This window comes from Helianthus annuus, chromosome 8 (genome assembly GCF_002127325.2).
Source record: "Helianthus annuus cultivar XRQ/B chromosome 8, HanXRQr2.0-SUNRISE, whole genome shotgun sequence".
Classification (NCBI taxonomy): Eukaryota; Viridiplantae; Streptophyta; class Magnoliopsida; order Asterales; family Asteraceae; genus Helianthus; species Helianthus annuus.
The window spans coordinates 93,462,680-93,534,768 of NC_035440.2; the positions used below are offsets into that span (position 1 = coordinate 93,462,680).

Sequence of the window (72,089 nt, forward strand, 5' to 3'; positions counted from 1 at the left end):
CCCATTACCGGGCTCATTATTCTTTTGCGTTTAACGCTACTGTTATCCAGCTTACGCTTACTTATGCCATCCGGCATTATATTGTATTTAATCTGTTTGACTTATTAATGTGAAATCCATCACTTATAAACAATCAAACTTTATTCTTTATTCAACCCGTTCAACCTCAAAATAGTTGAACATATTTATTCAAAGTTTCTATTTACGAAATTTTATAGTCTTTTAGCCGTAACTCAGAATCCGAGTCCTTCGACTTTAAATCTGCGTTCCCGTTTCTCGGTTTACGCATGTGTTTATTTTCCTACCCATCAACCGGGTGATTTTTTTTTACTGAAGTCATTATTAATGCACCCTTTTAGATATGTATTAGGACTTCGTTTTGACTTGTTTGGATGTCTTGGCGAAATCCATCGCTTTATTTAACCAAACCTTTATTCTTTATGTGACCATGTTTGATGGTCTTAAAATTTCTGAATGACGATTATCATCATCATCATTATCCTTTCTTTACTAAGACCAAAGTCAATGACATCGATCATCTTTTTGTATGGGCAATACCTTAGTTTCTATGACCTCGCAGGTCATTTATAATTTGGTTTTACATGCCCTTTTTGTCAACCATGGCTCTTTCGTCCATAATGACCTATTTCACGAATTCCCTTGGGTCATTTATTTCTACGCGCGCCATACATCGTTTTTATGGTTCCCTCGAAAACCATTTAGACGAGTATGCCCATAAGATTTCTTGACCCCAAGATTCTTTTAACTTATTCATTTGTCTCGACCTTTGATGTGTGTAAAATGCAACATATAAATTACATCAAATAAGGCATAAAACTAACCCTTTTTAAGTACTAATGTTGGAAAAAGAGTGTTTTTGTCTTCCTTTTGTATTTTCAGGATGAAATGAGCTCAAATTCACAAAAGAAGCAAAAAGACAGCTAATTCTAACATAAATACAAGAAAAGGAATAAAAGTAGACTGCCCGAACCCTCAACGGCATCCTCCCAAGCAAAGAAGAGAAAACAGAAGCCTGAACACGCCCCGTGCTCAGCCAGCACGGGGCCGTGCCCAAGAAGCAGCAGAAAAGACAAACCTGTAGAAGCTTCTATTGCCCACCACGGGGCCGTGTCCAATGAGCACGGGGGCGTGGCGAAAGCACAGCAGGCGCATTAATTGTAATTGCGAATTACAATTAATGAAGAGAGAGAGTGTCAGACGGGCACGGGGGCGTGTCCAGCGAACACGGGGCCGTGCCCAGCCTTCTGTTCAGCCTATAAATAGGAGTGCTTGGTTTCATTCCAACTCATCCCTTGGCACACCACCTCTCTCACACTTCATCCACCACCCACCACCACCATAACACCATCATCCACCACCATCATCCATTGTCCATCGTAGAGTGTGTGAGTCGTCTCGGGATCCAAGATTGATAGTAACAGTTCTTGACAATCAAGGCCATGTTTGCCTAAGTCTCTTACATCACTTGGTGAAGACAAGTGTTTAGTATAATACTTTTTATTTTTAATCTTTTGCTTTTTATTTGGTTTTGTATTAATGACTTTAATAACTAGTTGCTTATGTTGAAGGTGATCTTTCCTTATCGTTTGTCCGTGGTGTCTTGGCATTATTTTACTGTCTATATAAAATAAAAGATTTTCACCATTCATATCTCCACGGTCTATATGGAGGTATGTTGGCTACCTGGTCGGGGGTTAAGGGAACGGTTTGGTAAGGGTCTTGCCCTTGTTCAGCGTTTAGAGGTCCTGCAAGGGACCTGGGTCAAATTTAGTAGGATCTCCTTCAATACCCATAGGTATTGGATGGCGGGGATCCAAACTCTTTGACCCCCTCATAAGTTAACTACTATTAATACTATAATCCGGCTATTTAGGACTGTATCCCTGCTGACTCAGACTACTTAGCCGAGGGTAACGTCACCGCCAAAAGCGGGGCCTACCACAATTTGCATTAATAACTTAATTCATTATCTTCCAATAATCCAACCATTTAGGATTGTATCCTTGCTGACTCAAACTACTGGGTTGAGGGTAACGTCGCCTTCAAAAGAGGGGCCTACTACAATAACTAAGATAATCTCTTAAACAAGTGCAAAAGTGCGAAAATAATCAAAGGTTATACTAATACACGAGTCGGATCCAAATGATTCATCTTGTCTATCTGTTTTTATTTTATTTTTATTTTTCAGCATTTAGTTAGTTTTTATTTTCTTAGTTTAAAAGCATTTTTCTAACTTTTTGATTTGATTAGACGTTGAGGATAAACCGGTACTAAAATCTCTTGTGTCCTTGGACGACCTCGGTATCTTACCAACACTATACTACGTCCACGATGGGTGCACTTGCCCATATGTGTGTTTAGTGTTAGTGAATATCGTGTTTTATAAATTTAAAACTTGGCTAATGGTGTAAAAAGGGCTTAATTATATATCTAAATTATATACACACCGACACACATCAAGTTTTTGGCGCCGCTGCCGGGGACACAAGGATTTTAAGAAAGTTAGGAATCACCGGCCTAATCATACTTTTATTTTTCTTTTTAATTTTTTAGAATTTTCTTAGTTTTTCAGCTTCTGCAGAGCTTAGCACGGGTCGTGCCCGCTGAACACGCCCCCGTGCTCAATCATTAGAACTGGCAATCCTGTTTTAAGTCAGACAGTAAGCTGAACACGGGGCCGTGCTCACTCAACACGCCCCCGTGCCCAAGATTCTCTTACTGAAAACAGAACCGTTAGATCCCGGCGGTTGGTAATTTCTGACACAAACATGAGTGATAGTAATTCTTTTTACTTTCGGCACTCTTATGGTATGTGGTATCAATTATGTGGAGACGAACATGAAGAATTAAAATGTTATTTTCTAAATTATAGGCCCCACTATATAGACCCACCAATTCCTTATAACCTTAAGAGGGGCGAAAGTAAAAATAAGCACTATCTCTCCCTCGAATGCGCCCAACCAGATATTCTAGGGGAAATGCTCCTTGACGAGTTATTTCAACTAGAAGAACTAATTCTAAATTGGTCAAAAGAACTTAGGAAGGATTTTATTGATCCGCCCCAAGACGATGACCATGAGGAAATGTTGGAACCGCATTCCGACAACCTCGTTGCTCCCGAAAATACCTTCATACCTAGAAAAGACTTGGACGATAGTCGTCCCTGTGCCGATTGTGCCGTGAAGGACTCTCCATCGACTTCGTTCGGTGCATACATAGACCTGAGCGATTCGGCATACACCTTCTTTAACGAGAGCCCGGGAAAGGGTTGGACTTGTCCACCTAGAATGAAAATAGGAATTACCCTCACCGACAACCTCTTGCGTTCTCGCCTTAGTATAGGACAATTAAGGTATCTTAGGCACTTTGGGGTTGTTCCATCCAGTAAGGAACCACCCGATATGAATAAGATCCTTAGGAACAACAAAAACCCATAAGACAGTCTCCAGACACGGGGTCGTGTCCGGCCAACACGCCCCCGTGCTCACCCAAAAGATTTTCTGCTGATTTTGTCAGAATACGGACAAAATGTGTCAGGATTTTCTCTGCACACGGGGCCGTGTCCAGCAGACACGGGGCCGTGTCCAGCGTGTTGTCGTTTTCTTTAAATGCAGCCTGATTCCTGCTCATTTTTGACCACTTCACTAGACAGAGATTCCTGGGATCTTCACATATACCATCCTAGGTAAGTGCTAAAAGAAGGTTCCCAAGGACCATCTTGTCCCTTCCACTTTTGTTCATTTCCCCTTCTTTCAAAATTTTTTCAACATCTCCTCCATGGAAGCTTGGAAACTCCATGATTCCAACCTTCTATGTAAAGTTTGTAAGATTATTTGCTACGGATTCTTGATTAAAGTTTGTTGTATAACTTCATTTTAAATTATCTAGACTTAAACCACAGTTAAAAATCATTAAAATAATTTAAAACCCCAAGAATCCTTAGCCAAAAATCCTGCAGACAACTGAACACGGGGCCGTGCTCAGCGAGCACGGGGCCGTGTTCGAGGAACTGTTTTGCAAAAATTTAGCTATCTTCGGTTTCTTTCACAGAAAATGGCCAGCAGAACAAGCGGATCATCTTCAAGTGGTAACCGAAATGGGAGAAGGTCGTCCACAGTAGAAGACTCCCTAGTGAACTACGTTTACGCCTTAAGGGAGGCCATAGACGAAATGACGGGAGTAGAAGAAGCGTTAGTGGACCGTATTAACCATCTGACGGTAGGGTTGGAAGGCTGTCTTCGAGAAGTGAACCTCTTGCACCAGAGGTTAAACCTTCTCGCTTCCCCGCCTTTGGTTCCCATAATAACCCAAAGAGCGTGGAATGTAGTACCCGAGGTCATAATTCCGGCCGAATGGTATGCCATGCACCAAGAGCCTCTGCAGAGGGTGGTGCAAGGAGTCCCGGTGAATGTTCCTCCTCAAGCCACTGAGGAAAATGAAGCCGCTTTCTTCCTTCCAAGGGAGATAGAATAGTGGCTTTGAACAATATCCGAGGAACAATCGGCTAAAGGTCTTACTACATCGGGAAACTATTCCCGAAATTTTCTTAAATACGTAGAATCCTTTATGATAACCTCGTGTATCCCCCTAGTTATTTAGTTAAGTTTTTAGTTTATTTTGAAACTATATGTATCTCTCTATGTTTGCAATGAAATGATGGTTTCCAAGGTTTGATGGTTTATAATAAATAAAACACACTCGTGGTGATGATGGATGAAAAAGGGAACGAGAAAATGGCCCCATGCACAAAGGACGCAGCAACCCGACACAAATCTCCATTACAGAAGGCTCAACACGGGCCGTGCTCAACCAACACGGCCCCGTGCTGAACCACCTGCAGAAAAACGCCCAGTTCAGGTAACTGGACACGGGCCGTGTTCACCAGACACGCCCCCGTGTCCAGGCTTCTGTCTCATTTCTTTAATTTCTGTTACTGGCACCTGAACACGAGGCCGTGTCCGGTCCCCACGGGGCCGTGTCCAGACTGCCAGTAACATAAATCTTTGCTTTTTAACACCACATTACACATCTAATCAACCTAAAAATTTATTTTTGGGACACACTGAGGACAATATGTAATTTAAGTGTGGGGGGGAAGCTAACACTTTGAAATTTTGCAGGTCCTAACAACAAGCCTTACACAAAACTCTATTGGAACCGCTAAAACACCCCAAATTTTTTCAAAAATTTTTCATTTTTTTTACTTGTCTGAAGTTTAAGTTAGGAATCCCAAGATTAATAAGGTTATATTTTTATAAAATTTACAACCGAGAGCGTCGTGATAACAAGAACCAACATAAGAAAATTATGAAACGGCATAACAAGTCTAGTTAAAATTTGATTATATATACTTGATCACATTAAAAACCCATTCCCACAAAAGTGAGTTTTGAGCCTTTATAGAGCATACAAATTTACATCTTTAGACTAAATGCTCATTTTTCGTTTCTTGTGTGAATAGCCGCTTGGTTCTTACAACTCTAGAACTTGCCACGACGATTCATTCCCGGTCCTTACCAACTTAAACCCAAGTAAGTAAATGATGGAGGCATTAGGACTAACCATTTTTCTTTCTACACCATTATTTTTCAATTTTTTTTACCACATACCCAAAATCCCCCTAGTTAACCCCTTTGAGCCTAAACCTTTCGTTTCTTTACCCTAAACCCTTTTTACCCACCAAAAACCCTTTTTATTTTTCACCCTTTATTTTAGTAACAAGCTCGGTTTTTCGCAAGCTCGTTCTTTTATGTTCTTTTATGTGACTAAAAAAAATGATGATGAAGTTAAAAACAAACAAAGCTATACAAACAAAAGCTTGTTTGGAGAAATACTTCAAAATAAAAAGTCACTAAAAACAAAATGTGTTACGAAAACCGACGCTTTTTACGCTTTTCGCCCTTTTACTAACCACTAACCCAACCACCCACCTTTAGCCCAAGCCTAACCCTTCACCCAAAAAGTCCTCTTGATATTTACAAAGGTATAAAGTTAAAAAGGAGGAGGTTTGATTGCTTGGCAAGCCTATGGAAGGCGTAATTTCCATGCCGCTCTCGAGTGATTCACAAAAAAATACACCTTCGGCCGAGTGTTGAGTGATTTCTCCCGTGAGGTATGTGAACTTGTATATAAATGGAATTTTAAAAAGGCATGTTATGCCCAAATAAGTAATTTATCCTATGAAACGTTCTAAATAAATCATAACGAATAGGATTGTAAATAAATAAAAATAAAACCCAAAAAGATCTTGGATTCCCGACACTTTATGACAAGCCAAAAACCTTCTCTTCTACCCATTCCATTTGGGAGTGTAAGCCACATTTAAAGAGTTTTGCTTGAGGACAAGCAAAAGTTCAAGTGTGGGGGTATTTAATGTGTGTAAAATGCAACATATAAATTACATCAAATAAGGCATAAAACTAACCCTTTTTAAGTACTAATGTTGGAAAAAGAGTGTTTTTGTCTTCCTTTTGTATTTTCAGGATGAAATGAGCTCAAATTCACAAAAGAAGCAAAAAGACAGCAAATTCTAACATAAATACAAGAAAAGGAATAAAAGTAGACTGCCCGAACCCTCAACGGCATCCTCCCAAGCAAAGAAGAGAAAACAGAAGCCTGAACACGCCCCGTGCTCAGCCAGCACGGGGCCGTGCCCAAGAAGCAGCAGAAAAGACAAACCTGTAGAAGCTTCTATTGCCCACCACGGGGTCGTGTCCAGTGAGCACGGGGGCGTGGCGAAAGCACAGCAGGCGCATTAATTGTAATTGCGAATTACAATTAATGAAGAGAGAGAGTGTCAGACGGGCACGGGGTCTTGTCCAGCGAACACGGGGCCGTGCCCAGCCTTCTGTTCAGCCTATAAATAGGAGTGCTTGGTTTCATTCCAACTCATCCCTTGGCACACCACCTCTCTCACACTTCATCCACCACCCACCACCACCACCATAACACCATCATCCACCACCATCATTCATTGTCCATCGTAGAGTGTGTGAGTCGTCTCGGGATCCAAGATTGATAGTAACAGTTCTTGACAATCAAGGCCATGTTTGCCTAAGTCTCTTACATCACTTGGTGAAGACAAGTGTTTAGTATAATACTTTTTATTTTTAATCTTTTGCACTTTTTATTTGGTTTTGTATTAATGACTTTAATAACTAGTTGCTTATGTTGAAGGTGATCTTTCCTTATCGTTTGTCCGTGGTGTCTTGGCATTATTTTACTGTCTATATAAAATAAAAGATTTTCACCATTCATATCTCCACGGTCTATATGGAGGTATGTTGGCTACCTGGTCGGGGGTTAAGGGAACGGTTTGGTAAGGGTCTTGCCCTTGTTCAGCGTTTAGAGGTCCTGCAAGGGACCTGGGTCAATTTTAGTAGGACCTCCTTCAATACTTAACGGTATTGGATGGCGGGGGTCCAAACTCTTTGACCCCCTCATAAGTTAAACTACTATTAATACTATAACCTGGATACTTAGGACTGTATCCCTGCTGACTCAGATTACTTAGTCGAGGGTAATGTCAACTTCAAAAGAGGGGCCTACCATAATTTGCATTAATAACTTAATTAATTATCTTTCAATAATCCGACCCTTTAGGATTGTATCCTTGCTGACTCAAACTACTGGGTTGAGGGTAACGTCATCTTCAAAAGAGGGGCCCTACTACAATAACTAAGATAATCTCTTAAACAAGTGCAAAAAATGCGAAAATAATCAAAGGTTACACTAATACACGAGTCGGATCCAAGTGATTCATCTTGTCTATCTGTTTTTATTTTTATTTTAATTTTCAGCATTTTAGTTAGTTTTATTTTCTTAGTTTTAAAAAGCTTTTCTAACATTTTGTTTTGATTAGACGTTGAGGATAAACCGGTACTAAAAGCTCTTGTGTCCTTGGACGACCTCGGTATCTTACCAACACTATACTATGTCCACGATGGGTGCACTTGCCCATATGTGTGTTTAGTGTTAGTAAATATCGTGTTTTATAAATTTAAAACTTGGTTAAAAAGTGTAAAAAGGGCTTAATTATATATCTTTTGCACTTTTTATTTGGTTTTGTATTAATGACTTTAATAACTAGTTGCTTATGTTGAAGGTGATCTTTCCTTATCGTTTGTCCGTGGTGTCTTGGCATTATTTTACTGTCTATATAAAATAAAAGATTTTCACCATTCATATCTCCACGGTCTATATGGAGGTATGTTGGCTACCTGGTCGGGGGTTAAGGGAACGGTTTGGTAAGGGTCTTGCCCTTGTTCAGCGTTTAGAGGTCCTGCAAGGGACCTGGGTCAAATTTAGTAGGATCTCCTTCCATACTTAACGGTATTGGATGGCGGGGGTCCAAACTCTTTGACCCCCTCATAAGTTACCTACTATTAATACTATAACCCGGCTATTTAGGACTGTATCCCTGCTGACTCAGACTACTTAGCCGAGGGTAACGTCACCGCCAAAAGCGGGGCCTACCACAATTTGCATTAATAACTTAATTCATTATCTTCCAAAAATCCAACCCTTTTGGATTGTATCCTTGCTGACTAAAACTACTGGGTTGAGGATAACGTCGCCTTCAAAAGAGGGGCCTACTACAATAACTAAGATAATCTCTTAAACAAGTGCAAAAGTGCGAAAATAATCAAAGGTTATACTAATACATGAGTCGGATCCAAGTGATTCATCTTGTCTATCTGTTTTTATTTTATTTTTATTTTTCAGCATTTTAGTTAGTTTTATTTTCTTAGTTTTAAAAAAGCTTTTCTAACATTTTGTTTTGATTAGACGTTGAGGATAAACCGGTACTAAAAGCTCTTGTGTCCTTGGATGACCTCGGTATCTTACCAACACTATACTACGTCCACGATGGGTGCACTTGCCCATATGTGTGTTTAGTGTTAGTGAATATCGTGTTTTATAAATTTAAAACTTGGCTAAAGGTGTAAAAAGGGCTTAATTATATATCTAAATTATATACTTTTGCAGCTAAACGAGTTCACAGCTGCATTTTTACAACCAGCACACTTTTGCAGTCATTTAGGTTGGTCGCGGGCCGCGAGGGCTCTAGTTTAACCCCTTTCTAAAGAATGTTCACCCATCAATAGGAATGTTCATTATATAGTAGTAGTGTTCACTGAATAGTAGGGGTTTTTACTAGAATAGTAGGAGTTTTCGTTGTACAGTAAGAGTGTTCACTGTACAGTAGGAGTGTTCACTGAACAGTAGGGGTTTTCCAAATTATTCGACTCGTTCATGCATTTATCAAACAAACAAGTTTGTTTGACCGCTTGATGTGTGCAAGTGTGTATAGGTTTTAGGTGTATATTTTAAGCCCTTTTTACACTTTTTAACCAAGTTTTAAATTTATAAAACACGATATTTACTAACACTAAACACACATATGGGCAAGTGCACCCATCGTGGACATAGTATAGTGTTGGTAAGATACCGAGGTCGTCCAAGGACACAAGAGCTTTTAGTACCGGTTTATCCTCAACGTCTAATCAAAACAAAATGTTAGAAAAGCTTTTTAAAACTAAGAAAATAAAACTAACTAAAATGCTGAAAATTAAAATAAAAATAAAAACAGATAGACAAGATGAATCACTTGGATCCGACTCGTGTATTAGTGTAACCTTTGATTATTTTCGCATTTTTTGCACTTGTTTAAGAGATTATCTTAGTTATTGTAGTAGGGCCCCTCTTTTGAAGATGACGTTACCCTCAACCCAGTAGTTTGAGTCAGCAAGGATACAATCCTAAAGGGTCGGATTATTGAAAGATAATTAATTAAGTTATTAATGCAAATTATGGTAGGCCCCTCTTTTGAAGTTGACATTACCCTCGACTAAGTAATCTGAGTCAGCAGGGATACAGTCCTAAGTATCCAGGTTATAGTATTAATAGTAGTTTAACTTATGAGGGGGTCAAAGAGTTTGGACCCCCGCCATCCAATACCGTTAAGTATTGAAGGAGGTCCTACTAAAATTGACCCAGGTCCCTTGCAGGACCTCTAAACGCTGAACAAGGGCAAGACTCTTACCAAACTGTTCCCTTAACCCCCGACCAAGTAGCCAACATATCTCCATATAGACCGTGGATATATGAATGGTGAAAATCTTTTATTTTATATAGACAGTAAAATAATGCCAAGACACCACGGACAAACGATAAGGATGAGTCACCTTCAACATAAGAAACTAGTTATTAAAGTCATTAATACAAAACCAAATAAAAAGTGCAAAACATTAAAAATAAAAAGTATTACACTAAACACTTGTCTTCACCAAGTGATGTAAGAGACTTAGGCAAACATGGCCTTTGATTGTCAAGAACTCTTACGATCAATCTTGGATCCCGAGACGACTCACACACTCTATGATGGACAATGGATGATGGTGGTGGATGATGGTGTTGTGATGGTGGTGGGTGGTGGATGAAGTGTGAGAGAGGTGGTGTGCCAAGGGATGAGTTGCAATGGCTCCAAGCACTCCTATTTATAGGCTGAACAGAAGCCTGGGCACGGCCCCGTGCCCGTCTGACACTCTCTCTTCATTAATTGTAATTCACAATTACAATAAATGCGCCTGCAGCACTCTGACCACGCCCCCGTGTCCGCTGGGCACGGCCCCGTGGTGGGCAATAGAAGCTTCTATAGGTTTGTCTTTACTGCTGCTTCTTGGGCACGGCCCCGTGCTGAGCACGGGGCGTGTTCAGTCTTCTGTCTTCTTTATTTTGCTTGGGAGGACGCTGTCGAGGGGTTGAGCAATCTACTTTTGTTCGTTTTCTTGTATTTATGTGAGATTTAGCTGTCTTTTTGCTTCTTTTGTTAATTTGAGCTCATTTAATCCTGAAAATACAAAAGGAAGACAAAAGCACACTTTTTCCAACATTAGTACTAAAAAAGGGTTAGTTTTATGCCACAATTGATATAATTTATATGTTGCATTTTACGCATATCAAATACCCCCACACTTGAATCTTTGCTTGTCCTCAAGCAAAACTCTTTATAATGTGGCTTTATTCACTCCCAAATGGAATGGGTAGAAGAGAATATTTTTGGGCTTGTCATAGAGTGTCGGGATTTTCCACGATCGTTTAGGTTTTATTTTTATTCATTTACAATCCTATTCGTCATGATTTATTAAAAACATTTCATAAGATAAATTATTTATTAAGGCATAACATACCTTTCTAAAATTCTATTTATATACAAGTTCACATACCTCACGGGGGAAATCACTCACACTCGGCCGAAGGTGTATTTTTAGTGAATCACTCGAGAGCGGCATGGAACTTATTTCTACCATAAGCTTGCCAAGCAATCAATCCTCCTCCTTTTTAACTTTATACCTTTGTAAATATCAAGAGGACTTTTTGGGTGAAGGGTTAGGCTTGGGCTAAAGGTGGGTGGTCAGGTTAGTGGTTAGTAGAAAAAGGGCGAAAGGCGTAAAAAGCGTTGGTTTTCGTAAAACATTTTGTTTTTGTGACTTTTTATTATTATTATTTTAATGAATTATTTATTCAAACAAGCCTTTGTTTGAGGAGTTTGGCTTGTTTATTTCTAACTTCATTATCATTTTTTTTTCGAAAGATTCACACGAAAACCAAGCTTTGTTACTAAAATAAAGGGTTAAAAATGAAAAAGGGCTTTGGTGGGTAAAAGGGTTTTGTGTTAAGAAATGAAAAGGTTTAGGCTCAAAGGGGTTAACTAGGGGGAGTTTTTGGGAAGGTTAAAAGAAAAATGAAAATAATGGTGTTGAAAGAAAAAGGGTTAGTCCTAATGCCTCCATCATTTACTTACTTGGGTTTAAGTTGGTAAGGACCGGGAATGAATTGTTGTGGCAAGTTCTAGAGTCGTAAGAACCAAGCGGCTATTCACACAAGAAACGAAAAATGAGCATTTAACGTGAAGCTGTATATTTGTATGCTCAATAAAGGCTCAAAACTCACTTTTGTGGGAATGGGTTTTATGTGATCAAGTATATATAATCAAATTTTAACTAAGCTTGTCATGTCGTTTCATAATTTTCTTATGTTGGTTCTTTTTATCACGACGTTATCGGTTGTAAATTTGTAAAAATATAACCTTGTTAGAATTAGAATTCCCAACTTAAACTTAGACAAGTAAAAAAATGAAAATTTTTGAAAAAATTTGGGGTGATTAGCGGTTCGAATAGAGTTTTGTGTAAGGCTTGTTATTAGGACTTGCAAAATTCAAGGTTTTAGCATCCCCCCCCCCCCACTTAAATTACACATTGTCCTTAATGTGTCCCAAAAATAAATTTTTAGGTTGATTGAATGTGTAAAATGGTGTTAAAAGCAAAATTTTATGTTACTGGCAGTCTGGACACGGCCCCGTGGTGACCGGGCACGGCCCCGTGTTCAGGTGCCAGTAACAAAAATTAAAGAAAAGAAACAAAAGCCTGGACATGGGGGCGTGTTCAGCGAACACGGCCCGTGTCTAGTTACCTGAACTGGGCAATTTTCTGCAGGATGTTCAGAACAGGGTCGTGTTGGCTGGACACGGCCCGTGCTGAGCTTACTGTAATGAAGAAAATGTTGTCGGATGGCCATGTTTTTGTGCATGGGGCTATGTTTCTCGATTCCCTTGTTATCCTTGACCATCCCGAGTGTGTTTTATTCCTGTAAATTAAAACTAAAAGATTAAACTAAACTAAGGATAGTTCCGCAGAATGCCTCCGTGGTGCGCCACGTTTATAAGGGTCCTTGGCTAGACCCAAGGCGAGGTTATATGTTTTCCGAGCGGGATGTTTTGCGTCCCATGTTGCACCGTCGAAGAGCATCATCCAAGCTCGAATCAATAACCTTCATGTAATTGACCGGGTCATCGTCCTCTATTCTCTTCCCAACCCTGAACGTTACTTCATTATCCCCATATTTTAAAGTGAGTGTTCCCTCATTCATGTCCACCACTGCTTGTGCGGTGGCGAGAAATGGTCTCCCTAGTATGAGGGGGACTTCGGTGTCTTCTTCCATATCAAGTATGACAAAGTCGGCTGGGTAAACGAAATTTTCGACCTTGACTAGTAGATTTTGAGCGACACCTTGCGGGAATTTGACGGATCGGTCAGCGAGTTGTATAGTCATCTTTGTAGGACTCGTTTTTCCTAGGCCAAGTCTTTTGAACATTGATGCGGGCATGAGGTTAATGCTAGCCCCAAGGTCGGCTAGTGCATTATGAACGGGGGAATCCCCGATCGAGCAAGGAATTGTGAAGCTTCCAGGATCAATTTTCTTTTGGGGGAGTTTGTTGAGTATGAGGGCGGAGCATTCTTCACCTAAGTTAACTATTTGCAATGTTTCAGTTTGCCTTTTATGAGTGAGGAAATCCCTCATGAACTTAGAGTATTTAGGCATTTGGGTTAGGACGTCAATGAAAGGAATGTTGACATGCAATTGTTTTAGTAGACTTTGGAATTTTGAGAATTGTTCATTGGTCTTTTGACGGATTAACCTACCGGGGTACGGAACCGGAGGAGCCTTGGTGGGCTCTGGTGGTGGAGGAGTAACCTTCTCTTGATGGGGCGGTGATGCGATCTCCTTAGTAGGCGGCGGCCCTTCTGCGGGACCCACGGTACGGTTCCGTAAAGTGATGAGATGAACTTGTGCCTTTGGGTTTGTTTCGGTATTACTTGGCAACGCGCCTTGCGGTCTCTCAGAGAAATTTTGGGCTAGTTGATTTAATTGTTTTTCGATGTTTTGTATACTAGCTTGTTGATTTCTAAAATTTGATTCTAATTGTAGAAACTTATCCGAGTTTTTCTTTTCAGTGTCGGAGATGAGGCGAGATATAGTATCTTCAAGCCTTTCTCGTCCACCTTGTTGTTGAGGAAAATTTTGTGACTCATTTCTTGGTTGTTGAAAGTTTGTTCGTTGATTTATGTTTTATTGGTTACTACTATTGCCGGGTTCTCTCCAACCAAGGTTAGGGTGGTTTCGCCATCCTTGGTTGTAGGTGCCCGTTGGAGGACCCGACGGCCTAGGTCTATTATCAATGTAGTTTACCGATTCTGTTTGATCATCTGTTTCTTTCATATAACTCCAATTTTCATGTGGCCCACCACACCCTTCACAAGCCATAACCGAGACTGTTTTTGTCATTTCTAACTTTTTAATTTTAGAAGAAAGGGCCTCGATTTGGGCTTGTAAAGAGGTGCTTTCATCAACCTTATGGGTGCCCGGGGCAATAGATTTATTGCCTCGGGGAGTGTGCCACTGGAAATTAGTTTGAGCAATTTCCTCAATTTGATTATATATTTCATGTGGGCGGCGATTACCTAAAAGTCCCCCGGAGCTAGAGTCAAGTGTTTGTCTTGTGTGTGGCAACAATCCATTATAGAAAGTGGATACTTGTTGCCATATCGCAAGACCGTGATGAGGACACTTTCGCAATAGCTCCTTGAACCTTTCCCAAGTTTCATATAAGGATTCCCTGTCCTCTTGTGAATATGTATTAATTTCAGTCATTAATTTAGCCGTTTTAGCCGGAGGGAAATACTTATATAGAAATTTTTGGGCGAGTTCATCCCAGGTGTTTACCGATCCAGCTGGGAGGGCGTTGAGCCAAGCTTTTGCTCGGTCTTTTAGTGAAAAAGGAAACATTCAGAGGCGGATGGCGTCATTTGATACTCCATTGATCCGAAAGGTGTCACATATTTCTAAGAAATTAGTAATATGTAGATGGGGATCCTTGTCCGCAAGCCCATGGAAGGTTGCAGAGTTTTGGAGCATCTGTATCAAATGTGGCCGAAGTTCGAAGTTATTGGCTTCGACATTCGGTGCATTGATAGCAGCGCCGAGATTACCCATGGTGGGTCGTTGATAGTCAATGAGGGTACGTTGGTCCGCCATTGGAGGTGGGTTCCCCGAAACCTTCTCTTGGTTTTTAGCATTTAGTCTTTTTCTGAGAAAGCGTTCGGGTTCTTCTAGAGGTTCTTTTATTTCTTTATTAGAACTGGAGCTCATACACTATGTAGAGGTGGCGTCTGGTTCCAAGTCATGCAACAAAAACAGAAAAGAATGTTGGTCAGAAGGTTCACCACGGCCCCGTGCTCAGTGAACACGGCCCGTGGTCGGAGTTACATTGATTGTTTTCCGGATCCCTGTTACTGGAGAGTTGGACACGGCCCCGTGTTGCACTGACACGGCCCCGTGGTCAGCCTTCTGTAACTCGGAAAACTAAAGACTGCCAGTAACACTGCTGGGCACGGCCCGTGTCCGACCAGGCACAGCCCATGCTAAGCTCTGCAGAAGCTGAAAAACTAGAAAAATCCTAAAAAAACAAAAAATAAATAAAAAAATGATTAGGTCGTTGATTCCTAACTTTCTTAAAATCTTTGTGTCCCCGGCAACGGCGCCAAAAACTTGATGTGTGCAAGTGTGTATATGTTTTAGGTGTATATTTTAAGCCCTTTTTACACTTTTTAACCAAGTTTTAAATTTATAAAACACGATATTTACTAACACTAAACACACATACGGGCAAGTGCACCCATCGTGGACGTAGTGTAGTGTTGGTAAGATACCTAGGTCGTCCAAGGACACAAGAGCTTTTAGTACCGGTTTATCCTCAACATCTAATCAAAACAAAATGTTAGAAAAGATTTTTAAAACTAAGAAAATAAAACTAACTAAAATGCTGAAAAATAAAATAAAAATAAAAACAGATAGACAAGATGAATCACTTGGATCCGACTCGTGTATTAGTGTAACCTTTGATTATTTTCGCACTTTTGCACTTGTTTAAGAGATTATCTTAGTTATTGTAGTAGGCCCCTCTTTTGAAGGTGACGTTACCCTCAACCCAGTAGTTTGAGTCAGCAAGGATACAATCCTAAAGGGTCGGATTATTGAAAGATAATTAATTAAGTTATTAATGCAAATTATGGTAGGCCCCTCTTTTGAAGGTGACGTTACCCTCGACTAAGTAGTATGAGTCAGCAGGGATACAGTCCTAAGTAGTCGGGTTATAGTATTAATAGTAGTTTAACTTATGAGGGGGTCAAAGAGTTTGGACCCCCGCCATCCAATACTGTGACAACTCAAGTTTTCACAGGTCTTTCCACGACATGTTACTTGTGTACAAATGTGTTTTCGTAATTATTTGTTTTAACTTGTATATTTGATGTTGTAACCTACATATTTGATGAATAGTGGAACCAACATGATGTAGGGTTGTTAATGAGTATTGTAAGAATTTATCCCAATACAATTAGTAACCCATGTGATCTGCAATTATATCAAACCTAATATTTGATCGGCTCAATGATAAATCATAAGTAAATGGATATTGTTGGCAAATTTCATGGGACCAATCTATAACCAAAGCGCAAAAATGAACACACATTATGTACTGAATTTACGGTTGGGCCTGGAGAAGCCCAAGTGGGTTAGTATATTGGGGTCGGTTGTTAATTAGCTTATATGCACACAATTACGTAAATAAAATACCAAAACTCAAACAAAACCCTACCCCCATCAAGTTGTGCGACGGCTGTGGATAACCACCCTTCCCTCTCGAGACATCATCTGTATCAATCGAACTTTGGTTAGTAGCTTTATAATTATGCTAATTTGTACTTAATGATGTTTCATGAAAATTGATAAAGGTAAAATGGATGTTGCATGTGAAATTGTGTCAAAAGATAAGGTGATCAAAAGTCAAGTATATAGTTCACATTAATTGCTTGTGTCAGATCACACATGAATAAGGTGATCAAGATTTCATGTTATTGAGGTCCAATTAGATTTGATTATAAACATTTGCATTGAAAATCATATAATCATGTTTGTTGGTCATAATATAAATAGATATGTGATGATATATGTATTAGTATTTGCATAAATATGTGATAAGGAACCATGGGTACATCGTATAACATAAACAGATTAGTTGGGATGTGTTAGTGTCCTACTAGTCCATGGTTTAGAGATATGATATTGATAAGTTGATGCCTTTGTATCGATGATGAATACTAAATATTGGAAACTGTTAAACGAAGGTGTTGATAAGTATGGTGATTGTTCTCATGCAAGTAATTATTCAATTAAATTGTTGTGTTTGCTACTGAATTCATAGGTGATAGTATTTGGGTAATCGATGAACTATAAGTTGTTTTGGGAACACTAGTGTTGATCAACCTGAGCCAAGTATTGTTTGATTACCGTTGTTACGGAAATTTACAAAAGAAAATAATAGGGATCATGCACCTTAATGGGTTTGGGCCGAGTGGGCTCGGGTAAGTGGGTTTGACCCGGTTGTACCAAATTGGATCCAATGTTTTTTTTAAGACTGTTGTGGTGTCGTTGCTTGCTTTGACTGTTGTATGCTAAATGTGTAATACGTGACAAAATCGATGATACGTGACTAAGTGACTGATCTTAGTGGATAATCTGCGATAGGTTTTGATTGACTGACTGATTAACGGATAACTAGTCTAACCGAGCAAAGCAAAGGTGAGTTCACTGCACTTTTCTCAAGCATGCGTCCCGGTGGTTTGGGACAACTGGTAAACATTTGGAAGGGAAACATTGGGTAAACAACTTAATCGGTTTTGGGTTATTGCCTGGAGGGCAATGGGGGTAATTAGTTGATAGCGCTATTAGGTGGGAAACCTCACACCGGGCCGTAAGGACGGGCGTGAACTAATTATCTGGATAGGGCTATGGTTGTTAGAGGCACACTCCTCGGATACATATGGGCACACTCCCTAGGGTATCTAACGATGGCAACATAGCAAACGGTCGTTAAGGGGTACCCACTCCCCGGATACACATGGGCACACTCCCTAGGGTATCTAACATGAGTAACATCGTAACGCAACATTGAATCGCATTAACATACATCTGGTAACTCAACACGTTAACACAAACCTTGAACTCACCAGCGTAGTCTGACACACTTGTTTACATGCTTGTAGGTAATCGTTGAAGGAACCAGGGAACTTGCCGTCTGATGTTGCTGGAGTGGTTGTGGTCATGATAAACAATTACATTGATTTGGTTTCGATACATTTACACACTTATACATTTATGCTTCCGCTCAATACTTTGGTTTTGGTTTAACTTACAAACAATACATTTCTTTCAATTGAGTATTTCAGTACATTATTACTTGCGTTTGATATGATTGGTGGCTCTTTGTTGGATCGTTGCACCTCCATTAGGGACACGCCCTAGGTGGTAATTTGGGGGTGTGATAGTTTGGTATCAGAGCCACTGGTTATAGTGAACTTGGTTTTAAAACGTTTTCATAAAACCAGACTATAACCGAATTGATCCAAACGATGACCATGACACTCAGCTTCAGATTGCAAGGTTCGTTCCTCGTTACAATATACATCACACGTTTAGTAGACATATCTATATACATAGCATGCACGATACAACAAGATAGATATCATGACACATCGATAGCATAACACAACACTTGCACCTTGTAAATCCTGGTCTTGCTGTTAGTACATACCTGTGTTGATTGGAGTGGGAGAAACTTCGAACATAAGTTAAGAAGCGTCGAGAGGAGCATGCAAACCGCCTTTTTATCATGGGTGCACACATAATAATAATGCGTGGTGCATGCAATTCCCAATGAGGCTTAACGAGTGCAAGATGGAATCTCCCCTACTGTATGTGAACTTGAAAGTTGTAGACTTTAAGGTGATACTTGATTTTATCTCATTCTGAACTATCATTTGATCGATGCGAAACCTGATAACCTATAGGAGAAATAGTAGAGATTGTCTCCTACACGAATGTGATCGAGTATTACCTGAACACCCAACTGAACGCCTAGTGGACTGTGTAGAGTGCTAGGTACTTATACGAACATCCCTGAGTGGGGTGATGCACAACGATGAACGATCTATATCTTTCCCATTTTTCTTCGTTTGTTGGAACTTGACATATTGACGTCTCGAATCACGACCATTTCTGTAACGCCCTCGCAACAGACTGTGTAATACATAGACAACTTGCAACATCGTTGGATGAGAGGGTAAATGTAGTACTTCACCAACCTCAAACATTGGACGACTCTGGTTACCAGCAACAAACACCAACAAATTGACTTCAATCGAATCCTTAACCCTAGCCATCGACTCATGGGAGTCAACTTCTACAAATCAATTGGGACATAATCGGTGACAAATGACTATAGAGTGGAATGTGTAACTTCCCACGCAGTGAGTAGTGCCTTAGTACGTGACACGGAATATGAGAGATGTACCCTATTGGTGAAATGCCACAAGACCCTGTTACAAGCAGCGACATTAAGGGCAACACCCACGGCGACATTAAGGCGCCCGTGATCGTAGCTTACGGTATGGAAACGAAGGTGACATCGACAAGGATTGACTGTGTTAAGTCAAGGGATGACAACCAAGGGAACGACGGCAGTACTGGAAATTCTCGTAATGTAAACAACACTGGAAATGAAGCTCATGGAAGGACATTTAGCATTGGCATAGGCTATACCAGGCGTAACAGCAACACGATAGCTTGGATCGGTAGCTATTCGCTTCGTCTCTGTTCAGTTTAACCCCGATGCTTCTTGGAACCGAACCTGTTGTGGAGTCGACCGATGCAAGTCAATTGAACCCTTATATGTTCACTAGGATGCAAACTCGACCTTGGGGGACAGGTGTTTGACATCGACCTCCCTTCTAGTACCCCTGATGGTTACAATACAATAGTTAGTGGGGATTGAGTATTCGGAAATCGCGCAGACACACCTTGTGAGGAGAAAATTTTGTGTGGAGAATCACTATTTGACCTAAAGCAACAGAGTGGTGCAAAGGTTAGCACCATATCAGCTATGAAGGCCTAGAAGTGGCTACGGAGGGATCACCCCACTACGTTAGCAACCGTTACTGATGTTGAGGCTAAGGAAAAGAGGATCAAGGATCCACCAATTGTTCGTGTTTTCCCTCAGTGTGCTACCCGAGGAGCTTTCAGACTTACTCCCGCCACTGTTAGGCAGAATCTCAGTTTGACCTCACGACAGGGGCATCCCTGATTACCCATGATACAAACCGTCTTGCACCAAGACTTGTTGGAAGGAAGTTTTATTGGACATAGTTTTTGTTCGCTTTGGGGAGCCCTAGCTATATTCAGGAAGACAAAGCCTTTTCGTATGTGTACTGATTACCCAGAACTCAGCAAGGTGACAATTAAGAACTATTTGCCTCAACCATGTATTGACGGAAGACCAAGGGGAGAATGTTCCTGAAACGGCATATCGAACGCAATACGGCCATTGCGACTCGGTACACCATGACCGTGGAGTTAATCAACACACGAGCAGCTGTATGGATCACATGAATCGACTATGCTTATTGACGTCATGTTAAATCATTTCCAGGAGAAAGCAACATCATGGGCAGCTTTGTATCTTATTTGAGAACTCCTGAAGGACGATCCACACCGCGCGAAGTCTTGATAAATGTAACTTCTGGATACGAGGGATACCTTTTTGATCATATAATCAACGAAGTGGGCATACACGTGGATCTCGCTAGACCCGTTTTGGTTAAAAACTAATCGACACAAAAGACCCCTTCGAGGATATATCAGTTTCTTGGTCTCACTAGATGCTATCGCAGATTCAACACAGGATTTTCGAAGAGCGCGCAGCATAAATCTTATTAGCACAGCAGGGTGCTGTGTTTGTGGGAGATAAACAAGAGGATGTCTTTTCAACTGTCGAATTCCAACCCTGCAATGCACTGAGCATCGTCTTTACCCGAGGGTGCGGGTGATTTAGTGGTATACCATGATGGTCAGGATCAGAGTTCCAGTTACGCGCTGATGCAACATGAGAAGATAATGACTCACGTAACGGAGTTACAAAGAGGAACTGCACGACACACCATCGGTGGTGGAAACCGTGGTCTTTGGATGTACATGGAGGCATTACTTGGACGGTACCAAATGCGTTATGTAGACCGATCACAAGGGCCTCCTGTGTACCCTGGTTTCGAAAGAGCTAAATTAGTAAATGGCATCGTTGGATGGAACTTTTGGGAGGATTACGACTGTGGAAGTTGATCGCGTATGAGTTTTGTAGCTTATTATCGACTCTAACTTACCTGATCAGACTCGCTCTGTTCAAGCTGGAGAACTGAGAGAATTTTCAAGTTGAACCTATGCGGGGCATGGAGAAGCAACTTTGGCAGGCCGGACAATATTCGCTACCTCATGGAACGAATGTGGATCTCATTATACAGTAGCTGTACGGAGCTTGAATTAAGCAAAGCACACCCGTATCGTTATTTTAGTCGTCTGGGTCTTGATAGGGGATACTGGGATTTATAGACCTTGAACTGGTAATCGGGCATGAAGGCCCACCTAGCTACGAATGCGAACGACGTTCGACTTGTGCGAAAGTCAAGATGGAACATCAGAAACCTTCTGGTTTGCGCCAGTAATCAGAAACACCTGTTTGGAGATTGGAACAGACAACCATGGATTTTATCAATGGCTTACCTAAATCTCAGAACGGAACCGATATCACCTTGGTGATCGTTGATTATCTCACGTAACCAGCACACTATCTTGCAATCAAGGAAACTGACGAGTTTTATAGCTTGTGAATATCCCTCTGAGAGAGGCGGCTTTTAGGCACGAGGTTCCAGCTCCTGTCATCTCTGATTTTAATCTATACATGATTTATGACAGGCATTACACAACCCTCTTAGTCACGTATAGACAGGAGCATTACCCATCATCCTAGGACAAACGATTAGAGTAAACGAACCATCCTGACACTTGAAGATAGGCTGCGGGCATGGGTGTGATTGACTTTGTAACATTAGACACCTACCTCTGGTTGGATTTACTACAACAACTACCATCCTAGTATTCAGACAGCTCTGTTTGGGGGCATTGCATTGACTACAATATCAATCTCCTTGTTGGACTAAGGTGGGTGATAATCTAATCACAGATCCAGGACTTGTACCCAAAAACTCTAGAAGATTGCTTAGATGATAAATTGTTGGACGGCAACGCGCGTCTTGTACTCAAAACACGGGGAATTCGTTGTAGGCGAACTTGTCATAATCGAAAGTTCCACCCTGGGAGGGTGCGGTATGCTATTGAAAACATGACAAGCTTGGGTTGTGATGCATTGGGACATTCGAATTCCTAGAACGAAAAGGTAACATGGCTTACAAACTCGAATTACTCGACAAATTGGGTAACGTGCATGACGCCAATTGTGTCTCAGATCTAAGGCCGTGTTTGTCCAGTGAAACGCTTGTGATACCCTTGTTAATGAACCCATTGTTATCACATTTGAATTTCAACCACGATAGACTGTCGGGACTTAAGATGTGGGCCAGAGTCCTTGTGGGAACGCAAAGAACAGACGAAGCTCTAGTATCCTCGATTGTTCATACGGTTGAAGCAACTCCTAATGTCCCTAGCGAATTTCGGGACGAAATTCCCTTTCAAGTTGAGGATGATGTGGTACCCGAGGAAAAATCCACTGTTATCTTGATCTAACGCCTTACTGTTTTGGATTACTTATCAAATTTCGGGACGAAATTTCTTTCAAGTTGGGGATGATGTGACAACTCAAGTTTTCACAGGTCTTTCCACGACATGTTACTTGTGTACAATTGTGTTTTCGTAATTATTTGTTTTAACTTGTATATTTGATGTTGTAACCTACATATTTGATGAATAGTGGAACCAACATGATGTAGGGTTGTTAATGAGTATTGTAAGAATTTATCCCAATACAATTAGTAACCCATGTGATCTGCAATTATATCAAACCTAATATTTGATCGGCTCAATGATAAATCATAAGTAAATGGATATTGTTGGCAAATTTCATGGGACCAATCTATAACCAAAGCGCAAAAATGAACACACATTATGTACTGAATTTACGGTTGGGCCTGGAGAAGCCCAAGTGGGTTAGTATATTGGGGTCGGTTGTTAATTAGCTTATATGCACACAATTACGTAAATAAAATACCAAAACTCAAACAAAACCCTACCCCCATCAAGTTGTGCGACGGCTGTGGATAACCACCCTTCCCTCTCGAGACATCATCTGTATCAATCGAACTTTGGTTAGTAGCTTTATAATTATGCTAATTTGTACTTAATGATGTTTCATGAAAATTGATAAAGGTAAAATGGATGTTGCATGTGAAATTGTGTCAAAAGATAAGGTGATCAAAAGTCAAGTATATAGTTCACATTAATTGCTTGTGTCAGATCACACATGAATAAGGTGATCAAGATTTCATGTTATTGAGGTCCAATTAGATTTGATTATAAACATTTGCATTGAAAATCATATAATCATGTTTGTTGGTCATAATATAAATAGATATGTGATGATATATGTATTAGTATTTGCATAAATATGTGATAAGGAACCATGGGTACATCGTATAACATAAACAGATTAGTTGGGATGTGTTAGTGTCCTACTAGTCCATGGTTTAGAGATATGATATTGATAAGTTGATGCCTTTGTATCGATGATGAATACTAAATATTGGAAACTGTTAAACGAAGGTGTTGATAAGTATGGTGATTGTTCTCATGCAAGTAATTATTCAATTAAATTGTTGTGTTTGCTACTGAATTCATAGGTGATAGTATTTGGGTAATCGATGAACTATAAGTTGTTTTGGGAACACTAGTGTTGATCAACCTGAGCCAAGTATTGTTTGATTACCGTTGTTGCGGCAATTTACAAAAGAAAATAATAGGGATCATGCACCTTAATGGGTTTGGGCCGAGTGGGCTCGGGTAAGTGGGTTTGACCCGGTTGTACCAAATTGGATCCAATGTTTTTTTTTAAGACTGTTGTGGTGTCGTTGCTTGCTTTGACTGTTGTATGCTAAATGTGTAATACGTGACAAAATCGATGATACGTGACTAAGTGACTGATCTTAGTGGATAATCTGCGATAGGTTTTGATTGACTGACTGATTAACGGATAACTAGTCTAACCGAGCAAAGCAAAGGTGAGTTCACTGCACTTTTCTCAAGCATGCGTCCCGGTGGTTTGGGACAACTGGTAAACATTTGGAAGGGAAACATTGGGTAAACAACTTAATCGGTTTTGGGTTATTGCCTGGAGGGCAATGGGGGTAATTAGTTGATAGCGCTATTAGGTGGGAAACCTCACACCGGGCCGTAAGGACGGGCGTGAACTAATTATCTGGATAGGGCTATGGTTGTTAGAGGCACACTCCTCGGATACATATGGGCACACTCCCTAGGGTATCTAACGATGGCAACATAGCAAACGGTCGTTAAGGGGTACCCACTCCCCGGATACACATGGGCACACTCCCTAGGGTATCTAACATGAGTAACATCGTAACGCAACATTGAATCGCATTAACATACATCTGGTAACTCAACACGTTAACACAAACCTTGAACTCACCAGCGTAGTCTGACACACTTGTTTACATGCTTGTAGGTAATCGTTGAAGGAACCAGGGAACTTGCCGTCTGATGCTGCTGGAGTGGTTGTGGTCATGATAAACAATTACATTGATTTGGTTTCGATACATTTACACACTTATACATTTATGCTTCCGCTCAATACTTTGGTTTTGGTTTAACTTACAAACAATACATTTCTTTCAATTGAGTATTTCAGTACATTATTACTTGCGTTTGATATGATTGGTGGCTCTTTGTTGGATCGTTGCACCTCCATTAGGGACACGCCCTAGGTGGTAATTTGGGGGTGTGACAAATACCGTTAAGTATTGAAGGAGGTCCTACAAAAATTGACCCAGGTCCCTTGCAGGACCTCTAAACGCTGAACAAGGACAAGACTCTTACCAAACTGTTCCCTTAACCCCCGACCAGGTAGCCAACATATCTCCATATAGACCGTGGAGATATGAATGGTGAAAATATTTTATTTTATATAGAAAGTAAAATAATGCCAAGACACCACGGACAAACGATAAGGAAGAGTCACCTTCAACATAAGAAACTAGTTATTAAAGTCATTAATACAAAACCAAATAAAAAGTGCAAAAGATTAAAAATAAAAAGTATTACACTAAACACTTGTCTTCACCAAGTGATGTAAGAGACTTAAGCAAACATGGCCTTTGATTGTCAAGAACTGTTACGGTCAATCTTGGATCCCGAGATGACTCACACACTCTATGATGGACAATGGATGATGGTGGTGGATGATGGTGTTGTGATGGTGGTGGGTGGTGGATGAAGTGTGAGAGAGGTGGTGTGCCAAGGGATGAGTTGCAATGGCTCCAAGCACTCCTATTTATAGGCTGAACAGAAGCCTGGGCACGGCCCCGTCTCCACTGGGCACGGCCCCATGCCCGTCTGACACTCTCTCTCTTCATTAATTGTAATTCGCAATTACAATAAATGCGCCTGCAGCACTCTGACAACGCCCCCGTGTCCGCTGGGCACGGCCCCGTGGTGGGCAATAGAAGCTTCTATAGGTTTGTCTTTTCTGCTGCTTCTTGGGCACGGCACGGGGCGTGTTCAGTCTTCTGTCTTCTTTATTTTGCTTGGGAGGACGCTGCCGAGGGGTCGGGTAATCCACTTTTGTTCCTTTTCTTGTATTTATGTTAGATTTAGCTGTCTTTTTGCTTCTTTTGTTAATTTGAGTTCATTTAATCCTGAAAATACAAAAGGAAGACAAAATCACACTTTTTCCAACATTAGTACTAAAAAGGGGTTAGTTTTATGCCACAATTTATATAATTTATTTGTTGCATGTTGCGCGTATTACCGCTATTTCTCATGAACCTATTAAATTCAATAATGTTTAGCATACAATCACGAGTTCATATCCATTCTTAAACCCATTTTCGCTCATATGCTTATTTTGACCCGTTAAGGGTATTTAAGCATATTTTAAGCACGAATCGCTTTCATTCGCTTCTAATTTCATATGTCCACATTTTTTTTTAAAAATGATCTCCCACCACAACTATATTTGTGGTGGAATCAATGTGGTGATCTATATAATGCGAGTTTTACTCCTCGGATTGTTAAATTACGGCAAAGACTCATATAGACTCATTTGACCAAAAATTTACATCTTTCGCTTCTTATACTTATTTTAAGTATTTATTTAATCATAAATCTCTTTTCCAAATAACCTTTAAAGGCCATTTGTTCAATTACGCTTACAAGGGCGTTTTGGTCCATTTTAGCCTTTCATTTACGATGAAGGGCTTTTGAAAGCATGTTTGACCAAAATTCTTCTTTTTAACTATGAATTTGTTTGAAAAGTCATTATGTTTTTTTTCCAATGCAATGTCTACTATTTGAAACATTCGGTTTACATATTAAAGTAACCAAATGTCTATTTTTACTTTATTTAACACTCATTGAACCTTACGTTCTAAATGAGTGTCATCCTATTACACATACCTGGCTCGGATCAATATATTGACCCGTTTTTCCTACCCTTCTTTTATAACCGCTAATTCATAGCGATGCTAATATCCATTTGATATTTACTCCTGAAATAATATAACTCGACAATAGTCATTAGTCGATATTGTCAAAAGATAATATCTTCACCTTTTGACCCGTTTAGTCTAAGTGACCGAATTTATTGGAGAGATGATGTTTATTACTATCTCGTCTACATGACTCGCTCCGGTTTACACCGTACGGTCATTTTCCTTATAAATCATTTATTGACTCTTTTGATCCATTATAACTTACGCAATAAAGTGTCTTTCACAAACTAACAGTAATCGTCAACGAGTGATCGAATTACCGTTTTACCTTTATTATTTGTTTTAGTTTACCTTATAAGGTAATTATTCAAAACTCGTTATTTATTAGTCCTTTCATGACTAAATAACCTTATTAGCTCTTTTAAACCATTACACATGGCTTATCTTTATTGTCTTTTGTTCCAAACCGCACATGTCATGTCGGAACATCAGAATTCAAACAAGATTTTATATTATTCAGAACTTATAAAATCAATAGGTATTAAATAAATAGAGTGTAAGCTTTACTTACCTAGCATCCAGATTATGCTTTTCCGTTATTCTTGCTTCGTTTGACCCGCTACCTTCCCAAGCTTTCACCTAGCTTGTCAAGCGTCAAACTATCATTGTAAGTTGTAAGATGGTTAGATTAGTCATAATCATTCACGACTATTCCATCCTACGATTCTTATGTAGAATTTATCATTCGATCATATCGTTGGTCAGTTTGACCTTTAAAAGTCAACTGCCTATTTGGCAAAAGTAATTACACGATGTAACTTGATTACTCGTTTTATTACTTTTTCATTATACGGTAAGCATCCTTATTAGGCTACCGTTTTAACTACTTATTTAACCAAGTTCATGTAATCGAATTTCATCAGTTTAACACAACTTAGTTCATTTTTAACACATAATGATATCATACATTATTCAACATGAATATATCATTGATTTTTCATCTTATCATACTAAACTCACTACTTAGCAAGTATGATTTTATACTCAAACACACACTTTGTTCAAGTATTTCCTGACTACTGTCATGTATGATGATTCTAATCATAATTATATCATCAAATTCATCATATGATTAATACCCACTTATCCTAGTGTGGTAAATCATCAAATCATTCAAATTATATCATCATATGTTTAATTTTCACTTAGGGTTTGGTTCCTAAGCATGTATATATCACTAATTCAATCATAGCTTCAATAATTCATTCATAACTCGCGATTATGATGATTATCCGAATTTCACAACTTCACAAATCATCAAAATTTGACATACCTTATGATCCCCTAGCTTGGGTGATCATTAATTCACGTTCAATTGTGAATTTGAGCTTTAATTGAGCCTTCAATTTGATGATTTTGTGATGATTAGGGTTTTGGGGTTCCTGGGGCTTTCTCCTGTGTTCGAACAGAACACTTTTAACACACACTAAATGTGTGTTTTAGGTTTTAATTTTCTTTTATAATTAAACTTTCAAGTTTATCCTTTTTGGCCCCTCTTGTTTGGTTAGTTTATTAAGTAGGCCACAACCCACTTAATTTCTAACAATATTCCCAATTATTAACTAGGTTAAACATTCCTAGTTAATTTAGTGAGTTCGGTAAGATTTATGACTAAGTTTATTTTAAGTCCCGTCAACTCGGGCTTCTATAAACTTTATTTTTCTCAAAAGAATTTTTTTCCATTTTGATTAAATATTAGGTTTAGTATATAAATCCTGATATTTCCCGGGTAAATTTTACCACTAACGGTACTTTACCCGTCTTTTATTATTAACATGGTTTGATTACCAAACCCGTTTTCGGGGTGTTACAACTTTTGTTAGTTATTTTTTTTTTAAACAACTTACATTCCTATCCCTTAAATTTTAACTAATTTATTAAGTATCTTCTCAACTTTTGTTAGTTTTTTTTTAAATAACTTACATTCCTACCCCTTGAATTTTAACTAAATTTATTAAGTGTCCTCTCAACTTTTGTTAGTGTTTTTAAACAACTTACATTCCTACCACTTGAATTTTAACTAAATTTGTTAAGTGTCCCCTAAACATAAACTAAGTTATTATCACCTTTTTTTACATATAGTGCTTACAATATTTTTTTTAAGTTTCAAATTAATCTTTTACTCTTTAAATAATATAGGCCTTTAATACAATAGTTTTATTTTCCTCTTCTAACTTCCATTCGTTATTTTTTCTAACTAAATTCGCAATAAAATATTTTTTTTAAAAAAACATAACAATCTGGTACCCACCCCGGAAAATTTTATATACTTACTTTTACGTTATCTAAAATTGATTTTTAAACGATCAACTTTAATTAGAACAAGTTGGTTAATGTAATATAACCGCTTTAAAAACTAATTTTTGTCGTTTGGTTCGTACATGGATTTTCTGTCGCAACACGCGGTGGGAAAATCCTAGTTATATTACTATTACTAAATGTAACAATTATGGTAGCTCTTAGCTACATTGTACCAAATAGACAACAATGTGATGTTAATTACAATTCGGACACTAAGCCTTTATTTATCAACAACCACATTAAGTGGCGGATCTAGAAAATAACTATAGGAGCGACGTTTCAAAAAAATTCTATAGGGGTACCGAAATCGAAAAAAAAACGTCATATTTTATCTTTTTTTACACTACCGCCGGAGAGTTAAGGGGTAGCGGGGGCTAACCCTTGATATAAGATAGCTCCGCCTAGCTGATAAGTTTTTTTTGGTTGAAGTTTGTTTTACTCTCTTGAGTTTTAAAAATTTTCACCTTTGCCCCACATTTTCTATAAACTTTTATCAATTTTCTAATATGTGTCGATATAATTAGGAGTTCGTCTACGTTTTACGTCACGTGAGTTACTTATAATTATAAGTTCATATTTTTCTTTTACGCTTTTTCCTAGTTTTGATAATTGGTAGCATGGTTTTACGTCCTCGCCCCGTAACGCGGGGCTTAAAACTAGTATAATAATATTTCATTTATCTTCTTTGCTACACTGAATTGACTTCTTTTTACTAATTGGCTATATTATTTGAATTGTCTTCCTCCCAGGCCTCTTAAAGACGTGTAAATGGAGTTCACACAGAGCCCATAACTCAGGGCCGGCTCAAGGGGGAGTGAAATAAAGCAAGCCGCTTTAGGCCTCCACTTCCCCGAGGCCCCAAATTCTTAAGATAACATATTATATGTAGGTGATTTTGACTTTAAAATTGTTGGCGTTGAAGTTTATGATATATAACTATGTATACATAGAGATGGTATATGACTAATAGGATCAAAAACATTTTTTTTTCTTTTATTTTTTACGCAAAGGGCCTCAATTTTGTTATCCGCTTCGGGCCTACAATATTTTGAGCCGGCCTTGCCATAACTTTTATTGGTCCTAAACCCATCAGCATTCAAAGTCTTTTTAAGTAGTAGGCCACGCACTAACATTATCACATTTGTAATTAAAAAATAAAAAACAAATATATTATAAGATATAATTTTACGGTATATAAAATGAACATATTATAAGATATAATTTTACTGTATATAAAATGAAGAACATCAGATGTGATAAAATTGTTTAGGGAATAATCAGACTTAAAAAGGATTGAAAACTCAAGTTAAAGCACAAATAATAAGTTAAAAATGAAACATACTTTAAACTAAATATTTTCATTTTAGTTCAATTATAATCTTTGTTTGGTTATAAATAAATTTTATATATAACTGATATTTTCTTTACCGTGACGAATAGAACTGACACCAAATGAACAAGATAGATACTTGTATTCGCTTTATGCTTTTCTCGATGTTCTACGGGTTTTTTGACGAACAAATTCGGCTCCTCCCGAATAACATCGGTACCAGTAAAACCGTTGCTGGTTTTTTGTATTCATAACTGGTATAAGTTTAGTCAAAGACGGGGTTGTATTCGCCCATGTATTCCTTTTTGTTTCTTATATTTGCTATATCAAGTGTCCGTATCGTATCAGTTTTGTAATGAACCAAACCAATATCCATCGAAAACCCGTCGCACAACACGGGGAAACCCACTAGTTATATTATATTATATTATATTATATTATATTATATTATATTATATTATATTATATTATATTATATTATATTATATTATATTATATTATATTATATTATATTATATTATATTATATTATATTATATTATATTATATTATATTATATTATATTATATTATATTTTATTATATAATATAACAAAGGAAATAGTAAACTTATTAATATAGATTAATTTTTTTATTCTATTACAATACTTTAAAGAAATTTAAGTTTGTTGATACGACGTGTCTATTTTTATCTATATCTCACTATATATTATTTTTCAAAACCAAGTTGTGAGTAACAATGTACAAGTAATTGAAGTACAACCACACATGTTATCAAGTCACCTCACATTTAAATTTTTAATAGACCCCATTTTCCCGTTTCATTACTCGTTTCATTACTCGAATAATATAATTTAATGTTTAGCAAAATTTTGATCATGATGTGCTTGTTCAAAATCAAATGGATTAAATCTAATAGATGTTTTATTGAAAATCATAACAACCCAGGGCCGGCCTAACGGTATAATCTAATTGATTTTGAGTTGATTTGTGTTTAATATAATCACCTTTATTTGATTAATGACTATATAGATTTTTTTCATATTACTTTTCATGTCAAATAGAAATCCAACTTATGAACCCAAAAAAATATAGAAAGGGTCTCGGATTTTCACTTTGCTTTGGGCCTCCAAAATGCTTGGACTGGCTCTGTAACAACCCAAACAACATCGGAAGTGGTACCAAAATTCGTTTTTATGATTTTTCGGTAGAAGTTTCGTTGGAAACGAATATATATTCGCAATAGTGTTGGTACCATAACGGTACGTGACGAACTAACTGACATCATTCCAACAATATCAATACCGCGTCGATTCTGACTTAACAACATCAATACTGGTATCCGTACTATCAAAGTTGTTACTAATATTCATTTTTATGGTTTTCAATCTACCTAAAAAAATATGTCAATAGCCTTTTAGGAATATCATCACTTTATTATTTAGGTTTTATCTTTCAATTGCTATACTTGTTATTGGTACCTACCGATACCATAATAAACCGAACTGATGTCAACCAAACTCCCTCCGACCACAAAGGAAACTTCCACTAGTAACGTATTAATTTTATATCAATTAGCCATTTTGAAGTATAGATTTAGTTAGTCATTGGTGACTTATCATTTTCAATAACAAGGAATCTCTTTAAATACAAAGGAAAAGTGATTCAATTCCAAAAAAGGTTAGAGATGAATTAATAAATCACCCTAAGAATACTCTTGGATGTAAACAATCACTAGGGATTTTTTTTATTTTCAAATCATAAAAACTAAAAATCAAAGGGTGGAAAACTTAAGGAACGCATATTCTATAATTACTATTTACTAAAAATATATCTCATTTTATCGTAGGCTCAAGAAAAGTACCATGAATTAAAAACGTGCATATAATGTATGTTGTATATGAAATGAGAGGTAACCATCAACGTGGAGGTAGGTACCTAAAGCATATTATGAAGGATAAGGGAGGGCGGTATGGTTGCGGGGACCTTATTTGGGGATGGGGGTCACCGATCGATGAATCACACCGGATCCATCGATGAGTGGGGAGGGTTGATTTCGGTGTATAGTCACCAATGAGAGGAGAGAGGAGAGGAAAGTAGAGAGAGAGAGAGGAGAGAGGAGAGATACAACCAATCAAGTGTTTTTTTTTAATTGAGGGGTGTTTGAACCATGCCTAGTGATTGAGTGTAAAATGGGGAGTAGAATGGGAAGTTGACATGCCATGCTATTATTGGTAGAGAATGACTCAAACACCCTAGAGTGATTAAACCATACCCTCCACCCTAATGCTTAATATTCATACCGGATGCGAAAACTCGAAATTAGATATGAAATATTGAAGAAATAAAATTAGAAAACCGTGGTTTTTTTCCAATATATATATACACATGTGTATATGTCAATCTTTAACTATACATGTATGTATATAGATGTTTAAAATTGATACATAAGTATTGTAAAATTTATGTTTGAGGGAAATCTTTAGTTTTAACTTTAGAGTTTATCATTAATATTTAGAGTTTAGCTTTAGGGTTAACAACATTATTTAAGGTTTAGCTTTAGTGTTTAGGTTAGGTTTTACCCACCAGGGTTTAGCTTTTAGTGTTTATAGTTAAAATTTTACACTACGTCAAAACTGGGCTTTACCCACATTTTTTCCAAAACCGGCATGCCACACATTTGTGTAAATGTGTACCTAAATGCCATTTATAATGATTTAAAATACTTTTAGCCACACATTTTATTATTATGTGACAATTGTATAGCATGAGCCACGTATTTTATTATTAAGGTGGCCATTGTATAACAGATCAAAACCTTTAACCACAAATTTAGGAAAAACAATGAAATTTACTAGCCACAATTAGAAAAGTGTGGCCAAACGTAACACATTGCCACTTTGTTTGATTTCTTGATTAATGTGACGAAAACACATTTCTTGGAAACCTTTGCTACACTTTCAATAAATAATTTGGCAATTACTAGCGTCGACCGACCCATTGCAATTTTCTTATTTTTATCTACATTTCAAACCCTCTACGAAGCATGGGTGATAACCCACTAGTTGTATAATTAAATCCTTGAGAAATAATCATCTCTTCCATCTCAATCAACAAATCAAATATCAATAAATCAACAAAATCTTATAACAAATCAAATATCAATAAATCAACAAAATCTTATAGCAAATTATCAAATCAAATATCAATAAATCAACAAAATCTTATAACAAAGAAAAAATTGCACAAATCAATCTTTATGTTATACCTAAACCGCACTTCATACCTTTCACTATGAAATCGACAAAACTCACCCTTTAAGTTCATATTTTCTTATATTCTATAACCTTTACAACTAACGTCGTCCAAAAACTCAGTTAAGTTACCTCACATGCTTTGCATGTGAGGGTACTATGGTCTTTTATAACATATAGGTTGATTTGTGTAAAAATATTAACTATACATAAAGGTTGAATTGTGTAAAAATATTATTATATACATAGTAGAATATTTTTCTTTTGCAAAAAACACTATTATTTGTTAATAATTATATATATATATATATATATATATATATATAGTGGGGGGTTCAAATGAGAAGAATTTTTTTGCAAGAAGAAAAAACAAGAAGTTTCAACCAATAAGAATGCTTCATTTTACTTCATTTAATATTTGTATTTAACTTTAATACAAGGGTATATTGGTAAACTTACATAAATCATTAATGTGTATTCTTCCCCTTTAATAACTAGCTAAATTAAATTTGTAACTCATTTTCAAAATATATATTTTTTTCAAATTAAAAAACAATTTAATTTAAAGTGTAGAATAAATTACTAGTTGTGTAGGATAAATCACGAGTTGTGTAGGATATATTTCGAGGTGTGTAGGATAAATTTTGACTGTGTAGGATAAAATTCTATAACGTGTAGGGTATATGTAGAAAAATTTTGATTTGTGAAGGTTTTGTAGATTATATGTAGGATAATTAATAATTAGTTGACTAATTAATTAAAGAGAGAAAAATTAATGATATGAGTTATAAATTAAATAACATTTTACTAATATGCCCTTTCTTCTTTTTCTTCTCACATTAAATTTCTTCTCAAATGAACCTTCCCCTATATATATATATATATATATATATATATATATATATATATATATATCTATATATATATACATATATATAGTAAATAATGTTTTTGGCCCCTGTGGTTATATCACTTTTACTATATTAGCCCAAAATAAGAATTTTTAACATATGTGTCCTCATGGTCTATATAACTAACTATTTTGGCCTCTAAGTCTAACCAAACCCCAAACTGTTGTTAATTTATTCTCACATGACAGACACATGATGTCTAAAATGGTAAGTTCCCCTCCCCCCCTGTTGTGAAGAAATTACCTCCTTCCACTCTATTGATATCAATAACCCTCACCCTCCAGCCACCCTATCGACGGACGTCCGTCTAATCAACGACGGTTCAATCGACGGTATTAAATTACCCGCCGCCACAAATATCCAAAACCCTAACTTCAAATCAACCAAAATGGCTAAAAATCAGAACAACCACCACCAAAAACCGAACAAGGTATGTCGTTACCCTAATTTTCAGCTTATTGCATAATTAAATCTGATTATTTGTTAATAAGTTTTTGATTTTCCCAACTTATGTAGTGTGCAACTTTTTTAGAAAACCCTCAAAGAACAAAAACATACGAAAAAAACCTCATAACGAACAAGAAGATGATTCAACAACCGAACAAGAAGCGGAACCTTTGGTTATAATCAACAAGAAAAAGCAAATTACACCGGATAATAAACTCCACTTTGCAACAGCACCATCAAAACGGTCAACAGTTGACCAACAACATCCAGTTGCAGCAGACACAAAAGCAACAATATTCCAATTTGATTCATCAAAAGAAATTCATGGGTATACGGATTATAAAGCGGGGTTTAGGCGAGAGTAGACGATTGCTAAGGAGAAAGCGGTTGGGTCGCATGGGCCGTTGAGGGGCGCGTATTAGGGTTTCGGCGAGGTTTGATTAACAGCCGGATATTTGTAAGGATTATAAGGAGACCGGGTATTGTGGGTACGGTGATTCGTGGGGATTATAAGTCGGGGTGGCAGATGGAGAAGGAGTGGGATGAAGCTAAGAAAGCGAGGAAGAGAAAATTGGCGGTGAAAGGAGATAATGATGATGGTGAGAATTAATTAACTAGATTTTGGGGTTTGGTTAGACTTAGGGGCCAAAATAGTTAGTTATAGAGACCATGGGGCACATATGTTAAAATTTGGACTAATATAGTAAAAGTGATATAACCAGGGGCCAAAAACGTAATTTAATCTCTCTCTTTCTCTCTCTCTCTCTCTCTCTATATATATATATATATATATATATATATATAAAATTAGTTTTAAAATTATTTTATAAAAAATTTGTTTTTAATATTTTTATAATGTAAATAATAATCACAAGATAAGTTACTTATTATATAAAATATTAATATTAATTAATAACACAAATTCTTATAAAATAAAGTTACTGTAATATCCAGAATATTTTTATAATTATAACGAACGTTTTTTAAACGTCAAATTAATTTATTAGTTTCTTTGATCGATATAAATTTGTCTAATATTTTGTTTTTATAAACAAGTACTTACATATACATAAAAAAATACTTTTTAGTTTGAGTAGTTTTAAAACGTTCATTTGAATTATATATAATTATAAAAATATTCTGGATATTACAATAACTTTACTTTATAAGAATTTGTGTTTTATTTATATTTTCTATAAAAAGTAATTTATCTTGTCATTATTATTTACTTTATAAAAATATTAAATTTAGATTTTTTTATAAAATAAATCTAAAACTAATTTTTTATATATATAAATATATAACTATTAACAAATAAAAATATTTTTGCACAAATCAACATTTATGTTATAAATAATATTTTTGCACAAATCAACTTTTATTTTATAAAAGACCATAGTAGCCTCACATGCAAAGCATGTGAGGTAACTTAACTGAGTTTTTGGACGACATTATTTGTAAAGGTTATAGAATGTAACAAAACATGAACAAAAATGTTGGGTTTGGCCGATTTCATAGTAAAAGGTAAGAAGTGCAGTTTAGGTATAACATAAAGGTTGATTTGTTCAATTTTGTCTATAACAAATGAATACAAACTCATGATCCTGTGGTTTAATTGGTTTTCTTATTTCTGAGTTTTTATCACTTTTAATATAAGGGTGTTTTAGTTATTTTATAAACATTAACATGAGTAGGGTGAGCAAATTGTGTCGGGTACCGGTTTGAGTACGCACCGGTATTTGAAGGTAGAAACAGGTAAACCCCGGTCTCGTACCATACCAATATTGAAATCGTCAAATGTTGTTACCGATTCAGTAGCGGTATGTACCGGTATTTCATATAAACAGAGAATCTTCTTAAATACGCAGCAAAAGTTAGAGAGACTAGTGTTATCTCGAAATTTCATATGCGAAGCAAGATTCAAGATTAAAACTTCATATTTGAAGCAAACATCCATGATCAAATTAAGATTGGAGACAAAATTTACGAATCTCCTAGGAAAATTTCTAGATGTAAATTATCATTAAAGTTTTTATATTATCTTCACATAAAAAAGATAAAATATATATATATAAAACTAACTTTAGTTTAGGCTAAAAGAAATATCTTCAATTAGAAAATGTGCATGTTATATATGTGGTGTATATGAAAAGGCAGGCAGGTACCCAACAATGCGGAGGTAGATGTCAAAGTAAATCATTAATGTTTAATTTCAAATGGGACGCAAAAACTCGAAAATTCAATTTTATTTAAATTATAATTCTAATTTTTATAATTTTTATTATTATTTGAATTAACAACAAATTATTGTAGTTTCAATTATACATATCAGTTTAAAGTCACGATGAATAGTGTTAAGAATTTTTTAAATATTAAAAATGGATATGGTGTTGTTATCATACCAAATCGATTTGGAAGACGATGTATAGTGATTTACATTTTTTTGTATTCAAAAGTCAAAACAACATATTTTTTTTATCTCATAAATTATATTTATATGAGTGCTGATAACATTATTAAAACATATTTTGTATTGTAAACTATACGAGTATCGATATGTGACGAATTTAATAACATTGGTACTGATATCGGCAATATCAGAAACCGGTATTCATTTTTATGGCCTTTGATTGATGCAAAAGCAATATCCTTTTGAGCATATCGCGACTTTGTTTTTTTAGTTTTCTCTTTTAGTTACAAAAGTGAGTGTCAGTATCGAACCGAACCGATACCAACTGAGTTACCACCGCATAGCGCGGGAGAAAACCCACTAGTTGAAATTAATATGAACTAGTTGGATTTCCGCGCTTCGCGGCGGGCCTTCAGTCGACATCGACTTAGTTCGTTAAACTATAGGTATGGTACATGCACTCCGTATAACTACCAATAGAGATACGCCTAAAAGGATATCGACACGTGTTTTACATTAACCGAAAACTACAAAAACAAATGTCACATGTTCTTCGGGCGGGCATTGGTTCGGCCAGTGTCACTCACTAAAGCATACGGTAGTAGGGTACTAAATAACTCTATTACCAATACAACTATATTCAAAATTTATTAGACATTATTTTCTATTACTAAAAAAAGAAAAGGGTAAACAGGTCACTTAAAAAATCTAAACCATAATGTAACTTTGATGACATGCATGTTTGTGCTTTGATCATTTGTACATTAGTATTTACAACTCGGTATTAACTTTATGTCTATACATATATAAAAATAAATATATCACTATGACATAAATCGAATTTTATTAAACATCTTATCTTAGTAGTTATAAAAGGAAATATAATATATTTATAAGAAATCATGTTATGAAAATGTTATAAAATATTAAAGAACTAGTAGGTTTCTCCCGCGCTTCGCAGCTGGGCAAGCCGAATTTTAACAAAATTGAAACCGAAATGTGCAAACAATTATTTACCAACCGGGAATTTTACTAACCCACTTATTAAACACACATAGCACATATTTTATAACTATTTAATCAAAGATAGACTGGGTGGTTTTTACAATTTTAGTCCAAAGTCATCCACAACCCATAATTGATTTCTATTAAATCTGGCGTATTTAAACCTAACGGCCCACAATCATTTGACCAGCAACAAAAGCAATGTTTAAACAAATTGCCCTTTTCAAAGGCCCATCATAACTTTGACGTTTTGTTATCTTTTGAAATTATTATTATTAATATTAACTAGCAATAACATCCGTGCGCGTTGCGGCACGAGACATCATAAACATCGAATAGATTAGTTCAAACGTTATGTGATGCGCTAACCATATGAAAACACGTGTTTCAACGTATTTGATTGAACTCATCAACTCAACGTTACCTATATAAGCATTGCAATTGGACCAAACACAAAGTAAATCAAATTTATACCCAACAATCATAACGTATTATATGTGACCCGAGTCATACATAGAAAATGTAACGGGTATAACGAAAAGCTGACACATATAATCAAAACATCACCTCACTCGTTTCCTACAAAAGTTTACGTCGAAACATACACCAACTCAAATTTATACCGAAACGTACATAAAAATATGCACGTAAAAATGTTTTTTTAAACGAAAACATATTATATTTGACCTAACTCGTTTCCAGAAGAAGCTTACGTCAAAACTTGCGAAAAATTAAAAGTATAAGGGACCAAAGTTGAAAATAAGAAAGTGTTGGGGTTAAAAAGTTGAAAACCTTTGGGTTAAAACTAAAAACATCAAAGGGCTTAAAATGAGAAACATAAAAACCTTTGGGTTAAAAGTTAAAAATGCAATTTTTTTTTTGAAAAACTCCCAATACACATTTTACAACTATTAAAGCAACAAAAATTTGCTAATTTATAGTTTGGAATATATGATAAAATTAAAAGGGAATGAACAGTATTCGTTCTTTATTATTTATTATGTGATTTTTTATTATACCTTATATTAATTTATTAGACTATGGGGTATGGGACGAGGGTTAGGGCGTGGGTTGGGTACAAATACCTAAGTCACCACCTCGGGTAGGCTTGGGTTTCGGTATGGCCTCTTGGGTGGGAGTTTCAGTCCGGGCGTTGGGCATGACTAGCAGTCCTCCGTGGCCGGCTCTCATTGGCTGGGTTGGCTAGGCCATAGCGGCTAGGTTTAAATTTTAAAAAATAATCGTTTGGCTTGTAATCATTCTTTATTATGTGATTTTTTATTATATCTTATATTCATTTATTAGACTATGGGGCATGGGGCGTGGGTTGGGTACAAATACCCAAGTCACCACCCCCGGGTGGGCTTGGGTTTCGGTGTGGCCTCTTGGGCGGGAGTTTCAGTCCGGGCGTTGGGCATGACTAGCGGTCCTCCGTGGCCGGCTCTCATTGGCTGGGTTGGCTAGGCCATAGCGGCTAGGTTTAAATTTTAAAAAATAACTGTTTGGCCAAGCCAAACGGTTCACCCAAGTCACTATAAAACCCCCCAACCCCACCGCATGTCCACATCGCTACTCCAAACCTTCACTCCACCTACCCGAACCCGCTACCCACACTTGATACCGGCACAACGCGATGAAGGGCCGCCAACCCAGTGAAACCCGTTACTGGCCGGAAGCTTTCGCTAGCTACCGGCACAACGTGGGGAACGACCAGCACAATTTAAACGCGTGCCAACACAAGTGGCACGAGCTACGACCGAAGCTCGACCGTTTTAAAACCTACTACGATAGCGTCCCGTGCGGTGATATAAGTCACGAAGAGTGGGTGGCGGTGGCCAACATCTAGTTTCGGGGCAAGCAGCGGAAGTCATTTGACAAGCTCGCCCGTTTCAATCTACCTAACGCTTTAGGCTTTTTTTATTTTGTGATCCTTTTTTTTTGTAGAATTTTCTAATTTTTAGGAACTTTTAATAATAATTTTAGGCTTTTTTTAATTCTGTGTGTATTTTTTAATTTTAGGTTTTTTTAAATTTTTATAAAACTGGCCAACCCACGCGGGCTAGCCACGCCCCGCCATACCGACCCAACACGTCACTTACCAGCGGGGGGCTCGAAGTCCATGTGTCAACCCATGTCCCAAACCCCCGTCCCACCATACTCCACGGTCGAAAACACCAATGCCTTTCACGCAACGCGCGTAATTTAAAAACACTAGTTATTTTCTAAAAAACCAACAGAGTTACATTCCAAATCCCCAATACCATTTCAAATTTTCAACGACATTATCGAAGCTGAAAAGCCTTGGGTTTTCATCCATAAGTCTCGGAACTTTATATCCGGTAAAATAGCGACCATATTAGTAGGTGAGTTTATTGGACTTCAAATTCTTGATCTTAGTTACAACCAGCTCACCAAAAATGTAAAGTGTACGGTGGGAAATTTACCGGCTACACTCCAGCCACCATCACCATTTTGGTGTTCGTCACTAACGTTTCTTGGTTTCAGATCTGAAATCTGAGGTGGGGGAAGTGGAGTGGGAGTCATCTTCACAGCCGATTGTGGTGCTTTTATGAGAACCGAAGAGTGGGGCAGAGATTTAGACGGCATACAATGATGTATCTATTTTCCGGTTAAGGTATTCCGGCGATTACTGCCGTTTCTGACCGGGTAGCAAGATGTATATGAAGCGATTTCAGATCCGGTTTCACGTAGGCGTCTCAGATTCAGTTTCCGCTAGTGGTGAAGCCGGATAGAATCATATTACAAGCTTTCCGGTAGCAACACAATTCGTCTCTCCAGCTTTTTTTCCCATCTTTTATCTTGTAAACTCATGTGCTACCTTAGTCGTCCGCCGTGTACATATCATATTATGTTGTGCATCCCACGTTGTACCTTATGCTATATTAGGGTGTAAGGGGCACTCCCCTAAGAGGGGAGTCCCCTTTCTTACGCATAACCAATCCTCGTGTGTCACGTCAACTCCCCTCTTAAACTCCTCTAACACCCTAAATTGATGGCGGCACTCCCCTCTTAGCTGACTTGGTTTTTTTATTAAAAAAAATAAAATTTTTCATTGGTCCATCTCCTCCCTCTCTCCTTCCTTTCTTCGGTGACTTCCCACCGATTTCCTCCCTCTCTCCTACCTCACCGCCTTGATGGCGGCACCCCCCTAATCGGCAATCATGTCCCCGAAGAGACTCCCCGAATGTGCCCCGATCCCCCTTAACTGTGCACCAGTTATAAACTGACACGTCGACGACACTGTAGCTAAGATTACACCTACATAGTATATATTTACATAAGAGTAAATTACAAGTTTTGTCCTTTATGTTTACACCAAATTGCAGACGCTGTCCTTTATCGCAAAAGTTGACAAGTTTTGTCCTTAATGTTTCAAAATCTTACACGTTATGTCCTTTAGGCCAAACCCAGTTATATTTTTTTGTTAAATCTGGTCATGTGGCTTGCACATGAGGGTATTCTTGTCATTTCACATTCCCAGGGGTTATTTTGTAAAGAACTTTCATTAAGGGGCCATTTTGTACAAAAATTAAAAATAAAACACTATATAAATACACACTCTCTCTCTCCTCTCTTTAATCTGCAATTAGTTAAAAACTAATGAAATACCCAGATCAAAGATCAAAGGTAGAACCTTTATTAATCAAGCTGTATAAAATTAATCTAATAATCACCATAAACAATAAATTCAACTAATAATCACGAGAAACTGTATAAATTCAATTAATAATCACCAGAAACTATATAAAATCAAGCTGTATAAATTAATCTAATAATCACCAGAAACTTCATGAAACAAGATTTGAAGTTGTTGAATAAAAGATGGAACAATAAAATATAAGCTAGGTAGCTTGTAAGAAGCTTTGACTTTGACCAGCTTACCTCCGGCGACAAACTTCTTCAAATATCTCAAATCGAACAACAAAATTCACATCAATTATTCAAACAGTCAACAGTTTCAAATCGATTACTCAATCGAACCACCGCACCTAACCCACCGCCGCCGCACCTTCACCACCGCACCTAACACCACCTCCACCACCGCACCTAACCCTCCGCCGCAGTTGGTCACCATCCACAACCCACCACCACTCCGGCCACCACCACCTGTAACCGCCCCTAACACCACCTCCACCACCACTCTGACCACCACCACCTGCAACCGCCCCTAACACCACCTCCACTACCGCTAACCCACCTTCACCATCCACCACAACCCACTACCAGTAGGCGATTCAAGTAGGGCATGAAAATGACCGTCTCGTTGCGCCCGATCGAGTGTTGCGATGACTCTGCTCATGTAAGTCAGCTGAGAGCCGTATGGCGGGTACAGAAACTCGATCGGTATGTCGCTGATGTGATTCACATTTGGTTTAGGGTTTGGATTTGACATAACTGCTTTGCTTTGGGTGGATTTTCACCTATCGTTTGCCTTCATTTTGTAAATTGGGGAGTGTTCTAGGGCTTCCTGCTAAGAGAGCGAAGAGAGAGAGACAGAGAGAGAGTAAGTTATATTTGTTTTTTATTTTTCAATTTTGTCTAAATAGTCCTTGAAAAATAACTTTTAACAAAATAGTCCCTGGAAATGTGAATAGACAAATATACCCTCATGCGCAATGCACATGAGCATATTTAACCAAAAAATCTAACTGGGTTTGGTCTAAAGGACATAACCTGCAAGATTTTGGAAGGTTAAGGACACCGCCTGTAAACTTTTGGAAAAAAGGACAGCGCCTGCAATTTGGTGTAAACATAAAGGACAAAACTTGTAATTTACTCAAAATATTTATATAATGAAAGTTTAGTTGTTAATAGTCTTCTTAATTTCACTTTAATAAATAATAGCTTTTTTATAATATTAATGGACACATGTGCAAGTAATACAATTCAAATTGTACTTTAGCTTTGATCTTTTGTATTTTACTGTGCATGTCCCTTGTAAATATAGGGTATGATAAATATATATATATATATATATATATATATAGGGAGAAGATCATGCGAGAACCACCTCTTATTGTGAGAACCGCGAGAACCAATGTGAACACACAAAAAATGTCTAAAAATAGCTAAAAATCACACAAAATTTTTTTTTAAATTTTTTAATATTTTTTATAAAAAAATCGCTACTTTTTAAAGCCAAAAAAAAATAATTTCTTTAAAATTTTTTAAAATTTTTTTTTTTGTTTCTAAAAGTAGCGATTTTAACATAAAAAATATTATAAAATTCAAAAAAAAATTTTAGATTTTTTTTTATTTTTTTAGATTTTTTTAGGTTTTTTGGGGGTTTAGTTTTTAGCATTTTAGCTTGGGGGGGGGGGGGGTGGGGGGTGGGGTTAGGTTTTTTTTAGGTTTTTTTTAAGGTTTTTTTTTAGCATTTAGCTTGGGGGGGGGTTTAGGTTTTTTTTTTTTTGGGGGGGGGTTAGGTTTTTTTAGGTTTTTTTAGCTGTTTTAGGTTGTGTTCACATTGGTTCTCAAGGTTCTCACAATAAGGGTGGTTCTCGCATGAGCCCCTCCCTATATATATATATATATATATATATATATATATATATATATATATATATATATATATATATATATATATATATATATGGGAGCGCTAAAATGAAAACCATCTCCAGTTGTAAGAAACGAGAGACCACTTTCTAGCCACTAATATTAAATACATTTTGTATTATATCTTTAATATTTTAATCCAAAAGGGTAGTTTAATAAAATAAAATTTTTTGTCTTTTTGTCTTTATTGATTTTTTATTACTTTTTGTTTTATTATATTACTTTTTATTTTTTAAATTTTTTTACTAAAAGTATTTTAAATTCAAATTTATTAAGCAAGACAATTTTTTTACGTGCCGGTTTTTGCACGCCGTTTTTACGCCCGGCTTTTCCATGCATCGTTTTTTAAAGGGGTCGTTTTTGCACGCCGTTTTTACGCTCGGCGTTTTCAAGTGTCGTTATTTTAACGCGCCGTTTTTTACGTCCCGTTTTAACGCGGCGCTTTTTGCGTCCAGTTTTTTTTTTCGCGGCGTTTTTATGCGCCGCATTCACACCCCTTGTTTGGGCGCCGTTTTATCACATGGTTTTTTACGTTTTACAACTTACGTAGAAAAAGTTTTACGTTTTATATTAAAAAGTTTACGTTAAAAAGTTTACGTTTTATGTTTTACGTTAAACTTTTTAAACTTTTTACGTTTTACGTAAAACTTTTTACGTTATACGTTTTACGTTAAAATTTTTACATTTTACGTTAAACTTTTTAAACTTTTTGCGTTTTACGTTTTACGTTAAACTTTTTAAGTTAAAATTTGTACGTTTTACGTAAAACTTTTTATGTTTTACGTTAAACTTTTTATGTTTTACATAAAACTTTTTACGTATTACGTTTTTATGTTTTACGTTTTACATTTTACGTTTTATGTAAACTTTTTACGCTTTACGTTTTACGTTTCTACGTTTTAGGTTAAACTTTTTACGTTTTACGTTAAAAAGTTTACAGTTTAACTTTTTATACACAAAAACTTTTCTACGCCAAACGAAATTTTACGCCCGCGACCCATATTTCGGGTTTACCAAAAACATTTTTTTTACAAAAAAAATTCACAGGTTGTAAAAAAAACATTTTTTTACGAAAACTTTTTAACGGCATCGACGGCACACCGCCTTCAATCACCAGCACCATCGGCATTGACGGGCACCACCGGCATTTACGGGCACCACCGGCATTGACGGACACCACCGACAATCAAATGAATTAACTGCTCTGCCGAACTTGTTGACTTTGATTACACACAATTAGTCCACTCTAAATCTCCATTAACATTTATTCACACTCAAGATCCTTCCAGCTCTTCTCTCTCTGTTGTCATCACCCATTTTCACAATTAATCTCACATTTCCTGTAGAACCAAAAAAAACCCACAAAAGCAAACAATCACTCTCCAAAAAACCATAATATACCCCCTTACAAAAAAACAACCAAACATTTTCACCCCCGACACAAACAACCCTTTTCTTCTTCCCCCAAACAATTCAAGATTTCATCAAAACGTTTGGGTGAAACTTGGTATATACAAAACTTTCAGATAAAAATCTAGTTAACTGCCATTTTGGTCCCTGAGGTTTGGTTACTTTTACCACTTTAGTCCAAAACTCAAACCTTTTGCATCTGGGTCCCTGTGGTTTCAGTTTTATTTCCATTTTTGTCCAAAAATGAAATCAGATCATACTTGTCTTATAAAATCCTGCAATTTTGTCATTTTCCTCAGGGGCAAATCAGGTCATATTTGTCTTATAAAATATGGTATTTATTTACAAAAAAGAAATGATCATTTTGCCCCTGCAGAAAATGACAAAATAACATGATTTTATAAGACAAACATGATCTGATTTCATTTTTGGACCAAAATGGCAATAAAACTGAAACCATGGGGACCCAGATGCAAAAAGTTTGAGTTTTGGACTAAAGTGGCAAAATTGACCAAACCACAGGGACCAAAATGGCAGTTTACTCTAAAAAATCACAAAACTAAAACTGGGTATATGTAAAAAAACCCTTTCAAAACCTACAAACTCCAAAACATCAATTTACAAGTTCTAACATATCAAACAAACCCCAGATGGAACATCAAACCACACAAGATCTAGAACTCAAACAAGATTTAAAAAATCAAAACAAGACCCGACCCGGAGACTGTTGCTTACCTCTCACCGGAGATGGATGGTGTGCACGAGACTCTGATCTTCATTCCGGTCGTTTCAGAACAGTTGCAGCCACCATGTCTTTTTTTAGATCTGAGATGGATTGCCGATCTGGGAGTTTTTGCAGATCTGAGATGGGTTGCAACCGCCTTCACCCACCGTCACCATCAACCCCACCACCACAACCGCCCTTCATCCCTGTCACCGCTGCAAAAATCAACTGCCGCAAAAATCACAAACGTTGAAACCCCCATGAAAACTCGTTCTCCGACCATCCTTCTCACCTCCGGCAACCACCATCAACCTGCTCTACCACCTCCGCCTCCACACCACCGACTTCCACCGCCTTCGCCACCACCGTTAACCCCACCGCGTCACCCCCACCGCTGTTGTTTCTGTGTTGTGGGTGTTTGTTGAAGAAAAACTTGACATCAGATGGATTGAACTTCAAACTTGACATCAGATGGATTGAATGTGTTTTGTTTCTGTGTTGTGGGTGTTTTTAGAGAGAGAATGCTACAATTTTGGGGTTTTGAAATTTAGAGAGAGAATGGGTTGATTGTCTGGTTGCATTAAATGGAGAGAGAGAGAGAGAGAAGGGAAATTGACGTATGGGGTAAAAGACCAAAATACCCTTTTAGTTAGCTAAATCTGATTGGTTGAGAGTGGTTCTCGCGGTTCTTACAACTGGAGGTGATTTTTATTTTAGCGGCTCGCTATATTTATATGGCCGCTAAAATGAAAACCACCCCCTGTTAAGAGAACTACGAGAACCATTCTCCACCAGTCAGATAATGAAAACCAAAAGAGTAATATAGTCGTTTAATCAAAACCATCAAATTATCTCTCTCTCCTCTTTAAATTCTCTTTTTAAAGTCTTCAATTTCTCTCTCTTCACATTTCTCTCTCCTCTTTTTGTTATTTTGAAAAAAAAAATTTGTAAATAAATTACAAAAAAGTTTTTGTAAAAAAAAAGTTTAAAACCGTAAATAAAGTTTAAAAAAAGTTAAAAAGTTAAAAAGAACGTGTGTATAAAAAAAGATTATGTAAAAAAGGTTAAAACCGTAAAAAAAATTCTTATAATTTTTTGTTAAAAAGTTTTTGTAAAAAAAATTGTAAAAATGTTTTTTTTTTGTAAAAAAAAGTTTAACACCGTAAAAAAGTTTTCGTAAAGAAAGTTTAAAACCGTAAAAAAATTTAAAAATGTGTGTGTAAAAAAACGGCCTGTAAATGCGGGGCGAAAAAACGGGGGCATAAAAAACGGTGCGTAAACAAAAAATAGCACGTAAAAAATAGGGTGTAAAAACGGCGCATAAAAACGGCGCGTAAAAAACGGCTTGTAAAAAACTGGGTGATAAAACGACGCGTAAATAAGGGGCATGAATACGGGGGCGTAAAACGACGCTTATAAACGGCTCGTAAAAACATTTTATGTGAAAAAATCCTAACAAAAATTGTTTTTTTTGTAAAATAAATTAGATTTTAAAATATGTTTTTAAATCTAATTTTAATAAAAATCAATTAATTTAATAAGACAAAAAAAGTAATAAAAACAATAAATACAAAAAGACAAAAAAAAACAAATTTACTAAACTGCGCTTATGACATTAAAATATTAAAAACATAATAATACAAAAATAATTTAATATTGTTTTTATAACTTTTAGGGGGTGTTTGGTGTTACGTTTTCAAAATAGATTATGCGTTTTCAAAATAGATTTTGCGCTTTCAAAGCTGCGTTTTGAAAAAAGCAAGTAGGTACATGCTTCTCCACAACTACATTTTGGAGGCAGATTATCACTTTTTTTGCAAAAACTTTTTAGATTATTTATGTTTTACAAACGCAATAATCAAATAATCACTTCAAAACTTAATTCCAAACACCCTCTTAATCTCATCCATCTATCTTTAAAGATCAATGTTTGGAAAGTGGTTCTCGAGTTTCTCTTAACTGGGGTGGTTTCCGTTTTAGCTGCCTCATATATATATATAAATATATATATAAACATATATATATATATATATATATATAGGGGAAAGTTCATTTGAGAAGAAATTTAATGTGAGAAGAAAAAGAAAAAAGAGCGTATTAGTAAAATAGTATTTCATTTATAACTCATATCATTAATTTTTCACTCTTTAATTAATTAGTCAACTAATAATTAATTATCCTACATATAATCTACAAAACCTACACATATCAAAATTTTCCTACATATACCCTACACATTATAGAATTTTATCCTACACAGTCGAAATTTATCCTACACACCTCGAAATATATCCTACACAACTCATAATTTATCCTACACACCTAGTAATTTAGTCTACACTTTAAATTAACTTGTTTTTTTTTTAATTTGAAAAGAAATATATATATTTTGAAAAGGAGTTACAAATTCAATATATATATATACAAATTAATGACTGTAAGTTTACCAATATACCCTTAAATTAAAATTAAATGTAAATATTAAATGATGTAAAATGAAGCATTCTTATTGGTTCAAACTTCTTTTTTCTTCTTACAAAAAAATGTTCTCATTTGAACTCTCCACTATATATATATATATATATATATATATATATAGGGGACCGCTTAAATGAAAAGCACCTCCAGTTATAAGAACCATGAGAACTTTTTTATCCGGGGCGAGTTGGACCAAAATTTTTTTCATAAACGTAGATGCGTGTATTATAAACACATTTGTAAAAAAAATTCAAAAAAAAAATGTCGTGTGTGTAGTTTTGAGCACCACAAGTTTGTGTTTACGGGTACCGTAATTTTTGTACTCGTAACACAAACTTGTGGTGCTCAAAACCACACACACGACATTTTTTTTTTACAAATGTGTTTATAATACACGCATCTACGTTCATGAGAAATTTTTTTGGTCCAACTTGCCCCGTACGGTGTAGTTCTCATGGTTCTTACAACTGGAGGTGGTTTTCATTTTAGCGGTCCCCTATATATATATATATATAGTGATAGTGTAAAATACAATATCCCTTAACGTACAATACGTACGATATAGTGAAATCGCATGTTATAAAATATCATGGATGAAATCGCATGTGATAATTTTGATGAAATCGCATGTTGGTTTTTTGTAACAATTTCGCATGTGATAATTTTGATGAAATCGCATGTTGGTTTTTTGTAACAATTTTGCATGTGGTAATTTGATGAAATCGCATGTTAAAAAACCAACATGCGAAATTATTATAAAAAACCAACATGCAAAATTGTTACAAAAAACCAACATGCGATTTCAATATGGGATGAAGATCTGACGGCTGAGATGAGCGCGTACATATTGTACGATAAGGGATATTGCACGTTAACCTAACCATATATATATAGAGAGTAGGAGTTGGGTAGAAAGTGTATTTTTCCTAGAAAGTCTAGGAAGCAATGAGAATTGGACATGTGGCATTGAGTTATTTTAACTAAAAGGGTAACTATGTAATTTCATATTTTAATTTTATTTTTGGAATTTATTTTTCATTAACTAACATTCCATGATTTTCGAAATTTTTGTTTTTTTCGAATTCAAATCTGGAAGTCAATGTGTTTATCTGGAAAAACTATCAGCATGTCTTGGTGATGTGTTTTACCAGTCAGAGAGGTTCAAGTCAGTGTGTTTTAACACTCTGAAGTCAATATATAATCAGGTTGTGTTTTAACAGTTCTTTTGCATTTTAACACTCTGAATGTGTTTTATGTTGTTGTCTATGTCACATTACATCACATTGTGTTTTTTGATGACTACATTACATCATAATGTGTTTTACAACAATTTGTTTTTATACTGGAGTTTAACAAATCTGATTGTGTTTTAAGTCAGCAAATGATTTGCTGGAGGATTCTTGATATTGTGTTTTAACAGCAAGCAGATTTCTTGACATTGTGTTTTAACAACAAGCAGGCCATTGTGTTATAACAGCAAGCAGATTCTTGACGCTGTGTTTTAATTAGCAAGCAGATTTCTTGATGCTGTGTTTTAACAGCAAGCGGATTCTTGACGCTGCGTTTTAACAGCAAGCAGATTGCTAGATGATTCTGGACATTGGGTTTTAACAGCAAGCAGATTTATTGACGCTGTGTTTTAACAGCAAGCAGATTGCTGGAGGATTCTTGACATTGTGTTTTAACAGCAAGCAGATTTCTTGACGTTGTGTTTTAACAGCAAGCAGATTTCTTGACGGCGTGTTTTACCATCCATGCTGGTAATCCTTCCATTTATCAAGAACGACTCAGAAACAGCGGTACAAGTCTCTCTACAATCATCATTTAAAAAATAAAAAATACAACCAAGTTACAAGCAGATTAAGACCGAAAACGTATATGCACTTCAAGAACTTTAATCACAACACAAGATATGAATACCTAGTGAAGAAAAGGGGTATGAACAAGCCTTGGAACCGAAATCTAAATGCTCTTGGGGTCCTGTTTTGCGTCGCCAGCAGCAAGGGGAAATAGATCGGTTTAGAGAGGGAGAGAGAGAAAGAGGGGAATTTGCATGAATTTAGGGATTGGTTATTGATATGGCAGTTTCTTGACTTATTTAAAACACTTCCAATTACCAAAATACCCTCACTACATTAAAAGTCTCTAATTATATAACTCAAATATTACAAGATTGCCATTGATTTAATCTCAACCCTTAAACACACCAATCAGATGGACCAGATCACTTCCTAGACTTTCTAGGAAAAACACACTTTCCGTGCGAACCCTACTCTATATATATATACTAGTTTATAGACCCGCGTATTACACGGGTTGAATAAAGACAATATGTTACGTAAACCTGTGTAACGCATAGACTATAACCAAGTGACTTAGATAATAATAATTCATAATTATAATAATTTAATAATTACGAATAGATAATAATAACGATAACAATAACAATTTTTCTCATTAGTTCCTGAGTTTTGCATTCTTTTTGTCATTTTCATCCAATCCATTAACTTCATCAAAAAAATCAGTTTAATGAGAGGCATTTGTTGTCTTTTTACTTATTTAATTTATTGTTTTCTTAATCCAAATAAAGCCCACCCCATTAATTTATATCATCGCTTAAATGTGAATTTAAAAAGCTATGTAAATACCTTCTATTTAACTTAATCATTGTTGATATATAATTACAAAAATAAATTAAAATATAATCTAAATTATATAAAATATAATATAAATTTTAAACTATATAACATATTCGTTTTTATAGGTTTATTAGCATGGTGGTATAAAATTCGTTGAATAAAGAGTTATATTCGCAATAAAGTTTTATTTTTGTATCGGACACCACATGTGTTATATACTAATAATAATAACTAAATATTAATCTAATATATTATTAATAAAATAATAATATTGCTAAACTAAGAGATACATGTGTTTAGTTATTCGCAAATAAATTATTTGGTTAGATAAATACATAATTTGGTTTGATCAGCAATGTTAAAAAAATAAAATCTAATGTCACATATGAAAATAAAAAGAAATAATTTAAATACTTCAATAGTATAAGATAAATATTTTTATGTATTACGTATTTATTTATACGTATGTATAGATTAATAAATTGGATATATTAATACGATATAATAAAAATATTTATTTATTTGTTGTTGTGTATAAATCAATAAATTGTACATTAATATGATATAATAATAATAATAATAAGAAGAATTAATAATAATAGTAAAGAAGAGAATGCGACATGGTATTAAGATATAATTTTAAGAAGAGAATGTCATATAACACTAACATGATTCTTTTATTAGTATTAGATTAGATTATTATTGTTATTATTATGCATTATAATATTTATGCATATGAAATATAAATATATATTATTAGTGAATTGAATGAGGAAATGCCATATAGCTTTAGTAGGACTTTTGAATGAGAAAATGACATGTGGCATTAATAGGACTCTTTTATTAGAATTAGATATGTATATATATATATATATATATATATATATATATATATATACTAGGTTAGAGCCCACGTGTACACGTGGTTTAACAAATGAAAATACTTTGAATTTGTTTGGTTTTAATTAAAATAATAAAAATAATTTTAATATAAATAAAATAAACTTAAAAACCCATATGATAGGTAAAAAAAATACAACGAATAATTCAGATTTCACTAAAAAAAATTTAGTACACCACATTGGTTGTCTTATTTGTAATATTCTCATTGTTATCTAATTTGAATGTTTAATGGTCTTGATTGAAACTAAAATTAAACGTGCATAAAAGAAAGTTGCATATACATACTACATAAGTCTAATGACAAAGTGAAAGTATCTCAGCTCGTTTGTCGCTCGGTTGTCGCATCCCCTTACCATATGGAAGTATACGATCTCGCCTATAAAAGAAACCAATTAAAAATGATTAATTTGTAAAAATAACTAACAATAAAAAAATTCAAAAAAATTCTAAACAAAATATCTCATATGGATTACGCCTACCAACTTTAGTTCTTATATATTTATTTTATTATTACTTATATTTTATTGATATTTTTTACATTAAAAGTCTAAAACGTTAGTAAAGCCATTAGTTATTTACATGTTTATTTTATTATAATTGAATTTTATTAATCTCTACTATAAAGCAAAGATATGATAAATAAAAATGGAAAACAAAATGGTAAAAGATAAAGTTTATGGATTAAAATAATATATTTTTTATTTGAGATATAATCTATATCTATTTATTTAGGGTAAAGGATAAAAAGATAAAATTCATGTATTAAAATAATATTTCTTTTATTTGAATCTTATTAAAAAAATATTATCTATATCTATTTATTTAGGAGGGAAAAAATAATTGAGATCAACTCATAAAATGCCATGTGTCCTCATGTGATTTACTTTATTATATATAATAAGGTAGAGGATCCTGTAAAAAGTGCTCAAAGTGTGAGAAGTGTGAGAAGTGTATTATAACACTATATATAATACTATATAACACCCTATAAACACAGTATAACAATATGTAACACCATATAATACCATATAACACTTTGTAACACTATATATCATTATATAACAAATATAACACTATAGGTTGTCTGATAGCATGCCTATGATAGATGTATAGTGTTATATTTGTTATATAATGATATATAGTGTTACATAGTGTTATATGGTATTATATGGTGTTACATATTGTTATACGGTGTTTATAGGGTGTTATATAGTATTATATATAGTGTTATAATACACTTCTCACACTTTAGGCCCTTTTTACACTATCCTTACCCTATATAATAATATAATATATATATATATATCTATATCTATACTATATATAATATACATATCCAAGGGACTTCTTAATGTTAATGAAATTTCCTTAAAACACCTCTAAAGCATTATGTACAAGTCTTTTAAGCACCATTGAAGTTCAGTTTCCAATTATACCCTTTCCCCAAACTAAACACGCGTACACAACTAGGGTTTCTCTCATCCTCTCATTTTGTCCGCCTCTCATCATCCTCTGCTCTCTCTCTCTCTGGCGATTTAGGGTTTCTGCATATCATTCTCATCCGCCCCCATTGTTCTCTCTCTCTACATTCATGGCGATTTAACCTGTCTCTCCGGCGATTCCAACAGCGGGAGTGGCGATTTCACTCTCCACTTATACCCTTTCACTCAAAAAAAGGACATGGGTGATCTTCACCAGATCTAGGGTTTCACATTCATTCGTTTCAAAACATTTCAAACATATCGTCGCTCCTCTCTCTCTCTCTCTGGCGATTTCACCAGATCTATGAAGTTTCAACAGATGGATGAAGAATCTGACCTCCTGGTTCCGATTTCCGGCTTTTATTGGCTTTTATTTCATCCCTAATTTCTCTTCCCTTTCGTTTTGCTTCTTACAAAGAGCAATATCCATCTTCAAGAGGTTACTCATAGGCTTGCTCAGGTATTCCCTGTATGATTTCGTATTTCTCGAATGATTTATTGTTGATTATTGTTATTTCCTTTGAAGATTTGACGGAGAAAAGGTACAACTGAGAGTTTTAGATCTGCGATCCCCAAACCCTCATATGGTAAAACTTTTAGATCTGGTATGTTTATATGCAGGTTGGGGGATTTTGATTTCAGGTTAGTGGTCCGATTTATCATATTGCGATTTTATACATGTTTAATTACATGAGCGAGTTTAATACCTGGGTCAATTTTGTTTTTTCTTTCAGGTCATTTCCGGCTGTTCTATCTTTATCGCAAACTTAAAGGTATGCTTTTAAGATAAACTGAACAATTACGATTGTCTCTTCATGAATTCAGCTAATATTTGCAGTTGTGATGCAGTTTTGTGGTTTGATAATGCGACTCTGAGTTTTTATTGATTTTGTTGAGAATTGCAGTTCAATGTCTGGACCACTCGATTGATTTGAGAGGCCTTGTAAGTGTTGAATTTTATTATTTGATCATGTTTATAAATAACAATGTAATTCTAGGGCTTCATCATAGTTAAGTTATAGTTTTTGTTATACAAGTCGGATTGCTATATAATTTTGTATTTATGTGTTTGCATTCTGGTGTTTTGTGTATTGTATATCACATTCTTGAATTTTGATGTCATGATGCGTTGTAGTTGTCCATTAATGTTTAGAACTAGGGGTTTTGTTTCTTGGAAACCCAATTAATGGAGATGTACTCTGGCAGAGCACAGATTAGAGCGGTTGCAGGCAGAGCATATACAACAATCTGAGTGGATATAACTGGGTCAAGAAATCGAGGTTGAAGGTAATGGTTTGGTTCTCGACTTTGTGTTTTGTAATTTGTTTTTTGATATTGTTTTGAGTTTTTTTGCTAGGGTTTTGAACAATGTACACATCGAGGTTAAATTTTTTTGATTGATTGATATATTGAGTCTGTGTGTGTGCAATTTGTGGAATGTGTGTAGAATCAGTAAGGCGATTGGGGTTGTGGGGCATGAGAGGAGAGTTTAATTAAGAGTAGACGGGAATGGGGGTTTGTTCTTACTATATGCAATTTTTGATAAGGTAATGCTGCTATTTTTTTTTAACTCAACTTCTGCAAGTTTTTTTCTTTACTTATGGTGCTCTTTTTTAACTAAACTTCTGCAAGTTTTTTTCTTTGCTTAAGTTGATGAAATTAATGTAAAGATGATGAAGCTAAAGCATCCAATGCTGATGCAATAGAGTATAGCCGCATAAGGAATACAAGTTAACGAGTCATGATGTAATCGATTGTTACATCTTAGTGGCTAAACTTCTACCTTTTATTTTGTTTTTAATGTACAGGTAGATTTGTAAGGCGGGATTACTGGATCTTAAAAAGGCAAACTGGAAATATTAGTGTCTTTGGGGAGATAACGATCGGGTTGACAAAGATCAAGAAACAGTTTTGGCTGGGGCAGTTGGAATGATTCTTTCTAATAATGATGCTTTTTGGAATGAGATTATCACAGATCCTCATGTCTTGCCTACTACACATATCACATAATACCATACCGATGGTTTTGCGGTTTTGCTGTTTATTGTTATCTTAAGGAGATAGAATAAGCATGTTTATTTTAAATTTTTTTTGCACTCTTAACACTAGATAGTCCTTGAGAGGAATATATCCTATGCATTTTGTTGAAAACAAATTAAAATTTTGGTTTTTTTTTTGTATATTACATCCTTAAGTTTAAAAACCTATTGAGAAAGTCCTTGTGCATGAATAAATCCTTTGGTTTAATGAATAGGCTCTTCTTGTTTGCATGATTACATCCTGAAACTTTATTAAAAAGTCTTTTCGTTTTGACCTGTTTGCCACCTCAATTTTATATTCAACTCATTTGATAATGAATTGATAACATTCAACTCATTTGTTTGCTTCTTTGAACAGGTTTCGCGCAGAATGGCTTTGGGTTAACAGATCAATGAAAAAAGGCTCTTTTTGTTCGGGTCAAAACGGGTCGATTATAGAATGTTATTTTGGTTTGGGTAAAAAACGAACCGTTTCAACTCATATAAATGTCACGTTTCCAAAGCAATCCGTTTTTTACCCGAACTAATCGACCCGTTTTTACCCAGACAAAAATAGCCTTTTTTGATCGACCTGTTGACCCGAAGCCATTCTGAGCGAAACCTGTTCTGACCTGGCATGTCGCTCTACTCGACCCTCCTATTTGTACAATATGTTGGTTTTGTATGATTATTTGTGCAATATGTTGGTTTGTATGATTTCCGACAATTTAGGAGAAACAGGTGGCGATTTTAATCTGTTGTTCGTATTTCATTTTACAGCTATGTATAGTGTATTTCGGAAAAAAGATATGCATTGGGCAGCAGAGACGGACCGCTGTGGAGCTGGTCTTAGGTCAGTAAGTTTATCGGTAGTGTTAACGCCTATTATGTCACTGGGTTTGTATTGTTACACTGAATATGCAGTTTTCATCCCAGAGGTTTGGTCAGTTTTGCGACTTTTGTCCAAAGGTTTGTTTTCTAACATCTAGATCCAAAACGTTTGAAATCTTGCCATTTTCATCCGGATCATTAACTCCATCCATTTTTTTCCGTTAAGTCGGGTATTTCCGTCTTTTTCGTTAACTTAAACGGCAATTCAGTCTTTTTCACACATCTCTAGCGAGTTTACATAGGGTGAAAAAGAGCGAATTACCTATTTAAGTTAACAAAAAAGACGGAAATACCTCAGGAGAAAAATGAATGGAGTTAACGAGGCAGATGAAAATGGCAAGATTTTAAACGTTCTGGATCCAGATGCAAAAAACAAACCTTTGGACAAAAGTCGCAAAACTGGCCAGATTTGGTTGATGGTACAAAATAGCATATTCATAGTATATATAATGTTTGACTGTTTATTTCTTTGTGACAGGGGCTCAGGTGAAATATATATCGGGTTCAACGCGCCACTAGAATTAAAAAAGTATGTGCAGATGTAAACGGAAACACTATCCGACATAGTGTACTATTCCATGCCTCTTATGCATTGAACACAAGAACTAACTTCGAAATAATTTACCATCCTAGGTAACCTTCTCTACCCCAACACCTCTTCACTTAAATGCAAATGGTCTCATCGTATGTTATTAAACATACAAATTTACTGTGGGGTGTGTGCTTCTGCTTTTATAGTTATGATAAGGTCATGGAAGCACTTAAAGTTAATTATTTCCGTGTTAGTTCTGCGACTGTTGGGCTGCTAAATGTTTGTGGTTTTTACGTTCATTGTATTGATTATGGAATGGCATCAAGGCTCTTGGATCAGAGTAATTAAGAGGAAATTTTGGATATTAAACTCGCTTGTTTCTGGAACTTTTGCAGATCTCCTTCAAGATCCAGATCTCCACCACCGTCTGTAAGTCAAACCACATATTTTGACTATATATGCTAAATACAAATAGCTATACTTTTTTTCTTTAGTCGTATATATAGAATGGGTCTCTCGGGCCAAAGTTGATTGATGCCAAAGTTGAGGGGCCAAAGTTGATTAATGCCAAAGTTGAGGGGCCAAAGTTGGTTGATGTTGACAAAGTAGCATTTTAAGTATGCATAGAATGGGTTTCTCGGCGTGCGCTCTCTGGTATGTTAATTTTCATTTCTTTCACTTACCGCTGAAGAACTGAAGAAAAACTGGAATAATAAACTAAATCGTTGAGCGACCTTATTGTCCCGTTTTCCTTTTAGATTTATTTTTTTATTTGACCCGTTTGAGATAAAAAAAACCAAATCAACCCATTCATTATGAAATTACCAAGCTAAATGGGTCGTGTTCACGTCGACTTGGCTGGTTCGCGGTTTGACCCGTTTAACCCATTTATTTCTTTATAAATGTTTTAATAATATGTATTTTATTATGTAACCTAAAATAAACATTAGGCTTTATAGTTTCAAGTTCAAACATAGTTTTTTTTGTATACATTTGTATTATTTGTCATTAATTTTAATTTTAATGTTAATTTTAGAGTACTAATATGCCAAAAAATTGAGTTAAATGGGTCGAGTTGCCAATGAGGTAGTGGTGTAGTGGTTGGAAAATATATTGGTGTTCTTTGTGACCTAGGTTCGATTCCCACTCTCATTATTTTCTGCGGCATCCAGGTGAAGAGCGAATACGGGTGGCGCCGGTTCGACTTGGATGGGAGGCGAGGTTTTATCGATTATTCCACTGTTGTGCCTCCGGGCGGGTGGGGGTCGGGTTTCCGCGCATCTGGGGAGAGCCAAGGGGCTGGCGGCGGTGATCGCGGTTTTGTGTGTCGATGATCGATCATTTGTACTGTTGATGATCGCGGTTTTGAGTGTTTGATGACGTCATGTTAGCATGTAGAATCTGGAAAAGTTTTTTTTTAAATCATTATTCTTATTTTTAAATGTTTTATTTTGTATGAATTTCAGATTGAGGAAAGTAACAAGTTGCAGTTCTTAACAAAGGATGAGTGTGGTCGGGTTTGATCTCTGGAACGAAAGTTGTGTTGTGGTGGTTGCGAGACATAGGGGGATTGACGTTCTTAACGACGAGGTGAAGCGTGAGACACCTGCTATGAGAATCCGCATGTTGGCTTTTTTTTTCTTTTTTTTCCGGTACGTTTACGTGTGATTTGGTTTCAGACATTTGCTTTTTTTTGTTTGGTTGCTTATTACAGTATTAGTTGTCAGTCGAGTTTGATGTTACTACACTGAGGAGTGAAGTGGTTAGGGGTTGTTACTCCTTTTCTTTGCTTACAAATTTATCTGATCTAATGAAGGTTTTGTATTTAAGGATAAGTTAGTTTCATGAGAAGATATATTGTCAGCCGATGAGTTTGACAAACCATATTGTTGCTGTAATGATGTAAATCTCTTAATAAAGTCAACATAAGAGGTTCTCCATTCAAAGACAACATGCCCCCCTTTTTGCTTATTTTTTTATTTGACCAATTTGTAATACAACACATCCCAACTGACCCATTCAAGTATATGTGTCCAAGTTACCATCTATTTAAATAAGCCATTGAACTGAATTTCAAAAAGAGGTAATTGATGCAATGTGGTTTGGTTTTTATTTGGGAAATTTGGTAATCTGTGTATGTGGGTATGTTTTGCTTCTATACTTGAATCAAATTGCTTATGGTTATATGCATTAAAAATACATACTTTGTATAAAAGGGTTAATATAATATTTTAACCCTCTTTATCTCAAAGTAAAAATTACTAATGAGGTAAGGTAACTCAGAAAATCTCAACCTTGTATTTGAATCTGTTCTAATTTACTTACTGCTTTTCTGTAAGTGGTTTTTTCTTTAGTTCTGAAGGCTGGTTATGTTGGTGAAGACGTGAATCTATTTTAAATAAACTACTTACAGTATAGTGTTTCTTTTTGTTTAAACGTGTTTCCCTATCATTTCCATCTATTTTAAATAAACTACTTACAGTATAGTGTTTCTTTTTGTTTAAACTTGTTTCACTATCATTTCCCTTAGCTGATTAATCGCTTATAACTTTAAGTAGGGGTGCTAAACAGGTCGTGTTCGCGGTTTGGCGGTTTTAACACGACCTGCACCTGAATTTTTTAGACGAACATGACCAGAAACCGAAAATCATGTCATACATATGAACCTGGACATGACCCGAACACAGGTTGACCCGAACACGACTTGTTCAATCAGAATTTTTTATTTTTTTTCCGCAAATTAATATATTAAAATTACTACTTACTAAAAAAGACAAATGTATATAATACAATTACATTTAAATTATAAAATTTTAAGTTAATTCCTCTTTTAAGTTAAAATTATGTCATAAAATACACACGCAATTTAATATAATATAAACAGGTCAACCCGCCAACCTGACCGGTTGGCGGGTTAACCTGAACCGACCCTTTTAGCTAAACGAGTTCGCGGGTTCAACCTAATACTGACCTGAACCTGTTTAGACTAAGCCCAAACCCGGGAATTTCATGTTAGGTTCGTGTTGTGTTTTCGGGTCGTGTCAGAAATTCACGCCCCTAACTTTAAGTGAGCATAAAACAAGTATGTCTTTGTGTGCATTAGTTAAATACACTTCAATGATAATCCTTATGTGTTTTTTTATTTTTCCTCTTTATATAATTTAACATAGGGATGTGCATTTGATATAGGGAACCGGTACCGAGCTCATTTAACATGGTCACCGGCTCTTTGTAATAATTCATCATAACAAAATTGTCTTATTTGATTTTAGAAGTCAAAGCGTATATTTATTTTGCAAGTGATTATCTTTTCCTGATCTATGATTGTCTATGTGTACACTTAATAAAAGTAACTTAAGAAGGCCACAACCGACCCACGTTCTATTACATTGCCCCTATTGTCGTCGCACGCCACATCGGAAACTACATCTGTGACAACCCGAATAATTAAGGTTGGCACTACTCAAAATTCCACGAACCGTTAGCGTGTGTCTCCGTGTTCATTTACTTGTATAGTGCACTATTAAGGATTGGGTGTGCATGCATAGAAGAAACCGTTAAATGTTGTGTGTTGTTCAATTAATTTAAAGAACCAACTCAATTGGGCCGGTGATACATTTGGGCCGCGAACCTGATTAACACACACACACTTCATTCCTTAACCAATTCGGCCCACCCATTTAAGTTGTTTATACCTGGCCCAGTATCTTAGGAGTCCAAATGAAAAATAGAACAAAAGCAATATTCAGGTGGGTTCGGCCCACTATGGGTTGATTGACATTATATTAGAGGTTACGTAATGATTTTTTTTTAATAACTCACAATATCATCACAACTAGTGGGAATGCCCGCGCGTTGCTGCGGGTGTCCTGACTGACATAAGATTCAATTATGAAGTCTATTACGAACCAACCCATTTTTGCAGTGGGAACGCAATCCATGTGTCTAAATCATAGTAATAAATTGTTGTCAAAAGTGGTGGCATGCATCAGAGCATATTTTGAATGGGTAGTGTCAAAAGACAAGACCAAACAACATGAAGGGTATTTAGGATCACAATATGCAATTGTTTGCTACTTTATTACTTTTAAATATGTTATTATATCCTCAAAACAACTTATTAATGTAATAACAAGATGAATTCCAATCACTTATACAAGATCGCGTACACAAACATAAGGCATTTGATGGAGCCCTCGACCATGAACATAAGACATTTGATGGAGCGTTGCAGTTCATAAACTTACTCTAGATTCCCCACGAACACAAGACATTTGATGGAGCTCTCAACAATACCACAAGATACAGTCACACCTTCATTAGAAACAACTCGTCAATCCATCTCTTAATTTAACCAAAAAGTACCAATAAATTTTGTATATAACCACACTTGGTTATTGTTACAAACAAAACATTGTTTTGCCAAAACCGGCAAAAGTAAGGTATGCACATGCATACTTTGAAAAGGATTGTAGTGTTTTGTTGTGTAAGAATAACAAAAGTCAAAAAAATGTTATGAAAGATTGAAAAACATAACCTATACCAAAGTATCACTAAAAACATTTCATTTGGCAATAACGCCCTCCAGTTGCGCCCCTCAACAAGATCCTTTGCAAACCGGTAAGAAAGGGCAATCCGGTAATTTAAGTAACTAAGCCAAATTATTTGACTACATTCAAGCAAACACGAGTTTAAGCATCAAACTTTTCAAACATGAAAACTTGAATTAGTAACAACTTAGCCTGTTTGAGAATAGTTTGAGGAGTTTCATCTCTGCTCCCTTGAGGTCAAGGAAACCAAGTTTTCGTCTCACTTGATTCTGCATCTTAATTACAGTGAGACATGTGTGCAGTATTGTATTGCAAATCTACATCATGGCTAACACATGTTGCATAGCACAGCTTTCTTATATCTATCTCAAGATAAGTCAAAGTTTAATCTTTAGATTTAAACCAAATAAAAGTCAAAATTCAGTCTTCTGATCTGTAGTAAATACTGTTTCATATAGCATTGACTCTTGTTTTGGAATTGAAAGACTCATGGTATAACAACTTAGAAGAATTATACAGTCAAACTATTGATGGGCAAGTAAACACTGGCATCATATTTCAAGTAACACAAATTTGGTATTAATTTATAATAACATGAAAAGTCAAATGTCAAACTTTTGAATACTGAAGATCACAAAAACTACCATATTTCAAGTTCAGGGCCTAAATAATTCAAAATCTTGTAATATTTATAAGAGCTAAGCCATTTAAACTTTATATATAATTGACCTAATAAGAATATTTTTTAATCTGATTGTTTTTCACCTAAATAATACTTCTAATTTTAAATGGACTCAGAGTTACTTTGAGTGTAAAATTCCAAGAAAAATTGGTGGTTTGATAATAATAACGATGCAAATAGGCATGTATGTCACTTGCAAATTATTATCATTAACATTATTATTATTATTAAAATACATCCAATAAATATGTATTAGAACATATGATATAAGAAAAAACCTACCAACCCAACCCACTTGAATTTTATTGAGTCTTGCATGACCCAAGTCTAATCAGCCTAACTTTATATAGTCAATAACTTTATATATACATAAACAAACAATTGCTTATTGTACAAACAGAGCAATTAATCGACAAACTCTGGTTATTTAAGAACTCATAAAGGGTAAAACAACCAAAAAATAGCCAGTCATATCATTATTGTTGCAGTTACTACTAAACTTGTTATATAACCCCTAAAAAAATACTGTAAGATAATCCATGTGAGTTTTGTAACACTTATAACCAATCACTGTAAACTAAATATTCACACCATCAATTTCAATAGGCGAGGGACATACCTTCATGTAGTTGCGCACATGAGTCGGACTTTCGAGAACGATGCACTTCTTAAAATGACCAAAAGCCACCTCAATATGGTAAAGCTTTGGGGCCAGACTAAAACCAACGGCTAAGATCATTTCTCCACTAACATATCTTTACTTTATAAATATAAAATATTGTTGCCATAGACCAAATCACTTTCTAAAAGAAAGTGAGAAGCTAACAGTATGGTGGGGTGGAATATGACAAGAAAATAAATAGAAAGACAATTGTTTTATATGGGTCAATGAATTAAATGAGTGGATCAAGTGTTATACCAATTGGATCCGCCAATCCCTGTATGGATCAGATCTAGATGAAGACCCAATCCTAACATGCCTAATCTACATAACATAACTATGACTCATTATCATGTAGCAATGCTTTGTCTAAGTTGACATCAGCTCAAGATCCCACAAACAACCTTTCACAAAAAAAAAAAAAAATACAAAATACAAAATACAACTCTACCGAGCAGTTGATAGATCTAAAATTTTAAAGGGCGAGTTTGGAGACCCCATTCTTCTCTTCCTCAACCATTCTACGATGATGAAAGACAACTTCTTGTCTAAAAAACAAATAAACTAAAAACTTACAAATTTAGGGAAAACGTTGTGAAGTCAATGGCTTTTGCCATCGCTGGTAATATCATTCGAAGACCAGTTATAGCGCAGATGAGCTAAAAGAAGTGAAACAAAAATAAGTTAGGAAAAGCAAGTGATTTATTAGATAACCTGTTTATTCAACTAAATTTGTCACTTATAGCATTCCAATTTCTTTATACTCACTGAAACATGTCCATGGCTACTGAATGTAGTAGTAAGCTTGGAATGTCTATATAGAACATGAGATGCCTTCCCCTCACTAAACTCACCAGTTACCTGCAAGTCCCATTGAAACAAATTTCCCACAAAGAATCACAACTGAATACAACTCTTAGAAACTTAAGTAAAAAATACAAGTTTCGGCCAAATGATGATAATTTGCCGTTGTCTGTGAAAAATGACAGTAACGAACATGGAATAAAATTACACATTTCATGGTGGCATTGGCTATATATTGACACAGCTTAATATGGGTGAAGCATATAAATTGAAAGCACCTAAACACTAAATGATGCTCATTTCCTATTAACTAAGCAGGTAATAGCACATATGAGTTAATATTTATGCATATTAGCCATAATCACAAGAATCACAGACCCTCTCCGCCCGTATCGCGAACCAGATCACCCGTAACGGACTTGGGTACAAAATCAAACCAAGCGCCACAGGTTCGCGATCCGGACCAGAAAAAACAGGCCGTACGCGATTTTCATTAAATTCGCTACAAATCATATAAAATCACGTTTTGGGAACGTTCCGACTGATTTAGCGTTTGGGAGCGCTCCTATTCGCGTAAAATGCTAATTTAGACGCAAAATTACCAAATACTCGACTCACATTCTTTCAACATCTGGCCCGTATTTGGCAAACTGAACCATTATCTCTCTGCCATCAACAACTCTTCCTGAAAAAACCACATAAACATAAACATAAACATAAACGGCTTTGAATCACAATGCATATTGTAAAAATTATTAAAAAAAAATACAGTACTCACCGTCAAGCTTGTCCACTGCCTTCTGAGTCTCATCTGCATACTTATACCTAACAAAAGCATACCCCCAAGAATCTCCAGTCCTACAAGCACAAAAAGTATAACATACATGGTATCACTTCCATTCTAACAGAACTGAAAACACCAGTTATATCGGAAAACAAAAACGAGCCCTTAGAAAACATTAATTCTTTCATTTCAAAAGAAATTTAGCATAAGATGTAACACAGGTTACCCTTTTAAATTCTTATTTTTGCTATCTAAGACAAACTTCCTCGCTAATACACACACACACACACACACACACATATATAAAGTACGCATGTATAGGAGAGAAACTTACAAGAGACACAAGATCGATGCAGATATAACAATTCAACAAATGAAATTAAATGAAATCGGGAAAAACAGTACCTGCGATCTCTGGGGATGAATACATCAACAAACTTTCCGTACTTATCAAAAAGGGGAAACAAATCATCAGCAGTTGACCTGAAAAAGACAAAATCGGTTACACAAATTGGGGATTTTATTTTACAAAGGAAATTGTGAACATACGGAAGGTGATGTTGAGAACGAGTAGCGAATAGGTGTCTCTGATGTCCGGCGGGCCTGCTCTTCCAAAGTCCGACATGATTACCGTCGTTCAGGCGGGCGATTTTAGGGTTTCAAGAATTAAACAAAAATCAGCAAAAAAACCTAAATTCAATTTTCCAAATAAAGGCGTGAATCTGAAAGGGGATCAAAGATTGATATCAACAAAACCTAAAAATAAAGAACTGAAACAATTTTGCCCTAATCTGTGCATACCTTGTTTGACCGAGAGGAGCAAGCTGCAGCGCTGGACGCCAGCGAATCAGCGGGGGGATTTTCCGGTCGGGGCAACAGGTCTGCGATTGAATGTCCAGTTTACTTTAGATAAAGATGTAAAGTGGGTGACAATAAGCACCTTTAATCGACGGATATCAAAACAAGTAGAATCTGTAGAGAAAATAAAGAGGAAGATGTTTGGAATTCCTAATTGAATGTCTGAGATAATCAAGGGATGGGGGTTTGATTCAGAGGGGGTCGATCAGGTTTCTTGAGGGCAGAGAATGGAAAGAATTGTGAGTGGGTGAGTATGGAATGTAGGTGTAATTTACTATTAAACCCTCCTAGTGTCTTAAAAATTTGAACTCTTTACAATTTTACCCTCTCAAAACAAGCTTTTTTTAATTGTACATATAGCTTTAAGAGTTAGACACGATGTAAAATTACGTTTGTGTACGTCACTTCTCCTTTTTATAATAGTATAGATTAACAAACCCTACCCCTCCTTCCTTGAATGGCGACGACACCTCCCCCTTGTATCGCGAAGACAGTAGGATCCCTTCTCATCATCATTGAATTATCATCTCATACGTTCAAGCTCTTGGTTAGTAGAATTATATTTATGCTAACTTTTAATTAGTGTTAGTGTCTATGTGAAATCTTGATTAACAAGCTATATCTATGCTTAATAAATATGTGAAACGTGATATTATGATTCTTGTATGATTAATAAGGATTAGGGATTTCAGGTTATTAGAAACACTTAAGAATCCGCTATAAAAGATGTTGATGTTGGGCGAACATGAACGAACCGGGTTTAAATGTTAGAAAAGATGTCAATGAATTATGTGCGAAAATCTTATATGTGATCGGATGATGATTAGCGTATGTGTTTATTTGAATAAGTGTTTTGTAGTCATCAACTGCCATGAAAAACTTATAAGATAATTGTGTTGAGTAATAAATAAGGCTATGATAGGTTATGAATTGTGGATGATTATTTTGAACAAGATCTGTATGGAAACTAGAATACTGGTCAACCTAATATGATGCCTCAAGTATTTTATTATGTGCGTATAGATAGTTATGAATATGGAATAGGGTTATGATTTTGATAGTGTGATGAGGAATGCATTAATTGAACAAACTGTATGTTGACTTATGAATATCTATGCGATGACAATGGGTTAACACAAGGATTGAGGGCTAGATAATTACTGTCCATACATTTAAAAAGAAAAATTTGTAAAATTCATAACTCAATCAACAACAGGATATGTATGCTAAATTCATATATATTAACATGGGTTGTTGTGGGAATCAGGTATGGGGGGTGGGCTACCAAACCAGTCCATTAAACAATTATCTTGGGCCGCACACACATCCTGGTTGCACTGGGCCGCATGAATTAGTTCAACGGCATATGGTTTGGGATTCTTTTTTTTACACGGTCTGGGTTTAGGCATAGGCAGCCCAGACAACTCGCTTTGTTTGGCCCACATGGGTTAGATGTGGTTGGGCCGGCTGGTTTATAAACAATGGAAACAAGCCTGTTTGGTCGTTGGGCCGTATAGGTGTAGTGGGCCGTACGTACTAAGTGATTATGTGATGGTACTGGATTAACTGCTATGATTTGAATTGCATGAGCGTATTATACAAACGTTTTCAGTGTATTATGTGAACATGGAATACGTGAATTAACTGTACGCGTAACGTGTGGATTATGTGCAACTGAGATTAATTATTGTCGGTAATTATGCTAGGACGTTTGTGATCAACTATTAAGCAGTTAACTAAGTCTTACCGAGCAAACCAAAGGTGAGTTCATCTTTCTTGAGCATGCGTCCCGGTGGTTGGGACAGTCAGTGGGTATTCCTGGGAGGGACAAGTCTTTTGGGTTAAAACGGGAATGTTGGATAATATACTCTTCCTATCACCTTTCAAGTCCCTCCGTGTTGTTTGGTTACCAGGAAGGTAACATGGTATTAGTTAGTAGCGCTACTTAGGTTTGGCAACCTCACCCCGTATCTGGGAGAACGGGTGTTGAACTAATGACCTAGTCATGACCAATGCTTTGATAGGAGCATTGGAGAAAGGGCAAAATAATCAGAAGCCGTCTTGTATTGGGGTATTATCAACATTGTTTTCATCATTACTTCTGGAATTAACTTCAATGGATTAACTACATACTTGGTAAACAACGTTTTCGTAAAACTATGAACTCACCAGCGTTGTTTGATACACTTGTTGCATGCTCGCAGGTCGTTAGGTATTTTGGATTTGGGAACTTGCTGACTGGAGTAGCTGGAGTGGTCATGGGTTGACAGGAAGGATTTATGTGACTGATTTCTTGATATTATACTTTGGTTTTGAAACAGTTTAACTTCGTTTACTTTTTGCTTCCGCTGAACTTATTGATTTTCGTTTAAACTTGTTGAATATGTTTTTATTAATAATGGGGATTTTATTTATAACTTGTATGGGTTCAATGTAATTGGTGGCTCGTTATTGGTATGTCACACGCCTAACAGGGACACTCCCTATGTGGTAATTTGGGGGTGTGACAACATCCCCGTACATAACCCTAAACTCACCAACCTAAGTGATATGTTTCCCGCCGCATCGCGCGGGTAAACAACTAGTATCTATACTATATATAATATGCATATTCGAAGGGCAGAAATGGTCATTTGCCATTGTACAAGCAGTTCAAGCACATTATACAAGCATTTTAAGCACAAATGTGTTGAAAAGTTTTCTTAACATGCTGTGAAGCCGCATGGATCTTAACCGGATCATGTTGACCCATTTTACCACTTTCGGATCCAATATAATGTTTGTATCTTTCTATCTACAAACCCTAATTCATTCATTCCACCGCTCCCTTCATTCTCTTTCTCTCTCTCAAATTCCTCCCTCTCTCAAGTTCTTTCCTCTCATCTCCATGGAAACATGTTATTTTCAAGATCTACCAACGATCTCAACGTTTCTTTTGTTTAATCTCTCTTCAGCACGCACGTGTAATGGTGGTTGTCCGGTATATAACTTTCCCCCATATTCTCCACCTTTTTTTTTTCACACACGCTTCTATGGCGTCTGTACAACAATTATATGTAATCATTGTATGCAATGATCGCTTCGATTCAACTATTATGTTTACTTTTTCACTAATTTCACAAAATTGTTTGTTATTTCTAGGGCTCGAAAGTGCTTATGGTCAGTGCTAGCCTGCTAGGGGGTTTCGGTTGGGAGCTTCTCAAAACTCTAGCTCTTTCAGGTTTTTCGGATATTCATATTTGTCAAAACTGGGTAAAGATGTTGATGACTTGTTGATGGAAAAGAACCCCAGGCCTGAGGTTTACACAGAAGAACAACAATTATCTGTAATCATTGTATGCAATCATCGCTTCGATTCAACTATTATGTTTACTTTTTCACTAATTTCACTCAATTGTTTGTTGTTTCTAGGGCTCAAAAGTGCTTATGGTCGGTGCTGGTGGTTTCGGTTGAGAGCTTCTCAAAACTCTAGCTCTTTCAGGTTTTCAGGATATTCATATTTTAATTCAACTTTGTGCTAATGCGAGTTTTAGTTATTGTTGCTATTATTGTTATTATTATATTGTTGTTTTGAGTATAATTAGTAGTTTGTGGATTCTCTATGGTAGGTTTTTGACTTTAAGGGTTTAGTTTGTTTGCTATATTTTGGTGTAGTTGGTGTTACTGTTACTGGCTGTTTATGACACAATTTAGTTAGCAGATTTGTTTTTTATATGGTTAATGGATAATAATTGTATTGGTTTTCAACTTTTTGTTATTTTTATTTAATTTATGATGATTAATTGTATAATGTTTGTTCAGATGGGTTTTTTCTTTGGTTTTTCTGTTTGTGTTTAGCTGTTAATGGCAGTAGACATGATTGGATTTGGATGAATTATGTACTAATTAGCTTGTGATATGTGAGTAGGATTATGTTTTTAATATTTTTTAGTCTTGATTGTTGGAGTATGTAATAGAGAAAGCTGTGGAATGTGTAGTTAGAGCAACATTCATGGATTGATTGTTTGATGCTTTTCTTTAAAAACTACACTTATTTGAACTATAATTTTGATTTCCTTTGCATATTTGACTTTAAGTTATAGTGATTCTGTGTTGTTTGTTTTGATTTGATTTGTCGATTCCAACACTCATCCCCAAATACCATTATCCCGCTTATTCTTTTCATTTGCGGAGGCTAGGAAGAACCAGAAAGATAATGGAAGGAGAAACTCTAGAGAAGGTAGAGGTGGCAAAGGGAACTAGGGTTTCGGCAAAGGGGTTTGGTTAAACATGTTAAACTCTGAAATGAAAAGGATGTGTGACAGGTCTGAGTTGAACAAAAACACTTATCGAGTTTCAAAATTCAAATGATCATGTTCCTTCCTTCCTTCTTCACTTCTCTCTATATCTCTGCGCTCCATCTCGCTCTCTCTCTCTCTCTCTCTCTCTCTCTCTTTTTGGGGCTCGATTTGACGACGCTGACTTATCACAGAAGTCCTGAACCCAGATGTATCATCACAGGTTAGCTCATTCTGATTCCACTAGCGAAATCCTAATTGTTGTCACTATTTCTAATCATAAAAATCTGAAGACTTTAATGTTACCCTTTCAGAATCTTGCGGTAGAAGGAGATGTGAACTGTTGTTGCTTGACATGGATATGGAGACTACTTGATTGACCTGGTATGTTTTTGTTGTTTTGAAATATTTTCATGGGTTTCTGTTTTTAACGTATAAATCTTTAGTCTTGCATCATTTTTACCGTGATTTCTGAGCCCTAATTTAGGTTTTAATTTGAACTCTATTAATTACGGGTTTGAAGTTTAGTGATTCCTATTTGGGTTTTAATCTTTAGTCTTTCATATTAGTCTACTTGCTTGTTTTTTCTCAAATTCATCATGAATTAAACGGAAACCCCAAGTTAGTGATTCTAACGGTGGACATTTGTTGGTTTGATTTGATGAGTTGGCGTTAAATTTGCAGTATTGTAAAATGAATAGCCCCTCAATATGCTAAAGGAAATAGCATGTACTCATCCATCAATGTTAGAAATTTGATGAATAGATATTTAGTGAATTATAATTTAATGAAATTATAATTATCAATAAACTCTTCATATATGGTGAATTAAATATTAAACTCTTAAGTAGAGTTTTAATGTCTTTTAATTCGAGTCTTTATATCTCTATTTTTTTTGAAGGTGTAATTCACAACAGACGGTTAATACACACCCGCAAGACGTAGGCCCACCCCATTTTTATCCCAAAGACTATGTTTTCTTAATGGGGCCCATGCCTAGGTAGAAATGGGACACAACTTTCCCTATGAAAATTTCCGACCCCCTGCCACTTGACAGGAGTTGCACCCTCCACACCAATCGACCGCTTGTTGTGACAGAGTGACCCGCTGGAGTACATGCACCGTAATAGAAAACTCGGGTTCCCTCAGGCTTGAACCGGAGTCCTTACCATCCTTGGGTTGAGAATAACCCCAATGCCTCACCTTTTGATGGAGGTGGGGATTGAACCTGAGACCACTCATATGGCCCAAGTCCCTTCCACCACTCCACCAAAGGATCACTGGCCTTTATATCTCTAATTAAGTTAGACTTTTCACTCATCCTCAACTCTTGTATAATAATAGACTATGTGTCTCATTTGAGAAAAAGAACATCTAGAAAAATACAAGAGAAGATACAAGAAAATTATATGAATATATGGAGAGTTATTGAAAAGAAAAGATACTTGAAGACCCATGTGTTGGTACTTAGAGAGATATGTTTTCTCTATTCAATTTCACCACCGTCACATCTTTATTTGTTTCATAAGTTCAAATACTACAATTATCCAGTGTAACCTCGGGCGTGTAGCCATCTTAGACAGTACAGACTGCTTCGGTTGTTGTATCCTGGGAGACAGACGCGTCATTTTTGATAGAGGTGTGAAATCTGTTTTAAGGGAAATGTGTTAAACACATGCCTCAACCAAAATCGTCAACGTTTTAGTGTGCTCTTTGTTGCAGTCAAGGAGCATTTTTCAAGACTTAAGATGATGAACACTCGAGTCTAAGATGCTATCAAGTGCGCGTGAAGGACCTACCAGAGATGTGGCTTGAATCAAGATTGGTATATATAATTATATTTTATATACCTTTTATTTAGTTACTGCAATCGTTATTGTACTGTGATATTTCCTACGAATAACGAGAGTCTCATTAATATATATTTTGTAATTATATTTTATAAAAGGTGAATCTAATTCCTACAATCAATGTGTGTTATTTTTATTTTGGTTGGAGTCAAAGTAGGTTTGAGTTACGAATTAGTTGAGTTTAATATTTAATTTATTTTATTCATTGTTCTTTAAATGTTTTGATATTTATAAATATGTATTGGTTGGGTCAAGCACTCTGTTACGTCAGAACAAATCACATAGAAATGGTTATTTTGGTTCGAGTCAAAACGGATTCGAGTAAAAAATATTATCGGTTAGGACATGTCATATAATATCTAATATTCAGTAATTAATTATGTTCATAAATATAGTTTTTATATATTTTTATTTATTTCATTTATTTATTTTTCTTTTAGTAATATGTATTGGTCGGGTGGAGTCAAGTCAGGCAACATATCATGTTAAAAGATGTCACATAAAAAGAGTTATTTCAGTTCAAGTCGATAGGGGCTTTATCCTAAAAGTTTCAACAGAAAACTCACAAATTCTTAATATTTTTTAATTAGTTGAATTTAGTATTTTAATTTTAAATTTCTCTTATTCATTCTTCTTTTAATATTATATTTGGTATCTAATCATACGTATTGGTCGAGTCAGGTCGTGCAACATGTCGCCTCAAAACATGTCACATAAAAAGGATTATTTTGGTTTGAATCAAAATGTATTCATTAATTAGTTGAA

General features: G+C 35.9%; 2 protein-coding genes, 3 long non-coding RNA genes and 1 other non-coding gene across 29 annotated transcripts; 5 read left to right on the plus strand and 1 right to left on the minus strand.

The window, feature by feature from the left end:
- The first annotated feature begins 14,413 nt into the window (after positions 1 to 14,413).
- On the plus strand, positions 14,414 to 14,520 carry LOC118481513. The gene has a single exon (XR_004865722.1). It is a non-coding gene; the product is annotated as a small nucleolar RNA R71 (small nucleolar RNA).
- Positions 14,521 to 19,267: 4,747 nt separating this feature from the next.
- On the plus strand, positions 19,268 to 35,397 carry LOC110870371 (zinc finger CCCH domain-containing protein 1-like). Its single transcript, XM_035976080.1, has 3 exons — positions 19,268 to 19,367; positions 34,857 to 35,148; positions 35,250 to 35,397. The coding sequence occupies exons 1-3, from the start codon at positions 19,268 to 19,270 to the stop codon at positions 35,395 to 35,397; spliced, it is 540 nt and encodes a 179-aa protein (XP_035831973.1).
- Positions 35,398 to 40,368: 4,971 nt separating this feature from the next.
- On the plus strand, positions 40,369 to 41,081 carry LOC118480899. Its single transcript, XR_004864176.1, has 2 exons — positions 40,369 to 40,565; positions 40,708 to 41,081. It is a non-coding gene; the product is annotated as an uncharacterized LOC118480899 (long non-coding RNA).
- Positions 41,082 to 53,401: 12,320 nt separating this feature from the next.
- LOC110873468 lies at positions 53,402 to 58,701 on the plus strand. Of its 17 annotated transcripts, none has more exons than XR_004864182.1 (8): positions 53,402 to 54,059; positions 54,152 to 54,190; positions 54,323 to 54,360; positions 54,624 to 54,704; positions 54,865 to 54,964; positions 55,226 to 56,288; positions 56,805 to 56,959; positions 57,254 to 58,701. It is a non-coding gene; the product is annotated as an uncharacterized LOC110873468 (long non-coding RNA). The 17 variants fall into 17 exon arrangements; XR_004864189.1 differs by lacking the exon at positions 54,865 to 54,964 and having other exon boundaries at positions 56,805 to 57,512; positions 58,031 to 58,252; positions 58,325 to 58,701; XR_004864183.1 differs by lacking the exon at positions 54,865 to 54,964 and having other exon boundaries at positions 57,065 to 57,512; positions 58,031 to 58,701.
- Positions 58,702 to 60,909: 2,208 nt separating this feature from the next.
- Positions 60,910 to 65,443, minus strand: LOC110873467 (serine/arginine-rich splicing factor SC35). 6 transcript variants are annotated; one of them, XR_004864196.1, is made up of 8 exons: positions 65,141 to 65,443; positions 64,889 to 65,061; positions 64,745 to 64,822; positions 64,334 to 64,413; positions 64,174 to 64,240; positions 63,520 to 63,612; positions 61,402 to 63,410; positions 60,910 to 61,172 (listed from the first exon to the last, which is right to left on the minus strand). XR_004864196.1 is itself a non-coding variant. In XM_035975880.1 (7 exons), exons 2-6 carry the CDS (start codon positions 64,962 to 64,964, stop codon positions 63,609 to 63,611), a joined length of 306 nt encoding a protein of 101 aa, XP_035831773.1. In that variant the 5' UTR covers positions 64,965 to 65,029; positions 65,141 to 65,443; the 3' UTR covers positions 60,910 to 63,410; positions 63,520 to 63,608. The 6 variants fall into 6 exon arrangements, 3 of the variants coding, with proteins under 3 accessions (XP_035831773.1, XP_035831771.1, XP_035831772.1); XR_004864197.1 differs by having other exon boundaries at positions 60,910 to 63,410; positions 64,889 to 64,942; XR_004864194.1 differs by having other exon boundaries at positions 60,910 to 63,410.
- A 2,576-nt stretch (positions 65,444 to 68,019) lies between these two features.
- On the plus strand, positions 68,020 to 71,441 carry LOC110873466. 3 transcript variants are annotated; one of them, XR_002555151.2, is made up of 6 exons: positions 68,020 to 68,177; positions 68,339 to 68,532; positions 68,609 to 69,697; positions 69,789 to 69,858; positions 70,376 to 71,113; positions 71,197 to 71,441. It is a non-coding gene; the product is annotated as an uncharacterized LOC110873466 (long non-coding RNA). The 3 variants fall into 3 exon arrangements; XR_004864198.1 differs by having other exon boundaries at positions 70,376 to 71,441; XR_004864199.1 differs by having other exon boundaries at positions 68,339 to 68,523; positions 70,376 to 71,441.
- Positions 71,442 to 72,089: the final 648 nt, after the last annotated feature.

Excerpts from the sequence above, each read along its gene's own strand:
- LOC110870371 (XM_035976080.1), top strand. The coding sequence starts at position 19,268 with ATGTACCCTATTGGTGAAATGCCACAAGACCCTGTTACAAGCAGCGAC. Across the intron at positions 19,368-34,856 it reads GCCCGTGATCGTAGCTTACG|TGTGCAACTTTTTTAGAAAA; the intron begins GTATGGAAACGA and ends CAACTTATGTAG. Across the intron at positions 35,149-35,249 it reads AAAGCGGGGTTTAGGCGAGA|GATTATAAGGAGACCGGGTA; the intron begins GTAGACGATTGC and ends GATATTTGTAAG.
- LOC110873467 (XM_035975880.1), bottom strand. The coding sequence starts at position 64,964 with ATGTCGGACTTTGGAAGAGCAGGCCCGCCGGACATCAGAGACACCTAT. Across the intron at positions 64,821-64,885 it reads TCTCAACATCACCTTCCGTA|CAACTGCTGATGATTTGTTT; the intron begins TGTTCACAATTT and ends TCTTTTTCAGGT. Across the intron at positions 64,241-64,333 it reads GGCAGTGGACAAGCTTGACG|GAAGAGTTGTTGATGGCAGA; the intron begins GTGAGTACTGTA and ends TGGTTTTTTCAG.